General features: G+C 43.1%; 1 protein-coding gene, 1 long non-coding RNA gene, 1 pseudogene and 1 gene segment (V, D, J or C); 1 reads left to right on the forward strand and 3 right to left on the reverse strand.

The window, feature by feature from the left end:
• Positions 1–3,124: 3,124 nt before the first annotated feature.
• LOC110506142 (aggrecan core protein) lies at positions 3,125–38,509 on the reverse strand. Of its 6 annotated transcripts, none has more exons than XM_036963850.1 (21): positions 38,257–38,509; positions 29,032–29,141; positions 28,687–28,778; positions 27,310–27,601; positions 26,762–26,936; positions 25,482–25,609; positions 24,911–25,204; positions 23,073–23,564; positions 22,521–22,695; positions 21,933–22,060; positions 18,795–19,088; positions 16,427–16,525; positions 15,973–16,266; positions 14,203–15,891; positions 13,838–13,951; positions 12,362–12,475; positions 9,268–9,426; positions 9,024–9,106; positions 7,541–7,685; positions 7,099–7,281; positions 3,125–6,649 (listed from the first exon to the last, which is right to left on the reverse strand). In XM_036963850.1, the coding sequence occupies exons 2-21, from the start codon at positions 29,132–29,134 to the stop codon at positions 6,570–6,572; spliced, it is 5,133 nt and encodes a 1,710-aa protein (XP_036819745.1). In that variant the 5' UTR covers positions 29,135–29,141; positions 38,257–38,509; the 3' UTR covers positions 3,125–6,569. The 6 variants fall into 6 exon arrangements, with proteins under 6 accessions (XP_036819745.1, XP_036819744.1, XP_036819748.1 ...); XM_036963849.1 differs by having other exon boundaries at positions 14,203–15,799; positions 15,881–16,266; XM_036963853.1 differs by having other exon boundaries at positions 14,203–14,725; positions 14,873–16,266.
• A 24,311-nt stretch (positions 38,510–62,820) lies between these two features.
• Positions 62,821–64,312, forward strand: LOC110506829. The segment is given in 3 exon segments: positions 62,821–63,100; positions 63,257–63,604; positions 63,913–64,312. Coding segments are annotated over 3 exon segments (492 nt in total).
• Positions 64,313–67,511: 3,199 nt separating this feature from the next.
• Positions 67,512–70,872, reverse strand: LOC110506831. Its single transcript, XR_005039827.1, has 4 exons — positions 70,073–70,872; positions 69,666–69,725; positions 69,300–69,356; positions 67,512–67,590 (listed from the first exon to the last, which is right to left on the reverse strand). It is a non-coding gene; the product is annotated as an uncharacterized LOC110506831 (long non-coding RNA).
• LOC118944570 lies at positions 68,708–68,822 on the reverse strand (annotated as a pseudogene).
• Positions 70,873–72,089: the final 1,217 nt, after the last annotated feature.

Consider the following 72,089-nt stretch of genomic DNA (forward strand, 5'->3'; position numbering starts at 1 on the left):
ATATAACTTATACAATAGATCAGCTTAGTTTAACTGTCGCACCCCATCAGAACCCAAAATGTACGATTGTTTTACTCCATTGTTTGTAAACAATGTACAAGTAAACAAACACTTTTATAGTCTCAAAACATAGTTAAAACTATAATTTTGATATAATGGATGGTCAGTCTTTGTAATCCTCAGCTCCGTCCATTAGTTTGCGAGTGGTTACATTTCTCCAGCTCCATCCCTCAGCTGTTCACTGAATCAGTGATGGGGTAAACACTTTGTACTGTTCAAACTGCAGATTGCCCCTATAAGGTTTTCACTATTTTATAGAAGTAAACTGCGTGGGACTTCCCATGGGTTAGTGAGGGATCACATCATTCCATTTAGGTACGCAAGAGGGAAAAGCCAATGAACTATAGTCCTGAGCAAACATTCCATCACTGCAGATGGAAGTGAATTACCAACATTGGCTTTATGCCTGTTCACACACTCCAGCACAGTAGCTGATGGCACCTTTTCAGTTTATTTATTAACCACCAATAAACTCATAGAATAAAGTAGAAGAAATACTTTAAAATTGAAATATTTTCTCCGGCGCCGGAGAGGGCTGCCATCTTATCCAACCATGCTATTTTTTTATTTTTTTTTGCGTTGTTTGTAACTTGTTTTGTACATAATGTTGCTGCTACCGTCTCTTATGACCGAAAAGAGCTTCTGGACATCAGAACTTGGATTACTTACCTCAAATTGGATGAGGAGTTCTTCTTCAATGAGTCGGACGCGAGGGATATACTACAGACACCCGACCAGGCCCAGATCCCTGTGATTAGCTGGAAAAGGAAACATAGGTTATGCGGAAAGAGATCAGGTTGCCTTGTGAGGATCAGGCGACGAATGGCTAATCTGCCCTTGTCTTCCTCAAGGTTTTACTCACCTGAGGTAGAGTATCTCATGATAAGCTATAGACCACACTATCTACCTAGAGAGTTTCAATCTGTATTTTTTTTTGTAGCTGTCTACATACCACCACAGACCGAGACTGGCCCTGAAACTGGACTCAATGAGCTGTATTCCGCCATAAGCAAACAAGAAAATGCTCACCCAGAGGCGTTGCTCCTAGTGGCCGGGGACTTTAATGCAGGGAAACTTAAATCAGTTTTACCTCATTTCTATCAGCATGTTAAATGTGCAACCAGAGGGGAAAAAAAATTCCAGACCACCTTTACTCCACACACAGAGACGCATACAAAGCTCTCCCTTACCCTCCATTTGGCAAATCTGACCATAACTCTATCCTCCCGATTCCTGCTTACAAGCAAAAAGGAAAGTAGGAAGCAACAGTGATCAGATGAAGCAGATTCTAAACTACAGGACTGTTTTGCTAGCACAGACTGGAATATGTTCCGGGATTCTTCCGATGGCATTGAGGAGTACACCACATCAGTCACTGGCTTTATCAATAAGTGCATCGAGGACATCGTCCCCACAGTGACTGTACGTACATACCCCAACCAGAAGGCTGGGATTACAGGCAACATTCGCACTGAGCTAAAGGGTAGAGCTTCCGCTTTCAAGGAGCGGGACTCTAACCCGGAAGCTTAAAAAAATCTCGCTATGCCCTCCGGCGAACCATCAAACAGGCAAAGCGTCAATACAGGACTAAGATTGAATCGTACTACACCGGCTCCGACACTCGTCGGATGTGAATGGGCTTGCAAACTATTACAGGCTACAAAGGGAAGCACAGACGAGAGCTGCCCAGTGACACAAGCTTACCAGACGAGCTAAATAACTTCTATGCTCGCTTCGAGGCAAGGAATACTGAAACATGCATGAGAGCATCAGCTGTTCCGGACGACCGGACGACTTTAAACAGGTCAACATTCACAAGGCCGCTGGGCCAGACGGATAACCAGGACGTGTACTCCGAGCATGCGCTGACCAACTGGTAAGTGTCTTCACTGACATTTTCAACCTTTTTCAATGCTCGGTCCTCCTTTTCCTGTAGTCCACAATCATCTCCTTTGTCTTGATCACATTGAGGGAGAAGTTGTTGTCCTTGCACCACAAGGTCAGGTCGCTGACCTCCTCCCTATAATCTGTCTCATTGTTGTCGGTGATCACTGTTGTGTCATAAGAACACTTAATGATGGTGTTGGAGTCGTGCCTGGCCGTGCAGTCGTGAGTGAACAGGGAGTACAGGAGGGGACTGAGCATGCACGCCGGAGGGGCCCAATGTTGAGGATCAGTGTGGCAGATGTGTTGTTACCTACCCTTACCACCTGGGGACGGCCCGTCAGGAAGTCCAGGATCCAGTTGCAGAGGGAGGTGTTTAGTCCCAGGGTCCTTAGCTTAGTGATGAGCTTTGAGGGCACTATGATGTTGAACGCTGAGCTGTAGTCAATTAATAGCATTCTCACATAAGTGTGTAAGGTTGGTGTTGCCTATGCTGTCAAAGCAAAGCAATATTTCCAACCGATCAGCTTCATGGAACAACCAACAGAGGGTGCAACAGGCAAGAGAGAGATTGTAAGATAGTGACAGAGAGGACGAGAAGAGAGAGAGTGTGTTGGAGAGAAAGTATGGAAGACAGAGTGACTGTGAGTGGGTGAGAGAGACAAACAGAAAGAGAGAGAGATGGGAGAGAGAAAGCGCACACAGCCAGGAGTTCTGGGCGAGGGAGGTGAACCGGTGTGGCCAGACAGAGAGACAGTCAGTCTGGGGGAGGGAGGGAGGGAAAGAGAGAAGGAGGGAGTAGGCAAGGCAGAGAGGGGACCACAAACAGGCCTCTATTCAGTCACACTCACAGGGCTAAACTGACGACAACCCACCCTGTTGGCAAATAGAAATGTACCATAATTTGATTATTCCTCATGACTCTAAGTCATACCTGTTTATACTGAACCAGCTGCCTCAGAAACAGTGAGTCGACTGAGACTGATGGGAGGTGAAAGAAGGCTTTTGTTGCCTCTACCTTGAATGTTTGGGAGACACTCCCAGATTGATCTTTGTTGTGTGTCAATCCTGTTAAACACTCTGACCTAAAAGACCATACCAATAAACTATCTATTTGAACATTAGTTTTTCACTGTTGAACATCCTCCGCACACAGAAAGTGAATGAAATCAAGAGAAAGTAACAAGTAAAGTATCTTTATTTGGCATGTTTTGGAACAAATGTTGAATACAGACATTGGAAGACAAACTGTTCATTTCAGGCACATTTGGGTACATTCTGTCGAGCTCCATAAGACTAGAACCTCTACACCTCTACTCATGATGTTCTCAGTGTGTGGTTTATTGGGCCTGTTCATGCACAGGGTCAGTCGCTCTCACGCAACCCACTGGACAAAGACGTCAGTTCAACATCTAGTTTTGACTGTCAACTAACGTGAACTCAAAGTAAAATCAACAAACATGCTAACCTTCTCATTGGATTTAGGATAAAAGTTAGGTGAAAAAAAGTTTGTAGTGGGAAACAGACGAAAACAGGAGAAGTGTTCAGGTAACTGATCCCGTGCTCCATTTCAGAACATTTTGCTCCTGTTTTGTGCCTACAGTACACAACCCTAAACAGATGGCAGGGTCGGGGGAGTTGCAGGAGTGCTCTACACCAGTGTTTCTCAACCTCTGGTTCGTGGACCGGCACCTTTCCCAGGGATGTTGCTGACAGGTCCCTCAGGCGGTTAGTTGTCAAGGGTGTCATAGTTTGCCAATCACTGGTAGTAAAAGGTTGCTAAACACTGCTCTACGCCCCTTTGTCAAGTTGCTTCAGCTGCTTTGGAGACAATCATCCCTCAGCAATGCCATGAGGCATTTATGTCCTTTTGATTCTATACACTAGACCTGGCATTGTGTTATTATCTTCTAAAAGCTCTTAATACTTTCAGCCCTGTAGGGGTACAGTAAAACATAATGGTGTGTGTAACTTTAAATGACACTTCTGTCATCGGAAGTTCCAGGTATAGAATTGCTTTAAGCCTGTTCTTTGTGGATCCTCTCCGTCATCTCTTTGATTGGTATATGGTTTATGATTGCAGGTGAAGCTTTTGGCCAGCAAGACATATGACGGTGTGTTGAAGGAGGAGGCACAGCCTCCTGTAAACATAAACAAGGAATGAAGCATCTATATCTTCATCAGATATAACAGCAGGTTATGCATACAATACAAAACTGAAGGACTACAAGCGATTAAAATGGCGATGGATCTGGAGTTTAAATAAATGTGTCCGCTGAGGTTTTTCTGTGAAACAAAACAGACAATGAAGAGAAACATTTGATCTGATAGCTACTGCAGTTGTTAATAAAACTGGTCCCATGGAGTTGCTATGCACTGCACAGCCTTGTGTGAGACGACGAAAGTGTCAAACCGACCAATTTATTTTTTTTATTTTATTTTACCTTTATTTAACCAGGCAAGTCAGTTAAGAACAAATTCTTATTTTCAATGACGGCCTGGGAACAGTGGGTTAACTGCCTGTTCAGGGGCAGAACGACAGATTTGTACCTTGTCAGCTCGGGGGTTTGAACTCGCAACCTTCCGGTTACTAGTCCAACGCTCTAACCACTAGGCTACCCTGCCGCCCCAAATGACATTCATCCGTTTGGTCCTGTTTAGGCCAACAACATTGTTGACAAACCATGGGGTCGATTCCGATTCAATTCCAATCCCCTCAGGAAATAAATACAGTGAACTTCAATGAATTCAATGAATTAACTGACTGAAATGTAAATGGAATTGACCCCAACCCTGTTGTTTTTTTACTCTATCGTGTCACTACTGAACCTGAGAGAGAAGTTGAGTCCTCTCTCTTTTATTTGAGAAGTTGAGTCCTCTTTCACTCTTATTTTAGGGCAGCCTCAGTAGATTGCCTCTCCAGTGTGGCAGGCAGAGATTCTAGCATTGCTGTGTATTATTCACATCAGGCACTCTGTCTCCCTTCTGCTCTAAACAACTGATGTAGGTTTGAAATACAGACGGACACAGTAGCCTGCTGTGTCGGCTTCGCTAGCTTTCTCTTTATGACTTAGAGATTAAATAAATAATATCTCCCTTATTATCCCCTCCCATAGCCATTTCCTGCAGTCAAATGACCTAGTGGCCTCATGGGTGGAATGTTATTCATATTTTTCATAATTAATAAGCATTATTTTGAACACATTTTTTCTATGTCAGACGGTTTTGTTATATTTCAGTTTTCTGTGATGTATATAAAGTGTAATATTGGGATTCAAACTCAACATTTAATACATTTCAACTCTATATGTGACATGGTACAGGTGTCTTATTTCTTTTAAGCCCATAACCATGTGTGTGAGGTGTATACTTTTGTTTCAAAGTAGATTTATGTGACCCTGATTTAGCCCACTGCAGTAAAAGGTGAAAGCGATCGTTCACCCCAAAATCAAAACTCGTCAGACATTTTTATTCATTGAAGCGTAAAAGATTTCTCGGTTTGACACAACACCACTTTTGATGTATGAAGACATCTGACAATTATAAATATTGTTTTCCCCTTTAGCATCTAGTATTTTAAAGATAGGTGAGAATTTGGTGACTCATGAATGCTTGTTTGGTGGATACATGCACAAGATCTCATCCCCTTTACCTCATCTTGCTTATCATTGCAACAACCGGACATTGCTAGGCTAACATTGCTATGCTAACATTGCTAGGCTAACATTGCTATGCTAACATTGCTAGGCTAACAGCGCTCAAAAGTAACTCAATAGACTTTTTCTATCAAATTCACAGTCCTTCGTGGATTATTAGACCTATATGCATCTCCCATAGTGAGTGTATATTACGTAGGCACCTCCAGAATACAAACATACTTCTGACTGTCTAGTATCTCCTCATGGGTGAATTTCACCAAGCCTCTGCTTGGCTCATAGCAACGTGCCAAACCCCCACTAAATACCGGCTGGCCAGATTGGGTGTTTACCTCTGGGTGGTACAGTCTAACACACACTGTCTGGTTTGGCAAAGATCTAGAACAGACTAAAGAGTCTGATTGATGCACCGTCTATGAGTACATGCTCCGGGGTGAAGTTTCCCCTAGGTACAGAGTTAGGATCAGCTTCCTCTCCACCAACTCTAATCTTAACCATTAGTGGAGGAAAAGTAAAACTGACCCAAGATCAGTGTCTAGCGGAAACTTCACCCTACACCGTGTCTCCATAATCCAGTCTAGTTGGCGACATGGACAAAGCATTTTAGCAACAACTCACATCTTATCAACGGCATCACAATCCACCAAAACCAAAAATTATATTAATAATAATAATAAAACTCCAAACAATAAACAACTCTTATATATAATGAACACATGTCATTATTTTGGGACAAGAATGACAAAAACATACAATTACATAATGGCTTAATTTATACTGTTTTTGAAATAGTCAGAGAGTGACAAACTGAAAAGACAATGTCACTGCTCTAAGTTGATTTGGTCTTATGTACAAGGTGGGTACTTCAAACATTCAAACCTCTTTAGTAAGTTAGAAAATGGCTTCTGTGTTCTGTAAATGTTCTTATAAAAGAATTATCTTCAAGAGATCCCCCTTAATCTTCCCTGCTTAGTGACGTTTGCTGCTGGTTGATTCTCCTCGCCTTCTGATCGATCTGCGCTGTATTCTGTTACTGGGGGAGGGCACTGCTGTTGGCAAGAGAAACAAACATTACCTTCATAGATTCATACATTACCTCCAATGATTCATACATTACCTTCAATGATTCATACATTACCTCCAATGATTCATACATTACCTTCAATGATTCATACATTACCTTCAATGATTCATACATTACCTCCAATGATTCATACATTACCTTCAATGATTCATACATTACCTCCAATGATTCATACATTACCTTCAATGATTCAAAAGTAATTTCATAGCATCAGACAAAATTACAATAATGCAAAGCTTCACTGAAAAATACAGCGACATTTTCATCAACCTACAAGGAACCTCGATTACCACCTTTCTAACGATCATTTCAATAGCAGAGTTCTTAACGAGAATTGGAAGTGTGTCAATGTGGGACTAACCTACAGGTGTGTTTATAGAGTGTTGAAAGAGTAAAAGAGTGTGCACTACTCACCGCCCAGGCATTCCACCTGTGGCTTCTCCCACTGTCCGTCTGCCATGCAGCGCACCACAGGCAGGTGGCGCTGTAGGAGGCCTGGGTTACACTGGTAGCGGATGATGGACCCCACAGTATACTGCTCCCGCCTGCTGCCGAACATCGTGGCATTCTCCACCTCTGGCGGTGCCCCACAGTAGACTGGGGAACAATGATCAGTAAATCAATCAATCCATTAAATTACAACTGATGATATTTATTGGTAGCAATTTATTTTGAAGGGTACCTGCCTAACGAGTTAATAAAACATGAATGAGTTGTAACACAAACACAGGTATAAGATAACCACACATAATGATGGCGAAGGTACAGTAAAATTCGTTTTTAAGAAAACATTTACCAGTGCCCATCCAGACTCTAGAACACAATTCTTGAACCCTAACCCCTGACCCATACGTACCTGGGCCAGTCTTGCAGGTGAAGGGCAGGTGGTAGTTGCAGGGAACGTCGTTCCATTGGCCGTTCTCGTGCCAGATCATCACCACACAGTCTTCTCCAGAGTTAAAGTAGTTATCCGGCTGGTTCGGCCGCCAGTTCTCAAATTGCTGAGGGGAGTGGAGAGCAACATTGGTAGGAAGTTACAAAGATCATTTATGTTTCTGTTGGTTTCTTGTTTTCAATGTAGAAAACCCAGAAATCAGGAGAGTAAGTAAGTAGTCTATAGCATGCAGATCAGAATCTACAGATACAGTATGAACAGTGTATGAATCTACAGGTACAGTATGAACAGAGTATTAATGTACAGGTACAGTATGAACAGTGTATGAATGCAGTAGACTACAGTATGAACAGTGTATGAATGTACAGGTACAGTATGAACAGTGTATGAATCTACAGGTACAGTATGAACAGTGTATTAATGTACAGGTACAGTATGAACAGTGTTTGAATGCAGTAGACTACAGTATGAAGAGTGTATTAATGTACAGGTACAGTATGAACAGTGTATGAATCTACAGGTACAGTATGAACAGTGTATTAATGTACAGGTACAGTATGAACAGAGTATTAATGTACAGGTACAGTATGAACAGTGTTTGAATGCAGTAGACTACAGTATGAAGAGTGTATTAATGTACAGGTACAGTATGAACAGAGTATTAATGTACAGGTACAGTATGAACAGTGTTTGAATGCAGTAGACTACAGTATGAAGAGTGTATTAATTTACAGGTACAGTATGAACAGTGTATGAATCTACAGGTACAGTATGAACAGTGTATTAATGTACAGGTACAGTATGAACAGTGTTTGAATGCAGTAGACTACAGTATGAAGAGTGTATTAATGTACAGGTACAGTATGAACAGAGTATTAATGTACAGGTACAGTATGAACAGTGTTTGAATGCAGTAGACTACAGTATGAAGAGTGTATTAATGTACAGGTACAGTATGAACAGTGTTTGAATGTACAGGTACAGTATGAACAGTGTTTGAATGCAGTAGACTACAGTATGAAGAGTGTATTAATGTACAGGTACAGTATGAACAGTGTTTGAATGTACAGGTACAGTATGAACAGTGTATGAATGCAGTAGACTACAGTATGAACAGTGTATTAATGTACAGGTACAGTATGAACAGTGTTTGAATGTACAGGTACAGTATGAACAGTGTATGAATGCAGTAGACTACAGTATGAACAGTGTATGAATGTACAGGTACAGTATGAACAGTGTATGAATCTACAGGTACAGTATGAACAGTGTATGAATGTACAGGTACAGTATGAACAGTGTTTGAATGTGGTAGGCAACAGTCGGTGATCTGGTGGTCCCGGGAAAGGAAATGTTGGGAACCACTGGGGGAGAGCACTCTGAGTGGGGACTAAGTTCTGTGCTAACCCACTTTCTCTGTACTGTGTCTGTCTGCCTGACTCACCAGTGGTGTGCCGTCTATCCAGCGGAAGTCATTCTCCACTGTCTTGTCATTGAGCCCAATCCACTGGTAGTCCTGGCCGTTGGCTGGAGGGGGGGAAAGAGTGAAGGGATATTCTCTTTCTCTCTCTCTCTCTCACACACACACACACACACACACACACACACACACACACACACACACACACACACACACACACACACACACACACACACACACACACACACACACACAGGCATTTACTCACAGTTGACAAAGTGCTGTTCCTCTGGGGTGATGATGCTGACCAGGTGAGCGCTGAGGTCTCGGCAGCGCTGCTCGGCATCCAGCCAGGTCTCTCTCTCGGGGAAGTGCAGGTAACAGTTGCCCTGAAACTTAGTCCACCCCTCCTCACAATCCTGCTCGTCTGTGTCGTCAACAGCAGGGGGCGATAATGAGACAGAGGCTACCAGACCCCGGAGAAGCCCGGTTTATTTTTCCAGGCCATTTCTCCATTATTAGTCCAACTATAATCATTGATTTATTTCAGTCCAACCTATGGTGTGATAAATATTACTGCACATTGGTGAAAATACTGCATTTTCCAGGACCTATTAACTATCAACTTGATTCACTGCTTGAGAAGATTGGCAACACTATTTGAGGGATATGACATTTTTTGGAATGGGTGAAACAACCATCAAGCATCCATTTAACCCACAACTACGGGGATGGTAACGTGCAGAAAATGGTTCTTTCTATAATGCATTTGTGTTTTAAAAATTAAAGCACAAACAAAAAACACCTGGAAAATTAGCACACGGGGTCTCTTGGGTAGTCTTTAACTAAATAATAATTGGTTGTGATACTTTAAATATACAACAAATCATTTAACAAGTCAGCCTAGTGAGTATCTCCCAACAGTTAATGAGAGTTTCTGTAGTGAGTTTCTCCCAACAGTTAATGAGAGTTGCTGTAGGGAAATGTACTCTGTATACTTGTTTACAGAACATGGTGAATACCTTTTTCCCCTTCACTGTAACGTTCAAGGCTTCATTCATTCCTTCACCACACCTACATGACTAAAACAATTTCACAAAATGGCTACTTCAGCTACTTCTGTACACCTGCTTGCTAGGAGCAGCAACATAACTACACACTAAGAAAATAAGGTTCCTCAAGGGTTCTTTGGGAAGGATGATGGTTCTATGTGGAACCATAATGACTCAAAGAACCATTTGAGCCCTTCAATGGTTCTTTGCAGTTTTGTGAAAATTAAAATGTATCCATTAGAATATTTTGGGGCGTGGCTTGCGCATAGCTTTTTGTACAAATGTGAGTGAGTGTCATTCCAGTTGATCTAATCTGTTGTGTTATGCTATTACATGTTAAATATGACTATGGCCAGTGACAGTGTCTTGTAAAAGACAATGACCGTGTGTCAATTGAGAACATTTGACTACTTACTAAATCAGTGGTTGTCAATTCTCTCCTTAGTGACTCCCAGAGCTAGCACACCTACCTCAACGTGTCAGCTAAAACAATAATAACGCAGAAGGAATTTCAACAATATAATAAAAGAACATGTATGGTTCTTCAAAAGGATCTACAAAGAACCTTTTAGACTAACAAAGGTTCTTTAGAGAACTATTCTCCATCAAGGTCCTATAAAGAACCATAAAAATGGGGTTCTATGTGGCCCCAAAAAGGCAGTTTAACCATAACGGAACCCTTTATTGGTGCTATATATATCCTTTATAGAACCTTGGGAAAAGGTTTTTTATAGCACCATAAAGGTTCCATTTAGAACCTTATGAGCATGGTTTTTTATAGAACCTTCAAAAAAAGGTTATATATAGCACCAAAAAGGGATCCACTATGGTTGCAAGCCAAATAACCCTTATTTGGCATTATACAGAACCTCTTGTTTTGTGTGTAGACCTGGCTGAGAAAATCCACCCACCATATATAAGCACAGTCCTGAGTAAAGGACAGGGAGAAGTATGATGACATTGCCCCTAGACTACGGATGCCCCTATACCCCTTTACACCCGCGGATCAGTCAGGGTCTTAACTTACTGTTGACACTTAGAATACACAAGGTGCGCTTCCCGGGTGGCGCAGTGGTCTAAGGCACTGCATTGCAGTGCTAGCTGTGCCACCAGAGATTCTGGGTTCGACCCCAGGCTCTGTCGTGACCGGGAGGCCCATGGGGCATTGCACAATTGGCCCAGTGTCATCGAGGCTAGGGAGGGCTTGGCTGGCAGGCGCACTAGCGACTCCTGTGGTGGGCTGGGCGCAGTGCACGCTGACCGGGTCGCCAGGTGTATGGTGTTTCCTCCGACACATTGGTGCGGCTGGCTTCCGGGTTGGATGTGCATTGTGTCAAGAAGCAGTGCGGCTTGGTTGGGTTGTGTTTCCGAGGACGCATGGCTCTCGACCTTCGCCTCTCCCGAGTCCGTACGTGAGTTGCAGCGATGAGACAAGACTGTAACTACCAATTGGATACCACGAAATTGGGGAGAAATAAAGGGGTAAAAAAAATAAAAATAAAAGAATACACAAGGTGCCATTTCTGCATGTGGCTGTTTCTCTTGTTATGTCATTCACTGACATTTAATTAGTCAGACAAACCATTTTATTGGTCAATTAATCCAGCCAGCTATCTAAACTTGTAGTAATCATAGTTGAATTACAGACCCATTGATTTTGTTAGTCACTCTCACTGAAATATCATATTAAAAACTGCAAACATTTCTCTCTACCCTATGGCAAAATGTGTACAATTGCAGGAAAGTTGCTGTAAAACTGCTAATTAGTCTCTCCGCCCCATGGCAAAAGGCACAGAATTTCAGCAAACTTGCTTTAAAACTACAACATTTTCTATACACCCCATAGCAAAATGTGTAGACTTGCAGGAAATTAATTGTGATTTTAATGATCTCCTCTGTCAAGAAGGGGGCCGCTAAAATGTTTGCTCACAAGGATCTAATGTCAGTTTTGCGTTTTTACCCCTAATGGTAAGGTTTTGGCAAAAGGAAAGCTGATCCTAGATCTGTGCCTACAATCAACTTATTCTGGAGCAGACAGAAGAATTCACTGCCACACCTGGGTCACGTTCAGCATGCACAAAACAGGAGAAAACGTTTTTGAAATATGGGAAGTATACCCAAACTTGGCTGATGATAACCCTAATTGGGGTTTTCCATTTAAAAACGTTTTCGGCCATTTGTCCTCCTGAACGCAGCCCTGCTATGATGCAAGCTGCCAGCGATAACAGTTTCCTTTGCATCCTTATCACTCCTGTTGTTTTTGAGAGGTTGTTGTTGGTTAGTAAACATTAGCTGAAGCCGACCTCGTACCAATCTCGCAGCGGTCCCCTCCGTAGCTGGGCAGGCATAAGCATTTGTAAGAGTCTGCATTTTCCACACAGGTGGCTCCATTGGCACAAGGGTTGGAATGGCACACATCAACCTCTGCAAAAAAGGGGGGGGCGGGGTGAGACTGGTGCCTCAGGAGGTGAAGGGGCAGTTGTCTTGGCAGGGGGGTGCTGGGTAACAACATCTTGGAAGTCATGGAATCGGAACAGTCTGAGATGCTGCAACATGGTGATTCAGACTCCAGCCTTACTGTGTCAGGTCATCATTGAAAGGAAGATGAATAATCATCTCAATGATGTTCACTCCTGTACATGTTAACCTTTCTTTAGACCACAATATTTGACTACTTTTTTTCATAAATGTTGAACTTCTGATTCATACACTTTAGAAGAAAGATACTTTATCATATACATGTATTAAGATCTGAAGTAAGGTTAAGTCTGGATCAGCTACTTGTTGGGTGGCAGACTCATAGAAATAGAATGACTAGATGAGAGTAATTCTAATTCTTTGGGCAGCTTTGTGTTCAGATTCATATAGGCAGAAGTTCCAAGTATGTACCCAGCATGTACCCAGTATGCACCAGGATGTTGGTAGGTGTACCAGGGGTTAGCAGGCATGCAGTAGGAAAGAGAATAGAACCAGCAGACAAATCTGTCTGAAATGGCATCATTATGACGTCCTTTCAACCGGTTTTGCCAGTTGGGTAGGCTTACTGTAGCCTAGGCAACAGCAGAACAAAAACAACACAGGATGGAGTGAATCATGATCAAGAAGTATGGTGGAGAGATCCTGAGACCTCGAGGCAAGGACACGATACACACATACACGCCAAAGACCCCGCGACTGTCTGACAAACACGAATGAGAGACCCAAAACCAGGTGCAGGCAAAACAGGAGAAAACATCACACTACAACACAAAATATACAGTGCATCAAGACAGGAAAAAGTGGGAACCAAATGCATTGTTAGTGTTAGTGAATCACATCTAAAAATATAACAAATACAGCCTACAGAATATTGCTAAATGTCTGAATATGTACAGTATCAGATAGTAGCATCGGGACAGAGGGTTGCAAAATTCCAGGAACTTTCAATAAATTCCCTGGTTTCCCAGAAATCCTGGTCGGAGGATTCTGGTTTTCCTGCTTATTCCCTTCTGATTCTGGGAATCCTCCAAACAGGATTTCAGAAAAAACATTCCTGGAATTTCGCAACCCTAATCAAACCAGAGGGGCCGATGTCCAGGCATACAGTAGAGAGATGAGAAAAGCATTGTTAGAAACTTTCTTTACTAAGGTGTGTTACTTTCCAGTAAAACATTTACAACACTTCTGAGGGCGTCAGAATGGATGAGAAAGAGAGATGTGCAGAGAGTTAGGAACGAAGACCTTGCTAGGAACGAAGGAACGACGACGTCTTATGAGAGATAATGATACCCCTGCATCAGGACTCACCATACTGGCACCCTTCTCCCACTTTCCCGGGCAGACACTTGCACAACCCAACACCATCCTCCACTGAGCATGACCCAGCACCACACGGGTTAGGGTCACATGGGTTAGGGATACCTAAGCATGAATACAATTAGGATGAATATAATACAGTGTGTACCTTAGCACCAAAATGGCACCATACTCCCTATTTAGTGCACTATATAGGGAATAGGGTGACCTTTCTGATTGGCCTGTTCAATAAAAACACCATGCCACTTTAATCATTTAAATAAGTCTGTTGGCTCTACAACGTAACAGCCAAACAAACATTCTTTTAACTGTCCATAGCAATGAACATGGAGTCGACTGAAAGTGTGCTGACTCACCCTCCTCTGAGGATGGCTCCTCCATGACGGCAGGGGTCTGCAGGGAGATGGCTGGGGCAGCCAATCCGGCAGGAGCAAGGTCGGGGGCAAAGGTAACGTAAAACTCGCTGGTGGTCTCCCCCAGCTCAGCCCTGCCAGCCATGGCCTCCTCTGGCCCTTCTGTGCCCTCCATAAGCTCCCTGTTGCTGGGCGGAGAGGACAGCACCACAGGGAGCAGATCTCCAGAGTGTGCCCCAGATGAGACACCGCTGGTTGGGTGGTCAGCACCGCTCCATGTGTGGGACCCACTTCCCTGCCTGCTGAACTGCACTGGCCCAGCCCCCAGCTCCATGGAAACCGTGGTCGCCTTGGAAACCTCTGTCATGAAGTCATTAGTCAGGAAGGTGACAGCGCTGTCCTCCTCATCGCTGGTGGAGGATCTGGAGATTCCAGACATGTCCCCGGATGGGAAGCCCGACGTTCCGAACCCTGATGCGTATCCACCTCTTCCCGCTCCGTATCCGTTGTGGAGAGACCCCGAGGCCTCCTGTTCCCCTGAGGCTGACCCTGTGAGGTCAGTAAACCCTGACCCCAAGAAGGTCACACCCGGGAAGGACCCTGAGCCACTGCTGCCCGAGTCCGAACCGCTGTTATCACCACTTTTGGAGCCGTAGTGGAGAGACCCCGAGGCCTCCTGTTCCCCTGAGGCTGACCCCGTAAGGTCAGTAAACCCTGACCCCAAGAAGGTCACACCCGGGAAGAACCCTGAGCCGCTGCTGCCCGAGGCCGAACCGCTGATATCACCACTTCCGGAGCTGTAGTGGAGAGACCCCGAGGCCTCCTGTTCTCCTGAGGCTGACCCCGTGAGGTCGGTAAACCCTGACCCCAAGAAGGTCACACCCGGGAAGGACCCTGAGCCACTGCTGCCCGAGTCCGAACCGCTGTTATCACCACTTCTGGAGCCGTAGTGGAGAGACCCCGAGGCCTCCTGTTCCCCTGAGGCTGACCCCGTAAGGTCAGTAAACCCTGACCCCAAGAAGGTCACACCCGGGAAGAACCCTGAGCCGCTGCTGCCCGAGGCCGAACCGCTGATATCACCACTTCCGGAGCCGTAGTGGAGAGACCCAGAGGCCTCCTGTTCCCCTGAGGCTGACCCTGTGAGGTCGGTAAACCCTGACCCCAAGAAGGTCACACTCGGGAAGAACCCTGAGCCACTGCTGCCAGATCCGGAGCCGCTGAATTCCAGGCCCCCTCCACCCAGCTCCTTCTCTTTGTGTGTGTGAGAGGTGGAAACCTCCACCAGTTTACCATCGATCAGCAGGACCTGAGTGTCTCCGCTTCCTGACTCCTCTCCCGAATGACCACCGGAGCCTCCTGAGGGAAAGAATCCTGAGGGAAATCCGGAATACTCCTCACTGGAACTAGAGCTGGAGCCGAACGACATTCCAGACAACTCCCCACTTTCCCCAGAGCTGCTGGAGCTGTCAGACGAAGAGCCGCTCTCCTCAGAACTGACACCGGAGCCACTTCCCGATCCCGACAGGAACCCACTGCCACTGAACATTCCCAATCCCATTTCCGTGGGGAAGGTGAGGATCCCAGTGATTCCCTCTCCAGCCTCCTGAGGACCCCCAGAGCCCAAACCGGATAAAACGCTGCCACTCCCTGAAGAGAAGGTGACCGTTATTCCCTCTCCAGCCTCCTGAGGACCCCCAGAGCCCAAACCGGATAAAACGCTGCCACTCCCTGAAGAGAAGGTGACCGTTATTCCCTCTCCAGCCTCCTGAGGACCCCCAGAGCCCAAACCGGATAAAACACTGCCCCTCCCTGAAGTGACCGTTATTCCCGATCCGTCTCCACTCAGCCCCGAGCCGAACGCATCTCCACTACTCAGACCAGATGATCCGCTGGGAATCTCTGCGCTTCCGCTGCCTGAAAGATCACCTGACCCGGACAGATCCCCGGAATGAGGCAGTTCACCGGAGTGATCACCAGAGAGATCTCCGGAGGATCCACTCGCCCCAGAGGCCCCGGAACCAGAACCTGAGGACTCCACAGAGATGGGAGGAGTGATGGAAGGCAGGACTGTGGAGAGAGAGTGAGAGTCAGAGAGAGACACAGAGAGCGAGAGAGAAAGAAAGAAAAGTGATTTACATATTTCAGTAATGTATATACAGTGTATATTTATAGTGTAGAATTCCATAAAATGCTTATTAAAGGCAAGTGAAGTGACTATGGCTCTTACCAGGCCTCAGCAAATCAGTGATGGATGTGAGGTTAACCAAAGCCTCTTCTATCTCTGTGATGTTCAATCCAGTTTCATTGGCGACAAACAAGATGTCCACTACAGGAAACAAAAAGATCTTAGTGAGTGAGTGAGTGACTGAGTGAGTGAGTGGGTGGGTGGGTGGGTGAGTGAGTGAGAGAAGGTGAGTGAGTGACCATGCAAGCGAACAACTGAGTGAGAGTGAATGATAATGCGAGCGAGTGAAGACGGAGTGAGAGGGTGAGTGAGTGATAGAATGAGTGAAGGAGTGAGTGAGAGAGTGGGTGAGTGAGTGAGAGAGTGGGTGGGTGGGTGGGTGGGTGAGTGAGTGAGTGAGTGAGTGAGTGAGTGAGTGAGTGAGTGACCATGCAAGCGAACAAGTGAGTGAGAGTGAAGGATAATGTGAGCGAGTGAAAACTGAGTGAGAGGGTGAGTGAGTGATATAATGAGTGAAGGAGTGAGTGAGAGAGTGGGTGAGTGGGTTGGTGGGTGAGTGGGTGAGTGAGTGAGTGAGAGAGTGGGTGAGTGGGTGGGTGGGTGGGTGAGTAGGTGGGTGGGTGAGTGGGTGATTGAGAGAGTGGGTGACTGGGTGAGTAGGTGGGTGGGTGGGTGGGTGATTGAGTGAGTGAGTGGGTGGGTGGGTGATTGAGAGATGACACATTATTCTATTACATTCCTGTGTCTATCCAAGACCAACGTACAGTTTTGATTGCGTTTTAGCCTGAATATTTTTTTGATGTTGAAATAAAGTGGAAACAACATGACTTACAGTGGGGAGACCAAGTATTTGATACACTGCCAATTTTGCAGGTTTTCCTACTTACAAAGCATGTAGAGGTCTGTAATTCTTTATCATAGGTACACTTCAACTGTGAAAGATGGAATAAAAAATCCAGAAAATCACATTGTATGATTTTTAAGTAATTAATTTGCATTTTATTGCATGACATAAGTATTTGATATATCAGAAAAGCATAACTTAATATTTGGTACAGAAACCTTTGTTTGCAATTACAGAGATCATACGTTTCCTGTAGTTCTTGACCAGGTTTGCCCAAACTGCAGCAGGGATTTTGGCCCACTCCTCCATACAGACCTTCTCCAGATCCTTCAGGTTTCGGGGCTGTCGCTGGGCAATACGGACTTTCAGCTCCCTCCAAAGATTTTCTATTGGGTTCAGGTCTGGAGACTGGCTAGGCCACTCCAGGACCTTGAGATGCTTCTTACGGAGCCACTCCTTAGTTGCCCTGGCTGTGTGTTTCGGGTTGTTGTCATGCTGGAAGACCCAGCCACGACCCATCTTCAATGCTCCTTGTTGGCCAAGATCTCGCGATACATGGCCCCATCCATCCTCCCCTCAATACGGTGCAGTCGTCCTGTCCCCTTTGCAGAAAAGCATCCCCAAAGAATGATGTTTCCACCTTAATGCTTCACGGTTGGGATGGTGTTCTTGGGCTTGTACTCATCCTTCTTCTTCCTCCAAACACAGCGAGTGGAGTTTAGACCAAAAAGCTATATTTTTGTCTCATCAGACCACATTACCTTCTCCCATTCCTCCTCTGGATCATCCAGATGGTCATTGGCAAACTTCAGACGGGCCTGGACATGTGCTGGCTTGAGCAGGGGGACCTTGCGTGCGCTGCAGGATTTTAATCCATGACTGCGTTGTGTGTTACTAATGGTTTTCTTTGAGACTGTGGGCCCAGCTCTCTTCGGGTCATTGACCAGGTCCTGCCGTGTAGTTCTGGGCTGATCCCTCACCTTCCTCATGATCATTGATGCCCCACGAGGTGAGATCTTGCATGGAGCCCCAGGCCGAGGGTGATTGACCATCATCTTGAACTTCTTCCATTTTCTAATAATTTTGCCCACAGTTATTGCCTGCTCACCAAGCTGCTTGCCTATTGTCCTGTAGCCCATCCCAGCCTTGTGCAGGTCTACAATTTTATCCCTGATGTTCTTACATAGCTCTCTGGTCTTGGCCATTGTGGAGAGGTTGGAGTCTGTTTGATTGAGTGTGTGGACAGGTGTCTTTTATACAGGTAATGAGTTCAAACAGGTGCAGTTAATACAGGTGGAGAACAGGTGGGCTTCTTAAAGAAAACTAACAGGTCTGTGAGAGATGGAACTCTTACAGGTTGGTAGGTGATCAAATACTTATGTCATGCAATAAAATGCAAATTAATTACTTAAAAATCATACAATGTGATTTTCTGGATTTTTGTTTTAGATTCCGTCTTTCACAGTTGAAGTGTACCTATGATAAAAAGTACAGACCTCTACATGCTTTGCAAGTAGGACAACCTTGTTCTCCCCACTGTATGATTCAACACATTTCAGTCCAAACCTTTGAAGCAGTAGGCGTCATATCTGGAATACAGGTCTGGGTATCCCGTCTGGTTGTTGTGGGTGTATACTGTGTACACCCCTGCCTTCCCTGCACCACACGCCGCCCGGGGGTTGGTGATGGGGTACCGGACACTCCGGTCGATTAGCCAACCTGCGCGGCAATTATCCAAGCCTTGTCTCCAGGCGGCGTAGAGCTGGCCAGTAGAGGCCAGGGTAGCGTTCAGCTCCTGACAGTGAGACAGAGCACCGTCATAGGTGAAGCCATCACTGGAGCCAGCATGGAACACATCACCTAGAGAAGAGAGGACAGTCAGGTTAACGGATGAGAGGATGGTGAGAAGAGGACAGTCAGGTTAAGGGATGAGAGGATGGTGAAAAGAGGACAGTCAGGTTAAGGGATGAGAGGATGAAGAGAAGAGAAGACAGTCAGGTTAAGGGATGAGAGGATGAAGAGAAGAGAAGACAGTCAGGTTAAGGGATGAGAGGATGGTGACAAGAGAAGAGAAGACAGTCAGGTTAAGGGATGAGAGGATGGTGAGAAGAGAAGACAGTCAGGTTAAGGGATGAGAGGATGGTGAGAAGAGGACAGTCGGGTTAAGGGATGAGAGGATGGTGAAGAGGACAGTCAGGTTAAGGGATGAGAGAATGAAGAGAAGAGAAGAGGACAGTCAGGTTAAGGGATGAGATGATGGTGAGAAGAGGACAGTCAGGTTAAGGGATGAGAGGATGGTGAGAAGAGAAGAGAAGAGAGGACGTGCTCAAAACAACTCCCACAGCGATGTGGTTTGTGATAAGTCAAACCTCTTTTTCAATTGCCATTAATTTCCCACATAGTTTTATTTTACCTTTATTTAACCAGGTAGGCAAGTTGAGAACAAGTTCTCATTTACAATTGCGACCTGGCCAAGATAAAGCAAAGCAGTTCGACAGATACAACAACACAGAGTTACACATGGAGTAAAACAAACATACAGTCAATAATAAAGTATAAACAAGTCTATATACAATGTGAGCAAATGAGGTGAGAAGGGAGGTAAAGGCAAAAAAAGGCCTTGGTGGCAAGGTAAATACAATATAGCAAGTAAAACACTGGAATGGTAGTTTTGCAATGGAAGAATGTGCAAAGTAGAAATAAAAATAATGGGGTGCAAAGGAGCAAAATAAATAAATAAATTAAATACAGTTGGGAAAGAGGTAGTTGATAGGGCTAAATTATATGTGGGCTATGTACAGGTGCAGTAATCTGTGAGCTGCTCTGACAGTTGGTGCTTAAAGCTAGTGAGGGAGATAAGAGTTTCCAGTTTCAGAGATTTTTGTAGTTCGTTCCAGTCATTGGCAGCAGAGAACTGGAAAGAGAGGCGGCCAAAGAAAGAATTGGTTTTGGGGGTGACTAGAGAGATATACCTGCTGGAGCGTGTGCTACAGGTGGGAGATGCTATGGTGACCAGCGAGCTGAGATAAGGGGGGACTTTACCTAGCAGGGTCTTGTAGATGACATGGAGCCAGTGGGTTTGGCGACGAGTATGAAGCGAGGGCCAGCCAACGAGAGCGTACAGGTCGCAATGGTGGGTAGTGTATGGGGCTTTGGTGACAAAACGGATTGCACTGTGATAGACTGCATCCAGTTTGTTGAGTAGGGTATTGGAGGCTATTTTGTAAATTACATCGCCAAAGTCGAGGATTGGTAGGATGGTCAGTTTTACAAGGGTATGTTTGGCAGCATGAGTGAAGGATGCTTTGTTGCGAAATAGGAAGCCAATTCTAGATTTAACTTTGGATTGGAGATGTTTGATATGGGTCTGGAAGGAGAGTTTACAGTCTAACCAGACACCTAAGTATTTGTAGTTGTCCACGTATTCTAAGTCAGAGCCGTCCAGAGTAGTGATGTTGGACAGGCGGGTAGGTGCAGGTAGTGATCGGTTGAAGAGCATGCATTTAGTTTTACTTGTATTTAAGAGCAGTTGGAGGCCACGGAAGGAGAGTTGTATGGCATTGAAGCTTGCCTGGAGGGTTGTTAACACAGTGTCCAAAGAAGGGCCGGAAGTATACAGAATGGTGTCGTCTGCGTAGAGGTGGATCAGAGACTCACCAGCAGCAAGAGCGACCTCATTGATGTATACAGAGAAGAGAGTCGGTCCAAGAATTGAACCCTGTGGCACCCCCATAGAGACTGCCAGAGGTCCGGACAACAGACCCTCAGATTTGACACACTGAACTCTATCAGAGAAGTAGTTGGTGAACCAGGCGAGGCAATCATTTGAGAAACCAAGGCTGTTGAGTCTGCCGATGAGGATGTGGTGATTGACAGAGTCGAAAGCCTTGGCCAGATCAATGAATACGGCTGCACAGTAATGTTTCTTATCGATGGCGGTTAAGATATCGTTTAGGACCTTGAGCGTGGCTGAGGTGCACCCATGACCAGCTCTGAAACCAGATTGCATAGCAGAGAAGGTATGGTGAGATTCAAAATGGTCGGTAATCTGTTTGTTGACTTGGCTTTCGAAGACCTTAGAAAGGCATGGTAGGATAGATATAGGTCTGTAGCAGTTTGGGTCAAGAGTGTCCCCCCCTTTGAAGAGGGGGATGACCGCAGCTGCTTTCCAATCTTTGGGAATCTCAGACGACACGAAAGAGAGGTTGAACAGGCTAGTAATAGGGGTGGCAACAATTTCGGCAGATAATTTTAGAAAGAAAGGGTCCAGATTGTCTAGCCCGGCTGATTTGTAGGGGTCCAGATTTTGCAGCTCTTTCAGAACATCAGCTGAATGGATTTGGGAGAAGGAGAAATGGGGAAGGCTTGGGCGAGTTGCTGTTGGGGGTGCAGTGCTGTTGACAGGGGTAGGAGTAGCCAGGTGGAAAGCATGGCCAGCAGTAGAAAAATGCTTATTGAAATTTTCAATTATGGTGGATTTATCAGTGGTGACAGTGTTTCCTATCTTCAGTGCAGTGGGCAGCTGGGAGGAGGTGTTCTTATTAAGACAGTGTAAATATAATAAACTAGCCCAACCTCTTGACTTATCTTTAAAGACTACTACTGCAATAGACAGACAAGAAATAGACACAAGGTATGACATCTCTGGGTTACAAGGTGATTCAAGAGCAATTTCAGTGAACTAAACCTAGTGTGTTTTCTCACCCCTGAGTCTGTCCACGTAGCAGTACACATCGTAGTGTTCGTCAGCGGGCCTCAGTCCATAGGTCCTCACTCCTGGTAAAGTCTCCAGATCCCCAGAGCACTTCTCCAGAGGAGACACGATGGGATACCTGTGCATGAAAACAACCTTTATTCACAGCCATGAATGGGAGTATAATGAAGAAGAAGATGGTTGTACTGATGGTAAGGAACAGTGACAAGGACTAGAAACAAGTACAGTATCTGTATGTGGTACAGGTGGCCGCCGGCTGGCAGCACCTTCATTGGGGAGGATGGCTCATAGTAATGGCTGGAAGGGAATAAATGGAATGGAATGGTACAAATCAAACACATTTTTGATACCACTCCATTGAGTCCATTCCAGCCATTATTACGAGCCATCCTCCCCTCATCAGCCTCCTGTAGTTAGTGTGTGTGTGTGTGTGTGTGTGTGTGTGTGTGTGTGTGTGTGTGTGTGTGTGTGTGTGTGTGTGTGTGTGTATGCATGTATTAATCTGTCTGTAGTTCTGTCTTTAAATATGTTTGTGTGCCCATGTATACAGACAAGTGTGTGTGTGTCTTCCTGCCTACCTGACGGTCTGATCCAGAAGCCAGCCTGCATCACACTGGTTGAGGCCGGCCTCATAGGCAGCCTGGAGCTGCTCTGGGGTGGCGATGGAGGCTCCAACACTCTGACAGGCCAGCTGGGCCTCCACGTAGGTGAAGGCATAGCGACTAGATCCAGCACGGTAGTGAAACACCACGCCTACAGATGGAGAGGTAATTATGCTGATATAATGTGGCTGATCTCATGCACCAAACACATTAATCACCACAGTGTGTTTTTATTCACAGTTTGTAATCATTCAGATTTTTTGATCAATTATTTGTTGTGTTCTTCAGAGTGTGCCGTAAAAACGATGTTGCAAATATCCTCTCACAGTCAACCAATAAAGCTTGCTAGTCTCCTCAGCAATGACTGCAATTCTTCTCTTTCCATTTCAACATGAAACACTCAGTAGTATTGAAAGTAGGGCTTGTACACTCAGTTGTTCCAGAAACAACTTTCCCAACACAGGGTCCCATGAAAAGTGACTAAGTTTGCTATTTACAGTCAAACCCAGCAGATATCCAGTCACTGACCTGTAGCAGAAAATAAATATCCTGATCTGCTCACTTCGCCCATCTCACTCCCCACATCCGGCCTGGCCGTTACTCTCCCCACCACATCCACAACCAACTCTGTCACACTGGGCGGCTGTGGTAGGGGCAGCTCGGTGACACTGGGCGGCTGTGGCAGCTCGGTGACACTGGGCGGCTGTGGCAGCTCGGTGACACTGGGCGGCTGTGGTAGGGGCAGCTCGGTGACACTGGGCGGCTGTGGCAGCTCGGTGACACTGGGCGGCTGTGGCAGCTCGGTGACACTGGGCGGCTGTGGCAGGGGCAACTCAGTGCCGAAGGTGAAGTCCACACTAGTGGGTTTCTGGGTGGCCAGGTCCTCGCCCAGCGCCTCACTCTCTGTGGTCATGTTCCTGAAGAACACCTCGGGAGGACCCTGGGTCACCGTGGCAACGCTCAGCACGCCGCTGCCCGCCTCGGTGGGCACCACCATGCCTGAGCCCTCCTCGTCCGTTTCTAGAGGAGACAGAAGAAAGGGTTCATGCACGTGATTGTTGGGAACGGTTTCCAAAAGGAAACATGTGGTGAGAATGGTTGTTTACTGTTTCACTTAACACTGTTGTGATCCTGAACAAATTCAGCCATTTGACAAATATGAAACAATTAAACGCTTAAAAATATGACATAAATATGACACTAAAACGCACGCACACACACACACACACTTACAAATATGACACTAAAACGCACGCACACACACACACACTTACAAATATGACACTAAAACGCACGCACACACACACTTACAAATATGACACTAAAACGCACGCACACACACACACTTACAAATATGACACTAAAACGCACGCACGCACACACACACACACTTACAAATATGACACTAAAACGCACACACACACACACACACACACACTTACAAATATGACACTAAAACGCACACACACACACACACACACTTACAAATATGACACTAAAACGCACGCACACACACACACACTTACAAATATGACACTAAAACGCACACACACACACACACACACTTACAAATATGACACTAAAACGCACACACACACGCTTACAAATATGACACTAAAACGGGCACACACACACGCTAACAAATATGACACTAAAACACACACACACGCTAACAAATATGACACTAAAACGCACACACACACACACACACACACACACACACACACTTACAAATATGACACTAAAACGCACGCACACACACACACACTTACAAATATGACACTAAAACGCACGCACACACACACACACTTACAAATATAACACTAAAACGCACGCGCACACACACACACACACTTACAAATATGACACTAAAACACACACACACGCTAACAAATATGACACTAAAACACACACACACACACTAACAAATATGACACTAAAACACACACACACGCTAACAAATATGACACTAAAACACACACACACACTAACAAATATGACACTAAAACACACACACACGCTAACAAATATGACACTAAAACACACACACACACACTAACAAATATGACACTAAAACACACACACGCTAACAAATATGACACTAAAACACACACACACACGCTAACAAATATGACACTAAAACACACACACACGCTAACAAATATGACACTAAAACACTTACCAATATGAAACATTAAATAATCTTGTGTCGGTAGGTTCATTCCAATGATAACACATTCCAGTCTATGGTTGATTCACAGTGTAACCTATCCTGGTTCTAGATCTGTTTGTGCTATATAGCCAACTCCTATAGGAGATGCCAAGATGACACAAACAGATCTGGGACCAGGCTAAATGCAACCTACCTGTGTAGCAGTAGGCATCATAGCGGGATTCGGGGAGGGGGTACCCCGTCTGGTTGACGTGGAGGTACACGGTCCGTACCCCCAGCAGACCCCCTCCGCACTGCGGCCTCCGGACATTGATGGGGTAGCGGACGCTCCTGTCTCCTAGCCAGCCTGCATTGCACACATCCAGACCAGCCTGCCAGGCCAGGTACAGCTGTCCTGTGGTGGCCAACAGGGCCCCCTGCTTACTACACTGTTCCTCAGCCTCAGAGTAGGTGAACTTAGCCACAGAGCCAGAGTAGAACACACTGCCTGGGAGAGGAGAGTACAGGGGAGGATGGACGTAAGATAGTGACATGTTCAGTGTTACTTGAGGTTGATAGTTGTGTAGTTAAGAATATTTGAGTCAATGTAACTCATTTCATTGATTAAGGCAATCCACATTAATCACAATTAAAATGTTCACAATTTTCACATCAGTCAGAAAAAGGAGTCTGTGAAAACGACTGTATTCTCCAAAGTGAACATGTCCTGATCTCATCCTGTCACTCACTTATGAAAAAAAGATCAGGGATGTCTCCTTGGTTACCTGTCATCTTCTCGGCAAAACAGTACACGTCGTAAGTCTCGTTGACATCTCTCACTCCGTAGGTTCGCACCCCGGGGAACTCGTCTTTGTCGCCATAGCAATTCTCACGTGGATCATGGATTGGGTACCTTTCACAGAAAACAGAAATGAGTGCAAAATCCATACCAGTGCAGAGTGATAGGTCTACCTTGCAGAGAGATACTTTAAAGTGCTATCCTGTGGGGATCTGATGTATATCTCGTTGTATATGTTTTGATCCAAATACATTCTATTTAATTCAGTATGTTGGTTTAAACACCTCCATTACAACATCAACATTCTGAGTGAATCAGTTGAGGCAGAGCCGTGTTAGTTTATTGATTCAATCGGAGCCTTTGTCTTCCTTCCTGGGTAACATATTATTTCAAACATATTTTTAAGGTTAAAAAGCTTTAAAAAGCTTCTTAGTCCCAGACTAGGCTTAATCTGTGTCCGGGAAACCGGTCCACTATTTTCCTCTAAACCTTCTAGTACTTCTGAGAAATCAACTAGAGGAGATTTATGGAATGAGGGCTTTCGTTCTGAGGTGGTGAAAAAAACGTACAGGTGAGATCAGAGAAAGGTAAACACAATCCTCTAGGTTTTTGCCAGGGATGGAAGGAGGGATGCATGGAGGACAAGAGAGGCTGTGTGTCGAGAGGAAGTGACATGTTCAGAGGCTCAGCTGTCAAACATTCTACAGGAAGTTCTGCATGGCAGACATCTGTGTTTAGACGGAGGATCAAACCAAATACTGACGTGAAAATGTAAACATTACATAAATGGACAATATTGAAATACAAACCGTCAAGTATAACTCTATTTATAATTCCTATATGAAGTAAATGACCTCATGATGCTTAGAGAACTGTATGTACAGTCATTATAAACTGTTAAATAAAATATTTTAACTTATTTTCAAACATTGGATAGATTGCAGATCTGGGTTCAAAATTAGACCATTGTTGTCTTTCAAAGCATTTGATTGAGCCTAGTTGGAGTGCCAGATAGGTAAAGCTTGCACTTTTGGGATTATTCCATTGGCTCCATTGTGTCAGGCAAGCTCACTCAAGCTCACTTAATATTTTAAAGAAAACAAACAGTATTTGAAGACAAGCCTTATAGACTCCCTCCTTCACTTTGTTCTGAAATCAGTTCAGTTATTTCCAGTCACTTCATTCACTTCACTGCTTTTGGCACTGATCTGAAAACAGCAACTGATTTCAGATCAGTGCAGATGAAGGAGAGGGATATAGGCTGACCTGACAGTCTGGTCAGAGAGCCAGCCGGCATCACACTGGTGGAAGCCGTCATCGTACGCGGCCTGGAGCTGCTCTGGGGTCGCGATCACAGCACTGTTCTGGATACAGGCTGCCTTGGCCTTCTCAAAGGTCAGTGTGTAGCGTGTCGTGATGGCCCGGTAGTGAAACACGATACCTGGAGAGAGACAACAGTGTAACAGCGACAGAGCAGCCACTAATGCCTCCATAAAATAATTAGATCACTGCCTATCTGTGTGGCTTAAAGATACATTATTTATTTTGCTTCAAAGTTGTCTGTATGGTTCATATACAGCACATAGAGCAAATTATAGAATATCAACAACAACAAAAATACTCATGAAACCATACAAATCCTTAGTTTTAGGCAAATAACATTTTTAATGTCCTAAAATCAAAAGATCAAAAGAAACTGACGTGTGTACAGGGGTAGCTTTAAGCACCAACTTTGTTTACAAAGAGAGCAATATCCAAAGATGAATTCCTTGGCAACAAGCAGTCGTCACACTCCCACTACCCTCTGTCCCTACCTTGAACCAGGACGTCCACAGTGTCATGGTTGTCCTCGATGCCGTGCTGGACCTCACATCGGTAGGTGCCGGTGTCGTTGGACCTCAACTCTGTGATCTTGATGCTGGCGTCAGTGGGGGTCTGGGGGTAGCCCACCATGTGGACCCGGTCCAGATAGTCCTCCTCCACCTTGACCTCTCCGTCCATGGCCACCAGGATGACAGAGACACGCTCCTTGGTGATGCGGCTCCATTTGATGCGGTGAGACAGGGGGGCAATGGTGGGGGCGCCGGGGTCGTGGACGGTGTGGTCCTGGAAGTAGGGTTAAAGTTCAAGTTTATTAGAAAAACATAATTATATTACAATATAATATTAAATACTATTTTTATGTTGATGACCACTCTGAAATAAAACAAGTCACATAATGGTGGAACTACAATGGGGTTTCTTATCATGGAACTTTGTATCACTGTAACTTATTCATTGGTCAATTGAACTGCAGTCCTGTCTAACTGAGTTTTTTCTCCTCACCAGGACTCAAATATGTGAAAAGAGTTGATACATAAAACAGTATTATGAGAAACATGAAAACAAGTCAAAACAAAGTGGAGGGAGTTAAAACAGTGAAGGGAGTTAAAACAGTGGTGGGAGTTAAAACAGTAAAGGGAGTTAAAACAGTGGAGAGAGTTAAAACAGTGGAGGGAGTTAAAACAGTGAAGGGAGTTAAAACAGTGGAGGGAGTTAAAACAGTGGAGGGAGTTAAAACAGTGAAGGGAGTTAAAACAGTGGAGGGAGTTAAAACAGTGAAGGGAGTTAAAACAGTGGAGAGAGTTAAAACAGTGGAGGGAGTTAAAACAGTGGAGGGAGTTAAAATAGTGAAGGAAGTTAAAACAGTGAAGGGAGTTAAAACAGTGAAGGGAGTTAAAACAGTGGAGGGAGTTAAAACAGTGAAGGGAGTTAAAACAGTGGAGGGAGTTAAAATAGTGAAGGGAGTTAAAACAGTGGAGGGAGTTAAAACAGTGGAGGGAGTTAAAACAGTGGAGGGAGTTAAAACCGTGGAGGGAGTTAAAACAGTGAAGGGAGTTAAAACAGTGAAGGGAGTTAAAACAGTGAAGGGAGTTAAAACAGTGGAGGGAGTTAAAACTGTGGAGGGAGTTAAAACAGTGGAGGGAGTTAAAACAGTGGAGGGAGTTAAAACAGTGGAGAGTTAAAACAGTGAAGGGAGTTAAAACAGTGAAGGGAGTTAAAACAGTGGAGGGAGGGTCCCTGAAACAGGAGATAGTAATCTTGTTAATTTTAAATGAAAAAATAAAAAATAATATGATATTTATTGCTAAATCCAACATCCTTATTTCTCATAACTGTGTAGTATTGATATTGGTGCCAGGCCGACCCACCTGGAAGTAACAGGGTAGTACCAAGGTGCTGCCCAGTAGAGGGCGCTGAGGCAGCTCCAGGGGGACGCTCACACTCAGTGTGTCCTCAGGGTCTGGAGGGGAAGAGGGCAGAGAGATGGACACACACACGCACACACACACACACACACACACACACACACACACACACACACACACACACACACATATATATATATATATATATATATATAAACACACAATGATTAGCAACCAGACACAGGTAAAGACACAGTCACACGAACACACAAAAAGCCATGTAACCAGACACAGATAAATATGTCATTTCATATGCACTGTATAGTGAGGAGTAATATGTCCACATACCCAGAAAGGAGTGCTGCTCATAGCTGCTGATTTGCTGATAATTGTTGAATGTTGCCGAGGTGACGGACAGACAAACACAAAGTAATACAATCCACCTGGTCATAGTTTACCTGAAATCAAAAGAAGAAACGCTGACTATGCACCCTAGGAAGTTTTCTGTTACATTGTAGTTTAAGGTTAATGTTATTCAAAGGCATTGATTGGCCTAAATTCATGCAAATTCATTAAAAGACCTTAAAATCAAAGACAGACCAGTTCTGTCTAAGAATGTCGACCATTAAGGATCACTTCCACACAAACCCTCCGTACCTCTCCTGGCCTCTGACTTCTACTAGAATGCCTTGTTAATGTAACTAGAGTCACTCATGCTGCCTCAGGTTCTGGCCCCAGTCCACTGACTACATCTACAATAGATCATCATAATAAAATAGTAATACAGTGCATTCAGAACGTATTCAGATCCCTTGACGTTTTCCACATTTTGTTACGTTACAGCCTTATTCTAAAGTGGATTAAATCGTTTTTTGAACCTCATCAACCTCCACACAATACCCCATAATGACAAAGCAAAAGCAGGTTTTTAGACATTTTTGCAAATGTATAATTTTTTAAAACATAAGTATTCAGACCCTTTACTAAGTACTTTGTTGAAGCACCTTTGGCAGCGATTACAGCCTCGAGTCTTCTTGGGTATGACGCTACAAGCTTGACCCACCTGTATTTGGGGAGTTTCTCCCACTCTTCTCTGCAGATCCTCTCATACTCTCTGTCAGGTTGGATGGGGAGTGTCGCTGCACAGCTATTTTAAGGTCACTCCAGAGATGTTCGATCGGGTTGAAGTGCAGGTTCTGGCTGGGCCACTCAAGGACATTCATAGACTCTCTATACTTTGCTCCGTTCATCTTTCCCTCGATCCTGACTAGTTTCCCAGTCCCTGCCAGTGAAAAACATCCCAACAGCATGTTGGTTTCATCAGACCAGAGAATCTTGTTTCTCTTTTTTGGTACCCTTCTCCAGATCTGTGCCTCGACACAATCCTGTCTCGAAGCTCTACGGACAATTCGTCCAAACTCAAGTCTTGGTTTTTGCTCTGACATACACTGTCAACTGTGGGCTAATATAGACAGGTGTGTGCCTTTCCAAATCATGTCCAATCAATTGAATTTACCACAGTTGGATTCCTATCAAGTTGTAGAAACATCTCAAGGATGATTAATGGAAACAGGATGCACCTGAGCTCAATTTCAGGTCAAAGGGTCTGAATACTTATCTATTTATTTTTAATACATTTGCAAAAATTTCTACAAACCTGTTTTTGCTTTGTCATTATGAGGTATTGTGTGTAGATTGATGAGCATTTGTTTTTATTAATCCATTTTAGAATAAGGCTGTAACGTAACAAAATGTGTAAAAAGGTCAAGGTGTCTGAACACTTTCCAAATGCACTGTATATGCCATTTAGCAGACACTTATGGAAAGTGACTTACAGTCATGCGTGCATTACCTTTATGTACGGATGGTATCGAATCCACTATCCTAGCGTTGTAAGAGCCATGCTCTACCAACTGAGCTACAGAGGCCCACACATTTGTGAACTAGTTTCCCAACTCCTCCCAAACAAACCCATTACCTCAGAGGTGCCTGTGTGGAAGGCATGTACAGTACACCATTATACTTGCAGTAAATCCAGTCCTGTTTTTTAAAATCCATTTTTAGACCAGTTCAATCTGGGCATTAATGACATCAATGAAACGGCGTCCTCTACTACTAGCTTCACTGAGAAACACTTTCATTACGTAGGTTGTATCAAAACTACACAATGAATTATGATTGAATTAGAAGCACAAAGGGATATATTGTTAGAGTGAATGAATGGCTATAGTTTAACAACTGTGTACATAAAGTTACAGTGGCCTATTCGTTGCAGCCAACTTTAAACAAGGGCTGGATGGATGAAGCCCCCCCCCCCCCTCCCTGCCTGCAGCTCAGTTACCCCCCCGATGAACTCTCCCCAGTTTTCATAGAAATAAAATAAGCATATAAGTCATCATTGTATGAAATTCAACCACATGAATATACTGTAAAAAATCAAAAAGCAATAGTATTTGTGACAGTATAAAGTTAGAAGGTGAACTGTTTAGGCAAAGGCATTGTAACATCAGTATTGATACTGCTACAAGTAAGGGCTAATAATACCATGATAATATCAACATCCTGTAATTCTGCATGTAATTCAAAGAGTTTGATATGTGGTAAGTGTTATATGTGTTAGTGTTGCAACTCCAAGCTCATGAAATGAAGCATTACAAATGTCACTCCTCATCTCACACAGCAGTCCGTTCTGTTGTTAACGCCTCGATCACACCGAAAGCCTCTTTGTACAAAATAGTACGCAGCATCATCTGATATGTGTGAAACATAAGTTCAACATTCAACATACAGTTTAATGCATATGTTCAATAGATCCAACATATGCAGCACACAGAACGCACTGCACCTGCCTCTGCAACACAACGCTGCAAGGCAAACACAGAGTTCCATTGGAAATTAATGTATTTCTGGTGTACCAAAACGCAATAACGCTGTCAGTGTGGTGGAGGCGTAAAACACAAACCTCTAAACAGGAGGGAGGGGGTGGCCAGGGACCAAAGCAGTCAACAGAAATGCTTAGTAACATCCTCAGATATATAGACATGTACTCACACTCATACACAACCTCCCTGTTATCCCACCATGAACAAAGAGCTACTCAGTTATTTCAGAAGTAAATGTTCAGGTTTGGTGTTATTGCGTTGGAGCTCGATTCTGTTACTTCTGAGTAACAGCCCCTCCCTCCTCTTTAAGTAAAGACTACAACTTTTCTGAAGAGAGAGAGGGGAGGTGGCTTCTTGCTCAAAACTTCCAATACCCGACCAGGGTGAATTTCCCAGAGTAGGATCAATGGAGGCTGTTGGAAGGAAGGAGAAATGGGGAGTGGGGAGGAGAGGCTCATCATAATGGCTGGAAAGTAATGAATGCAACGGTAACAAACACATGGACCAATAAAATATGAGTTTGGTAAACCCAGAGCAGTTATAGTTTTGTCTTTCATGATTTGGTCAGTACATAAGTCTGACTAGAATAGCAGTGTGTGTGGGTCTGTGTGTGTGCGTGGTTGTGTGTGTGTGTACATGTGTTTGCGTGTGTGTGCGTGCATGCTTGTCTGTGTGAGTGCATATGTGTGTGCATGCATGTCTCACCGAGGTTCAGTCCCTCACTGATCTAAGTATATAATGATGTATTTTCTATTTATATTTTTTATTCAGAATATGGTTCCTGGTTTAGGGCCATTTGGACCAGGTCACTTTTGCTAAATAGATTTTATCTCAACAATAGAAACCTGAATATAAAAGGTTAAATAACTCAATATAAACCAAATCTAGTGGCAAGCGATGGTGATCTAATCTCTCATGTCATCTTCAACAGTAGTTTATTTGGTTCTGGCTGCCGAGACTAATGGTAATGAAATAATCACAGTTGTTCTCTTGATGGGATGTGACCAGTAAATGAGCCATGACAGTAAGTCTTCATCCCAAATGATACCCTATCCCCTTTATAGTGCACTACTTTTGACCAGGTCCCATAGGGCTCTTGTCAAAATAAATGCACTATATAGGGAATAGGGTGCCATGTGGGATGCACCCTAAGACTCTAACCTAACACTGGGGTCACTGTGAGCAACATGCTATTCCCAGACCATGCCGGATGGTTACACCCACTAACACAGCATGTTTCCCACACTTATCCTAACATAAGAAGAAGACAGGGTACTGATTCTATCTATAGTGGGTTACAGGTGGGGGGCTATATTAGATCTGGGACAATAAACTGAAAATGATCCATAACCGACCAGACAGAACACTCTAATCGCAGGCATTTTGCTGATATTCATCATTACCATAAGTAGCCTATACTAGAGAAATGTGAAGTTTTAAATGAAATAAGTTTGATAATATGTGTGATTGTTAATGGGACAATTGATGGATAAAACCATCAAACTAGTAGTAAAAAACGATGGTGTACATTAATGTTATAAACTTATATTTCTATTTATTGTTATTGCATCAATTTATCACCATATGGATTGCTGTCCATATCGCCCAGCTCTAGGCTATATTGTCACGCCAGAATAAAGTCCTTTTCTGAGCAAAAAGCAAATGCAATTTCCTTACTGTTCCATCTTTTCTGAGTACCTAACTGTGTTTACCCCCTTGTGTGAAGATAGCCATAACATAACAGCATGAAACCATTTCAGATCTTGTGTGAAGATAGCCATAACATAACAGCATGAAACCATTTCAGATCTTGTGTGAAGATAGCCATAACATAACAGCATGAAGCCATTTCAGATCTTGTGTGAAGATAGCCATAACATAACAGCATGAAGCCATTTCAGATATTGTGTGAAGATACTCCTAACAGCATGAACCTATTTCAGATGTTGTGTGAAGATACTCCTAACAGCATGAAGCCATTTCAGATATTGTGTGAAGATAGCCATAACATAACAGCATGAAGCCATTTCAGATCTTGTGTGAAGATACTCCTAACAGCATGAAGCCATTTCAGATCTTGTGTGAAGATAGCCATAACATAACAGCATGAAGCCATTTCAGATATTGTGTGAAGATAGCCATAACATAACAGCATGAAACCATTTCAGATCTTGTGTGAAGATAGCCATAACATAACAGCATGAAACCATTTCAGATCTTGTGTGAAGATAGCCATAACATAACAGCATGAAGCCATTTCAGATCTTGTGTGAAGATAGCCATAACATAACAGCATGAAACCATTTCAGATATTGTGTGAAGATACTCCTAACAGCATGAAACCATTTCAGATATTGTGAGAAGATAGCCATAACATAACAGCATGAAGCCATTTCAGATCTTGTGTTAAGATACTCCTAACAGCATGAAACCATTTCAGATATTGTGAGAAGATAGCCATAACATAACAGCATGAAACCATTTCAGATATTGTGAGAAGATACTCCTAACAGCATGAAGCCATTTCAGATCTTGTGTGAAGATAGCCATAACATAACAGCATGAAACCATTTCAGATATTGTGAGAAGATACTCCTAACAGCATGAAACCATTTCAGATGTTGTGTGAAGATACTCCTAACAGCATGAAGCCATTTCAAAAATATCTGGGTTGATTGTTGTGAGTCAGCATAGACTCTGAATGGAAAGTGTAGACACAGAATACAATTATTCAGTTATTCCTGTATAGTTACAGAGGTATAAATCAACGTAAAGCGTCAAGTCAACTGTCACACTGCCTTAAACAACAAACATCAGATCAATAGCTCTCCCTTCAACACCCAAGCCTGATTAAGTAATAATACATTAGACCTGAGCAGGACAGGAAGAATCCCAGTACTGGACCAGTGTCCTGGGATAACCTCTCAGCAGGACAGGAAGAATCCCAGTACTGGACCAGTGTCCTGGGATAACCTCTCAGCAGGACAGGAAGAATCCCAGTACTGGACCAGTGTCCTGGAGTAACCTCTCAGCAGGACAGGAAGAATCCCAATATTGGACCAGTGTCCTGGGATAACCTCTCAGCAGGACAGGAAGAATCCCAGTACTGGACCAGTGTCCTGGGATAACCTCTCAGCAGGACAGGAAGAATCCCAATATTGGACCAGTGTCCTGGGATAATCTCTCAACAGGACAGGAAGAATCCCAGTACTGGACCAGTGTCCTGGGATAACCTCTCAGCAGGACAGGAAGAATCCCAGTATTGGACCAGTGTCCTGAGATAACCTCTCAGCAGGACAGGAATAATCCCAGTACAGGACCAGTGTCCTGGGATAACCTCTCAGCAGGACAGGAAGAATCCCAGTATTGGACCAGTGTCCTGGGATAACCTCTCAGCAGGACAGGAAAAATCCCAGTATTAGACCACTGTCCTGGGATAACCTCTCAGCAGGACAGGAAGAATCCCAGTATTGGACCAGTGTCCTGGGATAACCTCTCAGCAGGACAGGAAAAATCCCAGTATTGGACCAGTGTCCTGGGATAACCTCTCAGCAGGACAGGAAAAATCCCAGTATTGGACCAGTGTCCTGGGATAACCTCTCAGCAGGACAGGAAAAATCCCAGTACAGGACCAGTGTCCTGGGATAACCTCTCAGCAGGACATGAAGAATCCCAGTATTGGACCAGTGTCCTGGGATAACCTCTCAGCAGGACAGGAAAAATCCCAGTATTGGACCAGTGTCCTGGGATAACCTCTCAGCAGGACAGGAAGAATCCCAGTATTGGACCAGTGTCCTGGGATAACCTCTCAGCAGGACAGGAAAAAAACCAGTACAGGACCAGTGTCCTGGGATAACCTCTCAGCAATACAGGAAGAATCCCAGTATTGGACCAGTGTCCTGGGATAACCTCTCAGCAGGACAGGAAAAATCACAGTATTAGACCACTGTCCTGGGATAACCTCCCAGGAGGACAGCCAAGATTTGTCCAGTAGAGAGGTAGAGAGGGAACCCACTCTGGCAGAGCCCATGGATTCTGCACGTCCCTGCAAATTCTACTGTGACATGATGATACATGTGGTGCGGAGGAGTTCTAAGAGACACTATGGGACAGTAGTGCAAGAGGCTGATCTAACGGTATCCCTGACACCTCCAAACCACATACAGCCCCTAGAGATGAGGGTTCAATGCATTAGTCCACCTCAACCTTTCAGCCTTCTCAACTATCTCCCTGTCTCAAACCCTGTCTAACATCCCCCATTAAGTTAGGTAACTACTGTCTCTATTCTCCCTCTATGATCTAATACAGTACGTGCAAAAAGAGGCAGGGTCATCATATAAGCTCCATCATTCTAGAAAAACTTGAGCTGCATAACAATGAAATCATTGTTTAACATATTGCTGGCTTCCTTGAATCAGTGTAGTAGGGTCAATATGAAGAGAATAGCTGTTTTCAATACTGTCAAACCCCATAAACTTTAACAGAATCAGACATCTAAAAATCAACCACTAGCAAAGAGTTAATAACTGGTACGTGCATGGAAAGACATAGCCAACCCTGGAATCAAGGTTCAAACCTGGCAGGGCCAGGGCTTTTCAGGCGAACAGGGACTAAAAACGTTTTGTTTGGAGAAAAAAAGTGACAGTTCATTAGCCGCCAGGTTATTTGAGCGCCGTGCTAACAGCTAACCCCCACAGTGTTTCCATTGAGCTGGTGTGGTACGGTCTATTCCCGGTGAGGCTGGGGCCCATAAGACCCGGTCTGTTCCCCCTGAAGCTGGTATTATAGGAGCTCTGACAACATTAGGCCCAATGTAAACACTTGGAGGCCTTTTCCATTCCACTGAGAGACCAGTGGCAGGGTAACACTGCTCACATTCAGGTAGAGAGGTTAGCTAGCAGTGTAAGACATGATGGCAGCAGTTAGGGTCCATAGCTAATGGAAGTGATGGCTACTGCTGACTAACACACTGATTGGATCAGAGCTCTCATCGTGAATATAGGATTTTGAAAGCGAGAGGGACACATCTTTTGTAAATTAGAATCGAACAGAAACCACATTAGAGAGCATTTTATCAATTCATTTGGCGTTTGTGTCGATGATGACTGCTTGGACATTGACGAGCATTGGCACAGCAGTGTCCATCATTGGTGAAACTCATGACAGTGTTCAAGCTTTGGCATCATGGAGGCAAATCTGCAGGTACCAGGCAAGGTTAGCTTATACTCATCCCATTATAGGCTCTTGTGCACTGTTACCTGTTTCACACCATCATGGAGACTTGAACCGTACTGTGATGGCACGTTTTCACATTGTTCTGCCAAGCACGGTCCCAGCAACTATGATGGATGTTTAACCAGGATAGCACAGTCTGGCTTGGCTCAGCACAGTTCAGCTCAGTAGTGTGGAACAGGAACAAGGCATAGACACTATCAGCATGGTATTATGTCCTACACCTTCATCATTATGCCAAGAGGTCTGAATGCCTGGAACAAAGTCACTCATTAGGCATCCAGAAGAGGACTGGACAGTGGACACCCCTCAAAGCCTGGTTCCTCTCTAGGTTTCTTCCTAGGTTCCTGCCTTCTAGGGAGTTTTTTCCTAGCCACTGTGCTTCTGCCTCTGCATTGCTTGCTCAGTGGGGTTTTAGGCTGGGTATCTGTAAAGCACTTTGTAATTTTGACAACTGCTGATGTAAAAAGGATAGGTGATGTACTAGGTCAATACAGAATACCCCTTCTTTCAGAAAGCGTGTACCAACGCTTCACTCTTGTAAGTCCCTTGTGTCCATACTGATGGGACATGCTTTGGATGGCTGCACCGAGGTGCCATCCCACTTCTGACACCAATGTGGTGAATAGCCCTGACTGGGACTCATCTACAGGTCAATCTGACTGTCAGTCCCAACACCTTAAAAGTTACACTAAGAGATCCAAACCTTTTGACGAGGTCGCTAGCTAGGCTAACTGTTAGGTGGGGCTGAGGTGAGGGAAGTGGACTAGATTAATTTATCTATCACATTTAGGGTTGGCAGTAGCCTCGAGGTTAGCGTGTTGGGCCACTAACCGAAAGGTTGCTGATTCAAATAACAGAGCTGACAAGGAGAAAAATAATTAAATCTGTTGCTGTGCCCTTGAGCAAGGCACTTAACCTTAATTGCTGCAGGGGTACTGTACAATGGCATCCCTGGCTGTGACCCCACTCCCTCAGGGTGTCTCAGGGGGGGTTGGGATATGCAAAAAAATCACATTCCCATTACACATTTGTGTGTAACAGGACAAATATAAGCACCCCCCCAAAAATACTATTATGTTATAATAGTACTTTCGGCACACCGAAAATCTCCCCCCTTCCAATTTCCTTAATTTTGTGGCTAGAATCAAATAGATTCTGTGGCACACATCAGATTCAAATACTTTCTATAGAACAAACTTCATAGGCAACCGAAATGAATAATGAATGTATGTGTGTTATATTAAACATAGAGGAGGGAGTAGGGCGGCATCTTTACAGATAGCTAATGTGTAGATTAGTCTTGGTTAGGAGGTTGCATTATCGGCACGCACGACTTGCGCGTCATTTTAGGTAGTGTGAAGATGATTAATTATGTGCGCTCGTGGACAATACACTACAGCACAAAGCTACGTTTGCAATTTGATAACCCCGAACCAAATAATTACGTTTTGTTCACCTGTAGAAATGCAGACTCTCTCCGCGATCCGTCAGCTCAAAGATAAAAACTGCACCTGCAGAAAAGGTAAATTATTCTGGAATTCTTATTTCTTCGAGGAACGTTTATTCTCAGTGAGTTTTCTGTCGTAAATGTTTCTTGTCCCGTTGATGGTCGCGTGTACTAGTTTAAAATCCCAGTGACAGCCCACGAGCGGTAGAGGACGATGGGCCGCGCAAGTGTGGAGAGCGAAAAGAATCCACTTTCACACCCGGAGCAGGTTTAGCTGTAACAAACCTGGAGGGGGGGGGGGGGGGGGTGATGTAGTGAGTGAAGGGGAGGATGTAGAAAACATATTCAAACTTGCTACCTCATGACACCAAACTCTTGTTCCCAGTGAAATTAGGTAACGGCAAGACACAAGTCAAATGATCCAGATAGGTCAAATGACATAAGTTACATTTCTGTGATTTATTCATATAGGCCTAGTCATATTTCCATACCATTTGTTTTGGCCATAGCATTTCAAAGACTTGAAGGTATCAACTTCAGAGGCAACCACCTGAATTAACCTAGTTTAGAGGGCACCAACCCACTGATTATATTTTGGTCAACTGACTCCTTATGATGAGGAATTGTCACCATAGTAGGCCTATTCATATTTGTTCTCAGTAAACCATCTGGGTTTGTAAAATGGAGAAAAAAACTATGTCATCTCTTGGGTGCATGGAAAAGGGCACTGCTTGGAATGGTTGGATGATGTTTCTGGGAACCCAATTCATTTTGGCAGCTACAGAAGTCAATGATGGATTATGTATGTGGTGTACTGTACATAGTGCTACAGTTATAGCTCTGTTGCCTCTTATGTATAGCAGAAACATGTATCTTGTGTCCCCTTCTCTCTATTATGTCATTCCTCTCAGCATAAGTGAGGTGAAAGGTCAAACTCCGGCCTAATGTGACTAAATCACCCACTTCCCTTTTTCTCGCTGTTTCTCATTACTCATATCTTGTTTCACAGGGGTATCAAAATGGATCCCAACGTGCTGATAAAAGAGTAGAAAAACCCTAAACGGGGGTCAAACAGAGTCCCTTTCAGGTCCAGACTCCCTCCTGTGGCACCACTGAATGCTCACTGGGGCAGGAAATAGCAACACATGCAATTACAAAAAATTACACGTTATGGAATTTTGTTTAAGTGAAGATTTATCCACCGAATCAAATCAAATCAAAATGTATTTATATAGCCCTTCGTACATCAGCTGATATCTCAAAGTGCTGTACAGAAACCCAGCCTAAAACCCCAAACAGCAAGCAATGCAGGTGTAGAAGCACGGTGGCTAGGAAAAACTCCCTAGAAAGGCCAAAACCTAGGAAGAAACCTAGAGAGGAACCAGGCTATGTGGGGTGGCCAGTCCTCTTCTGGATGTGCCGGGTGGAGATTATAACAGAACATGGCCAAGATGTTCAAATGTTCATAAATGGCCAGCATGGTCGAATAATAATAAGGCAGAACAGTTGAAACTGGAGCAGCAGCACGGTCAGGTGGACTGGGGACAGCAAGGAGTCATCATGTCAGGTAGTCCTGGGGCATGGTCCTAGGGCTCAGGTCCTCCGAGAGAGAGAAAGAAAGAGAGAATTAGAGAGAGCATATGTGGGGTGGCCAGTCCTCTTCTGGCTGTGCCGGGTGGAGATTATAACAGAACATGGCCAAGATGTTCAAATGTTCATAAATGACCAGCATGGTCGAATAATAATAAGGCAGAACAGTTGAAACTGGAGCAGCAGCACGGCCAGGTGGACTGGGGACAGCAAGGAGTCATCATGTCAGGTAGTCCTGGGGCATGGTCCTAGGGCTCAGGTCCTCCGAGAGAGAGAAAGAAAGAGAGAAGGAGAGAATTAGAGAACGCACACTTAGATTCACGCAGGACACCGAATAGGACAGGAGAAGTACTCCAGATATAACAAACTGACCCCAGCCCCCCGACACATAAACTACTGCAGCATAAATACTGGAGGCTGAGACAGGAGGGGTCAGGAGACACTGTGGCCCCATCCGAGGACACCCCCGGACAGGGCCAAACAGGAAGGATATAACCCCACCCACTTTGCCAAAGCACAGCCCCCACACCACTAGAGGGATATCTTCAACCACCAACTTACCATCCTGAGACAAGGCTGAGTATAGCCCACAAAGATCTCCGCCACGGCACAACCCAAGGGGGGGGGGGGGGGGGCGCCAACCCAGACAGGATGACCACATCAGTGAATCAACCCACTCAGGTGACGCACCCCTTCCAGGGACGGCATGAGAGAGCCCCAGTAAGCCAGTGACTCAGCCCCTGTAATAGGGTTAGAGGCAGAGAATCCCAGTGGAAAGAGGGGAACCGGCCAGGCAGAGACAGCAAGGGCGGTTCGTTGCTCCAGAGCCTTTCCGTTCACCTTCCCACTCCTGGGCCAGACTACACTCAATCATATGACCCACTGAAGAGATGAGTCTTCAGTAAAGACTTAAAGGTTGAGACCGAGTTTGCGTCTCTGACATGGGTAGGCAGACCGTTCCATAAAAATGGAGCTCTATAGGAGAAAGCCCTGCCTCCAGCTGTTTGCTTAGAAATTCTAGGGACAATTAGGAGGCCTGCGTCTTGTGACCGTAGCGTACATGTACAGTGCCTTGCGAAAGTATTCGGCCCACTTGAACTTTGCGACCTTTTGCCACATTTCAGGCTTCAAACATAAAGATATAAAACTGTATTTTTTTGTGAAGAATCAACAACAAGTGGGACACAATCATGAAGTGGAACAACATTTATTGGATATTTCAAACTTTTTTAACAAATCAAAAACTGAAAAATTGGGCGTGCAAAATTATTCAGCCCCCTTAAGTTAATACTTTGTAGCGCCACCTTTTGCTGCGATTACAGCTGTAAGTCGCTTGGGGTATGTCTCTATCAGTTTTGCACATCGAGAGACTGACATTTTTTCCCATTCCTCCTTGCAAAACAGCTCGAGCTCAGCGAGGTTGGATGGAGAGCATTTGTGAACAGCAGTTTTCAGTTCTTTCCACAGATTCTCGATTGGATTCAGGTCTGGACTTTGACTTGGCCATTCTAACACCTGGATATGTTTATTTTTGAACCATTCCATTGTAGATTTTGCTTTATGTTTTGGATCATTGTCTTGTTGGAAGACAAATCTCCGTCCCAGTCTCAGGTCTTTTGCAGACTCCATCAGGTTTTCTTCCAGAATGGTCCTGTATTTGGCTCCATCCATCTTCCCATGAATTGTAACCATCTTCCCTGTCCCTGCTGAAGAAAAGCAGGCCAAAACCATGATGCTGCCACATCCATGTTTGACAGTGGGTATGGTGTGTTCAGGGTGATGAGCTGTGTTGCTTTTACGCCAAACATACCGTTTTGCATTGTTGCCAAAAAGTTCAATTTTGGTTTCATCTGACCAGAGCACCTTCTTCCACATGTTTGGTGTGTCTCCCAGGTGGCTTGTGGCAAACTTTAAACAACACTTTTTATGGATATCTTTAAGAAATGGCTTTCTTCTTGCCACTCTTCCATAAAGGCCAGATTTGTGCAATATACGACTGATTGTTGTCCTATGGACAGAGTCTCCCACCTCAGCTGTAGATCTCTGCAGTTCATCCAGAGTGATCATGGGCCTCTTGGCTGCATCTCTGATCAGTCTTCTCCTTGTATGAGCTGAAAGTTTAGAGGGACGGCCAGGTCTTGGTAGATTTGCAGTGGTCTGATACTCCTTCCATTTCAATATTATCGCTTGCACGGTGCTCCTTGGGATGTTTAAAGCTTGGGAAATCTTTTTGTATCCAAATCCGGCTTTAAACTTCTTCACAACAGTATCTCGGACCTGCCTGGTGTGTTCCATGTTCTTCATGATGCTCTCTGCGCTTTTAACGGACCTCTGAGACTATCACAGTGCAGGTGCATTTATACGGAGACTTGATTACACACAGGTGGATTGTATTTATCATCATTAGCCATTTAGGTCAACATTGGATCATTCAGAGATCCCCACTGAACTTCTGGAGAGAGTTTGCTGCACTGAAAGTAAAGGGGCTGAATAATTTTGCACGCCCAATTTTTCAGTTTTTGATTTGTTAAAAAAGTTTGAAATATCCAATAAATGTCGTTCCACTTCATGATTGTGTCCCACTTGTTGTTGATTCTTCACAAAAAAATACAGTTTTATATCTTTATGTTTGAAGCCTGAAATGTGGCAAAAGGTCGCAAAGTTCAAGGGGGCCAAATACTTTCGCAAGGCACTGTATGTACGGCAGGACCAAATCAGAGAGATAGGAAGCATTCTGTCTGGTCTTAATTGTTATGCTGATAATAGATTGCATTCAATAATGGACTTGACTTATTGACCATTGTATTGTATTGGAGAAAATGGCCTGTGAAAGGAGTACATTTACATTCTTATTTCTTGTGTGCAAAATTGATCAATTTTATTATGTGGCAGCTTCATCCATCCACGGTTATTCTGTTACTGTCTTTTGCTCTCATTAAGTCTCTTAACCTTCATATTTGCTGGCAAGTCTAACACAGAGGACCCTGTCCAATTAGGTTTCTGACTCCAAAGGAAGCAGCCTCTACATTGCCAGCCCTCCCAACAACCCACAGGGTGTGTCATGTTCATGTATGACTGAGGCCGTGTAAGGGAACAGCGTTTCCTGCCCCACCCGCTTACCTGCTCTTTCCTCCTGCTTCCCTTTCTGTAAGAAAGCATCACAGAAGAGGAGGTGAAGGGAGTCAAGGGATGCAGGAATGGGGGGAATGTTGAATGTGACTTAAGGTTTGGGGAGCGGTGTGTTTGGCCGATCTGTCTCACATGTGTTTAAGCTGAACAGTGTAACTGAAGTGCCGGAGACAACTTCGTAAGGGGCGGTTCTGGTATCCCACAGCGGGCCTGTATGTCCGCACTGTGTCACCAATCCAAGGGACAGACTTAGATTTTCTCCAATACGATGTTCACATCAGAACATAAAAGGAAGAGCTGAATGCACAAATAAAAGGAATAACAGGAAAAGACAATACCTGCATTTACAATAATTCCATGAGATTTAGGTTTCTGTGTCATCTGCTCTGATTATGTTTTACCAACACAGTTCACTGTGACTCAAATGCTTAATGTGACCCCTTACTACTACAGGTATTTTCCTGTGTGAGTACCGTATGTAATTCACTAATGAACAGTGTAGCAGATGGGGATGTGTGAAACTCAGTGTTGTTGCTTGTGCCATTGAAGAAGACCTTTTATAGTCGGAATGCTTCAGGAGGGCGGTTACGTGTGTTTGCAAGTCTGAGTTTGAGTCTCGCTATGAGCCGATTAGGGGAGGTACTACTTGCTAAGCATGCAGCGTGACATCCTTTACAAAAGCAAAACGCCAAGGGACTAGCTCTAACCGTAACCGGTCATACTGAAAGTAGGCATATTTTGAAATGATAAACCGGGTGGTTCGATCCCTGAATGCTGATTGGCTGACAGCCGTGGTATATCCGACCGTATACCACGGGTATGCCAAAACATGTATTTTTATTGCTCTAATTACATTGGTAACCAGTTTATAATAGCAATAAGGTATCTCTGGGGTTTGTGATATATGGCCAATATACCATAGCAAAGGCCTGTATCCAGGCACTCCACGTTGCATTGTACTTAAGAACAGCCCTTAGCCATGGTATATTGGCCATATACCACACCCCCTTGGGCCTTATTTCTTAAATACACCCTCTACGGTGACATTTTACTCTTCTTAACAGTTTGTGCGAAATGCTCTGACTTCAATCACTCACTTCTGTGCAATGTTTGTGTTTTACCCTTAGAACAAACCAGGCAACCTTTCTGTCCAAACAGTACCGTAAACCTCATTATAATCTCACACTCTTATTACATTTGAACGTTTTCTTCAACAATGTATGCTATAAGGTTGTAAGGAGGCGATTATTTAACTGGAGTTTAGTAAACTGAGCAATACATAAATAAACGTCTAATTATATGGCACATTGTTGAAGTAATGTTTCTCAATGAAATCATGCTGCCAGATGTGAATGTGGTTTAGGTCTATGGTCATTTTTGCACTTTGCAAAATGCTTTTCCACTATAAAAATGTTGCCCATCAGCTGTAATTGTTTGGGCTGGGGGCTCAATTACTTCAGGTCTCAGGAACTGGGCCGTCAGTGCTCGACCTTAAGCTAGGTACGACTAACTGACCTTAGCTACAGTTGCATTATTCACATTTTCCATGTGCTGTAAATGGACTAGTCATATGTACATTTATATCATGTTGTAATTGGAATATTAGTCAGAGTTGTGGGCAAACCGGCACTTTAGGAAAAGTGAGGTGGAAATACACAGTTGAGGACAGGTGATGGTTAGAACCAGCTGACTCAGACGGAAATAGAAATAATATGCTCACCTCTTAAAAGCATTGCTACACCTGGAAACAACACCTTCGTGAATACAAATAAGTCCTCACAAACTGTTTTATAACTGAAAACCCTGCCTGTTGTCAATGGGTATAATATAAACTGTGAGGTCATCCCAAAGGTTTGTGATGACCATGAACTTAAAAGGCTACAACGAGACCCCTTCCTCTAGACTGTAGATGAAGTTACAGTAACCGCCATTACTTTCCTTTCAATTACGGACATATACTGCACTGGGATTAACTATGTTTTAATAAATCAAATCAAATTTATTTATATAGCCCTTCGTACATCAGCTGATATCTCAAAGTGCTGTACAGAAACCCAGCCTAAAACCCCAAACAGCAAGCAATGCAGGTGTAGAAGCACGGTGGCTAGGAAAAACTTCTAACATAATTAGTCCAGAGTGGAGAGGCATAGCCACGTAACACACTGTTTTTACATCATGTGTTCCACATGTAACCCTGTTTTAGGAACTGTTGAGAGAAACACATTGCATAGAGGCAAATCAGGTCAATGTCCTGCACTCTTAGAACAAAAGGTGCTATCTAGAACCTAATTGGGTTCTTCGGCTGTCCCCATAGGATAACCCTTTGAGGAACCCATTTTGGTTCCATGTAGAAGCTTTTTCCAAGGAACTTGGAACTAAAAAGGGTTCTACCTGGAATCAAATGGTGCTTTTATGGGGACAGCCGAAGAACCCTATGGAACCCTTTGTCTAACTGTATACCCGATACTATAGTAGTGGAAGAAAATCCTAAAGATGATATTTACCCCAGGCCCTGACAGAACAGGTCTCCTATCTGTTACTATCAGCCATAGAGTCAGTCACTGATCAGATAGACAGATAGAGGAGTTTGTTGTAACAGAGTTGACACAGGGTTGATTGACGAGGCAGCTTCAGATGAAACCCTTTGGGACCAGTGGACATTTCCCCTCATTCAGAAGCTCTTTTCACTGCAAAATACCACGTTCTTCAGAGCCACCAGGCAGCCTTGCTGAGCAGGAGAGAAGAGCACACAAAGCTCCCTCACAAGCCCCTCTGGTACAGTGAGTACAGTAAATCAGACCAGTTTGTCATTCCCTCCCCTCCCCTCCTCTCTCTCTCTCCCTCTCTGTCTCTCTCTTTCCCCCTTACTCGCTCTCACCTTCTCTCTAATTTCTCTCTCATACCTACTGCCCCTCTCTCCTGTGCTGTTTGCTTTACTGTCTGGAAAGCAAGGTTGGAGAGGAAACGAATTCAACTGAAATATTATGGAATTATGTTAATGGTTTAAACCACAACAGTCACACCTTTCAGTTGAATTAAGGCTCAGCAGGCACTCCTCGTGTGGACTTTGGCTTTGTTAAGTGACACCTTCTTGGGAGAAGCTATACGTTTTAGTGGTAGACAGAACATATTGACAGTGATTCAAACCACAGTTGGTACAGTCGCTTGTTGTCAATACTGCACGGTTTATGAACAAGTAGATCTATCTGCTGTCGTTGAGTATATGTAGTCTTCTACCACTAATATAATTTGAATAGGGCAGATGTTCCTTCCCTGGGTCTCCAGTGGTCCATCCATGATTTGTATGTAGTACATTAGACTAGTCCAATCCCAGTTCAGGGCTGGTGACCCACACTGGTGTGATTCGTAAACTGGCCTCATGTGGCGTACAGGAGACACAGGCTAAAACCCAGTCAGTCACATTGGTAATTTATTTATTTTTTTCACCTTTATTTAGCCAGGTAGGCTAGTTGAGAACAAGTTCTCATTTACAATTGCGACCTGGCCAAGATAAAGCAAAGCAGTTTGACACATACAACAACACAGAGTTACACATGGAATAAAACAAACATACAGTCAATAATACAGTAGAAACAAGTCTATATACAGATGTGAGCAAATGAGGTGAGATAAGGGAGGTAAAGGCAAAAAAAAAGGCCATGGTGGCAAAGTAAATACAATATAGCAAGTAAAACACTGGAATGGTAGATTTGCAGTGGAAGAATGTGCAAAGTAGAAATACAAATAATGGGGTGCAAAGGAGCAAAATAAATAAATAAATTAAAGACAGTTGGGAAAGAGGTAGTTGATAGGGCTAAATTATAGGTGGGCTATGTACAGGTGCAGTAATCTGTGAGCTGCTCTGACAGCTGGTGCTTAAAGCTAGTGAGGGAGATAAGTGTTTCCAGTTTCAGAGATTTTTGTAGTTCGTTCCAGTCATTGGCAGCAGAGAACTGGAAGGAGAGGCGGCCAAAGAAAGAATTGGTTTTAGGGGTGACCAGAGAGATATACCTGCTGGTGCGCGTGCTACAGGTGGGTGATGCTATGGTGACCAGCGAGCTGAGATAAGGGGGGACTTTACCTAGCAGGGTCTTGTAGATGACATGGAGCCAGTGGGTTTGGCGACGAGTTTGAAGCGAGTGCTAGCCAACGAGAGCGTACAGGTCGCAATGGTGGGTAGTATATGGGGCTTTGGTGACAAAACGGATGGCACTGTGATAGACTGCATCCAATTTGTTGAGTAGGGTATTGGAGGCTATTTTGTAAATGACATCGCCGAAGTCGAGGATTGGTAGGATGGTCAGTTTTACAAGGGAATGTTTGGCAGCATGAGTGAAGAATGCTTTGTTGCGAAATAGGAAGCCAATTCTAGATTTAACTTTGGATTAGAGATGTTTGATGTGGGTCTGGAAGGAGAGTTTTCAGTCTAACCAGACACCTAGGTATTTGTAGTTGTCCACGTATTCTAAGTCAGAGACGTCCAGAGTAGTGATGTTGGACAGGCGGGAAGGTGCAGGCAGCAATCGGTTGAAGAGCATGCATTTAGTTTTACTTGTATTTAAGAGCAATTGGAGGCCACGGAAGGAGAGTGGTATGGCATTGATGCTTGCCTGGATGGTTGTTAACACAGTGTCCAAAGAAGGGCCAGAAGTATACAGAATGGTGTTGTCTGCGTAGAGGTGGATCAGAGACTCAGCAGCAGCAAGAGCGACATTATTGATGTATATAGAGAAGAGAGTCGGTCCAAGAATTGAACCCTGTGGCACCCCCATAGAGACTGCCAGAGGTCCGGACAGCAGACCCTCCGATTTGACACACTGAACTTTATCAGAAAAGTAGTTGGTGACCGGAGGCCCTGAGGCAAAAGGAGGAGGTCAAAGGGGGCTATTACAGCTGTTACAACCCCTGTTATTGGCTGAGTGTGTCCCATTTCCCTTCCACACTTGTGCACTGAGACAGTCTCTTACAGCTAGTGCTTCTACTGCAGCTTCAGAGGGGAGAAGAGGGTGTTTTACACTCGCAATGAAATGAATGGGCTTATTATGACTGGAGCCAAGGCCTCTGAGCTATGTCTGCTGCAAAGCTGGATGTAGAACCACTGTCACTAGCATTGTAGTATATTGATGTTTTGATGATTTTCCCCCTTCTTTTGACAGTGAATGTTTTCATCTACAGTGTAACTGGTGTCGAGAAGATACACTCAGTACAGTTGATCACTTGCATGTTTTTTTTACAATTGGGCCTCATTTTCCATTGACCACAAGTTATTATACCCTCTATTGGAGGGTATTGCATTAGCCATCAGACCAGGTAGTCCAAGGGGAAATCAAAGCAGATCTAATCTGTTAGGGGTTAAACACTGTGAAGTGTGCTGGAGTGGGAAGCTGACTCCCAAAGAAAAGCTCTGTTAGAAAACCTTCAGTGCTTCTTTTGTTGAAAGCCCTGTGTATTTATTTTGATTCCAGTTGAATGGTGAACACTGTGTCGCTAGGTTCCAGGGTAGAATGAGGGCTCCTGGTGTTAGCTGCCTCTCAATGGTTCCCATTTACTGTAGCAGGACTGTTCACTCAGCTCATTAGCTGTTAGTAGTGTTGTTGTAAGACTCAGGTCCAGGACTCAGACAGAACTATGACAGACTGGAGTTCTGGGGACGTATTTAAGAAGCGTGTAAGGCTGCGTTTACACAGGCAGCCCATTCTTAATCAGCACTCCTACTCATAGGCTGCGTTTACACAGGCAGCCCAATTCTGATATTTTTTCCAATAATTGGTATTTTGACCAATCAGATCAGCTCTGAAAAATATTGGATGTGAAAAGATTTGATGTAATTTTCATAATGAAAAGTTTACATGGGCAGGTGGGACCTGATCCTAGATCAGCACTCCATTTCTGAGACACTTGATACATACTGCTCCTGGTCACTTGGTCATGGACTATAGGGCTGCCAACCCACTCTGTTTGGCCGAGTCTCCCAGGAGATGTGTGAATACATGATGAAATTGATATAGAACTAATTAAGGATGTTGAAGGATCTTTATTATTTGCCAGAATACGCTTGGCCTTATTGGACACAAAACTCACTTCCACTGTTGTATATGGAAACGTGAGACTCGAAGCAGACTCAATGTTTTCGCCAAATGATCCAACTTAAATAATACTTGAATCAAGTGATACAGAACAAAAACCATAAACAGTGAGAACTAATGAGTTGTAATGTTCCCTAAGTCTCTGGGGCGTTTGTGTTGTGGGGCTCAGACATGGCTATGCCTAAGTCTATACTGTTTCATGTTGGAGAGCAGAGACCTCTGGTTGGAGACTTCGGGGTTAGGGGATACAGAGGTTTCATGAGATCAGTAGAAAAAGGAAAAGCAAATAATTGTATGAAGTGCGACTTTCAGGGAGTTGATTTTGGACTGCACTTGTATTTATAGGAGGAACATGCCGGAAGGTTGGGCATGTTTTATAGTAACACCATGCAAACTTTAAGTAATGATCATTGTTCATGATGGGTCAATCAGTATACCATGATGTGCCAATCAGGTTGGTGTGTGTGTGTGCATTTTTGTTTAACTATCCTTGTAGGTACCAGAAGTCCTCACAAGGATAGTAAAACAAGGAAAATTTGGACAAGTGGGGACATTTTGCCAGGCCCCATGAGGAAAAATGCTATTTTAGGCTTAAGGTTTAGGGTTACAATTAGGGTTAGGGTTAGAATTAGGGATACAGGTTACGGTTAGCTTTAGGGTTAGGAGTTAGGTATAGTGTTAGGGTTAGAATTAGGGATAGAGGTTACGGTTAGCTTTAGGGTTAGGAGTTAGGTATAGTGTTAGGGTTATAATTAGGGATAGAGGCTACGGTTAGCTTTAGGGTTAGGAGTTAGGTATAGTTTTAGGGTTAGAGCTTTGGAGTTAAGGTCAGGTTATGGTTAGGTTATGGTTAGGTTAGGGTTAGATTTAGGGTTAGGGGTTAGGGAAAATAGGATGTTGGATAGGAATCAATTATTTTGTCCCCACAAGGATAGCAATACAAAACCATGTGTGTGTGTGATTGTGTGTGTGTGTGTGTGTGTGATTGAGTGTGTGTGTGTGTGTGTGTGTGTGTGTGTGTGTGTGTGTGTGTGTGTGTGTGTGTGTGTGTGTGTGTGTGTGTGTGTGTGTGTGTGTGTGTGTGTGTGTGTGTGTGTGTGTGTGTGTGTGTGTGTGTGTGTGTGTGTATGATGCATGCCATTGAGATAAAATGGCACATGAGTACGTCAGTACATGTGTGCAGGATTACTTGTGTTTGCCTACCTGTGTTCTTTACGAAGTTGCTCAGAGAGGCGTTCGTTGACGGAACACTGTTTCCTTATGCCGGAGCACAGACCTGACTTTTTTCTCTCAGAGCAGCTGATAAAGACCCATGTCCACCTACCGACCAGACCACCTCCAGCCCACCTTTACAAGACCCCTGGAGCCGTTAACCACAGCATTTCTCACATACTTGCATGGGTGGTGCTGCAATGCACATGTGCACTCCTCCTCTGAAAGAAGCCTTGTGACTGAAAGAAGCCTTGTGACTGAAAGAAGCCTTGTGAGTTTATTTTATATGTGCTCCAACACCAAAACACATTCAATAAGGTCCAATGGTGCATGTTCACTCAGTGTTAAACAACTTAAGAACGGAGTTCTCTCCTAAAATACCTTTGCACCTAAGGACACTTCAAGGAGGTGCATATTAATACTCATAAATTCATGAACCCCAGAACCCCTCCCTTCCACTCCATATCTTCCTCTCCTTATGCAGGGTTGCCATGTGACTGTACCTGATGAGCAACAAAGGGATCCATTGAAACAGAAAGGAACTCGTCACACCAAGCCCCGGTATTGGCCGTTCGGCCCCCCTAAACTTGACTACGGCCTGGGGATCTGTAATGGTATATTACACTTCCTGCTGCTATGCTTCCAATGGGGATGATTGGCTATGATGGATGGAACCCCATAACCATCGCAGGCCCTTTCCTCCATCTTAAGAGGTCTGTGTTGGAAACTTCAGAAGCTCAGACTGCCTCCACACAGGAACTGCAGTGGTCTCGATGACATGGGACCCCTGATGAAGCCTTCCTTTGGGCTCCAGGGCCAAAGAATCAAAACACAGCCTGTCAGCCCCATCTCTCTGTGTAGCCAGAGAAGATTAGTGAGGATTACCAATGCCTCTTTGTGCCTTATCGGATAGGTACCATCTCTCTGTGTAGCCAGAGAAGATTAGTGAGGATTACCAATGCCTCTTTGTTCCTTATCGGATAGGTACCATCTCTCTGTGTAGCCAGAGAAGATGAGTGAGGATTACCAATGCCTCTTTGTTCCTTATCGGATAGGTACCATGCCGAGAAAACTTGTAAAAACTGAAACAAGAGGTTGAATTGGGGAATTGTGAGTGGTGAATGCATCCCTTAAAGGTTTCTGGCCTTTGTCATGTCAATGTTAACAGAAATCACCCCCACAACACATTTCCTTCCTAACCCTATGGTGGTGGAACAATAGAACAAATATTCATGAAATAGAACTCAATCTAGTTCTATGGATGTAAAACCCAACTCCCTCCGATCTAACCCCTGACTACGACAATACGGGTTCATCTATTTCTAATCTTCACTTTTTTGACGGAAACAAACATATGACTGGTCCCATGAAAGTTGAGAGGGAAGAATATAAAGCAGGTTTGGCTGTCTTGTCTGTTGGTGGTTGTCTGTTACTCATGAAGTTTGTTCCTGCTTCTCAAGCATTGAACGTCACTTCCACCACCCCTGAGATACCCACTGGATAAGGTAAGGGGGTGTAGTCTACGGCTAGTGTCTGCATTCATCAACTGGACAGCTCAGATGGCATCTGGTGGGAACACACACACTCTTAAGAGCTGTTGTATTCTCCAACTACCACAGTGAGATATGAACAGTAGATAGCAGAAATACAGCCAGTACCAGTCTTTGAAATCCAATGGTGGAAACCATCTCTGCCAGTTAGTTGACTGATTAATAGAACTCACTGATAGTTTTCCATAGAGAACACAGTAAGCACACCAGTGGTACCCAGGGACTATGCAGAGGCTGGAGCAATCAACCAACCAATCAAAGACAGGGAGGGGAGCGTGGCGAAGGGAATTGCATCTTTAATGAGCTTCCTTGTCCTGGCCTGAACCACTGTGTCAGAGAGTGTAACATCCCTGGCCTGGCCCACTGTGTCAGAGAGTGTAACATCCCTGGCCTGACCCACTGTGTCAGAGAGTGTAACATCCCTGGCCTGGCCCACTGTGTCAGAGAGTGTAACATCCCTGGCCTGGCCCACTGTATCAGAGAGTGTAACATCCCTGGCCTGGCCCACTGTGTCAGAGAGTGTAACACCCCTGGCCCACTGTGTCAGAGTGTGTAACACCCCTGGCCTGGTCCACTGTGTCAGAGAGTGTAACATCCCTGGCCTGGTCCACTGTGTCAGAGAGTGTAACATTCCTGGCCTGGCCTACTGTGTCAGAGAGTGTAACATCCCTGGCCTGGTCCACTGTGTCAGAGAGTGTAACACCCCTGGCCTGGTCCACTGTGTCAGAGAGTGTAACATCCCTGGCCTAGTCCACTGTGTCAGAGAGTGTAACATCCCTGGCCTGGTCCACTGTGTCAGAGAGTGTAACATCACTGGCCTGGTCCACTGTGTCAGAGAGTGTAACATCCCTGGCCTGGTCCGCTGTGTCAGAGAGTGTAACATCCCTGGCCTGACCCACTGTGTCAGAGAGTGTAACATCCCTGGCCTAGTCCACTGTGTCAGAGAGTGTAACATCCCTGGCCTGGCCCACTGTGTCAGAGAGTGTAACATCCCTGGCCTGGTCCACTGTGTCAGAGAGTGTAACATCCCTGGCCTGGCCCACTGTGTCAGAGAGTGTAACATCCCTGGCCTGGTCCACTGTGTCAGAGAGTGTAACATCCCTGGCCTGGTTCACTGTGTCAGAGAGTGTAACATCCCTGGCCTGGCCCACTGTGTCAGAGAGTGTAACATCCCTGGCCTGGTCCACTGTGTCAGAGAGTGTAACATCCCTGGCCTGACCCACTGTGTCAGAGAGTGTAACATCCCTGGCCTGACCCACTGTGTCAGAGAGTGTAACATCCCTGGCCTGGCCCACTGTGTCAGAGAGTGTAACACCCGTGACCTGGTCCACTGTGTCAGAGAGTGTAACACCCCTGGCCTGGTCCACTGTGTCAGAGAGTGTAACATCCCTGGCCTGACCCACTGTGTCAGAGAGTGTAACATCCCTGGCCTGGTCCACTGTGTCAGAGAGTGTAACATTCCTGGCCTGGCCTACTGTGTCAGAGAGTGTAACATCCCTGGCCTGGTCCACTGTGTCAGAGAGTGTAACACCCGTGACCTGGTCCACTGTGTCAGAGAGTGTAACACCCGTGACCTGGTCCACTGTGTCAGAGAGTGTAACATCCCTGGCCTGACCCACTGGGCCTGGCAACAAATAACCCTCTGCTTCTCCTTTCTGTCATTGAGTCCATCTATCTATAGCACCAGCTTACAAAACATATTTGTGTTTGTCATGTTTTGATCAAGTCACTGTTGTCCAGATCTAGCATAGTAGTAGCTTATTCGAAAACCTTTTCGGACTTTGTTAAGAGTCCGGAAAAGAGTGAGTGGAGTTTTTCATTGCGTACCACTGGTGTTTGAGCAAGGGGGTGTGCTCTCTCTCTCTCTACATCTTCGGCTCGGTCAAAGAGGAACCTTGTTAGCGTAAGTTGTTTACCTTGCTGTTTATAAAATGCCCTTTTCATAAGCAGCATAGAGGTCCACTGTGACCCCACATAGCCCATACTAGCAACAGGCTGTGTGGGCAGCTAGCAGGCCAGTTTGCCATTGAGGGACTGGCATAGCCGTACACACCCAGACAAGTCTGGTCCCACAGGAAAGGCTCAGAGACAGAGTCCCACCTCTGACATCAGCCTAGCCACTGGGCCTTAGATGAGGAGCAGGCCAGAGCAGGCCACAGTCAGTTCAGTGTCCTGACACTCTTGTCCTGAACAAGGGAGGTCTCACAGATCACACATGCTGAACCAGTGAGGGGCAGGGCTGAAGTTTGAACCAAATGCTGTATCTGTATATGTGTAGACCGTGTTACCAGGTAAATATTAGAGCATTGATTTGGTGATGTTATGTAAGCCAATCATATCTCTCCCTGGAACAGAGATAAACTCTAAAACCATTAGACCTTTTCAGTGTTTTCAGTCAGACCTGGGTTCAGATCATAGACAGACGGTTCTTTCAAATAATTTGAGTATTTGATTAAGCCTGCCTGGAGTGCCAGGTGGGAGGGGTTTGCACTGTTTGGTCTTTTCTATTGGTTCCATGGCAATAGGCAAGATCAATCAAGCACTGATAAAGTATTTGAAATTATTTTCATTAGTATTTGAAATGAGTTACGTTTTCAGTTGGTGCCATTAACCAAAAAACAAAGCAGATGTTTGATCTGCTAACCCGTGTTAGCTGTCTAACTTGTATCCTCAACTTCCAGCTTTCTCACATTTGTTAGAAAAGGGAGGAGAGAACTTTGAACATGTTTATTTCCAAACTGTTCCAACCCCCAATCAACTACTTTGTGAAGGTGAAGTTGATGATAGAGGCAGGTACATTGACTTCCATTGGTTTTGGTTAGAAATTCAAACGCTAAAGTTAGCGGTTGGTGACAGAGAAACAAACCCAAAGTGTGTATTACAGTCTCTCTTTGTGCATAGACTGTTTCAGGGTAAGGAAATAAATGAGTCATTTTGTCATTTGGGTGAACTATCCCTTTTATTCTTAATTACAAATACATGCAGTATTTCTACATATTTAGTCTATTTCTGTCAGATAATATAACCATATTTTGCTATTAACAGTTTTTTATTGAGCAATACAACCATCATTGAATACTTGAATAAGTGTCATTGAATAAGTGCATTGCTTCAGTTGTTGTAATGAAGACAATTACTCATTTTAAATGTTGCTTTCATGTCCACTTTAAATGTGATCATTCATTAAAAAGCAAAGCTAATTTCATTACCGGTCAATCATACAACTTTACAAAGCAGTTCAATTGATGATGTCAACCTATTATTACTCATTTTTTTGTAAGAGATATATTACAATTACAATTGTTCTGTTTTTTATGACAGGAGATATGCGCTTACAATAAGAAACAATATGTGGTAGGCCTGCAGAATGTCACAAGAAGCTCCGGCCTCAGTCAGGGGCGGCAGGGTAGCCTAGTGGTTAGGGCGTTGGACTAGTAACCGGAAGGTTGCAAGTTCAAATCCCCAAGGTACAAATCTGTTGTTCTGCCCCTGAACAGGCAGTTAACCCACTGTTCCTAGGCAGTCATTGAAAATAAGAGTTTGTTCTTAACTGACTTGCCTAGTTAAATAAAGGTAAAATATTTGTTTAAATCACCATTATATTTATATTCCACTAGATGGCAGGAGTGTATCAGCTAAAAGTAAGCAAACATACAGTATCTAGTGATTCTGGTCAAAAGGGCCTGGCCAATGACGTGCATTTGGTTGACAGGTAAAGTACATAATATAGTAAAGGAGAGTAACACATACCGCCAACCACAGATTTGAATCAGATTCAAATGGGGTTTTTTTCCCACTGAAGTTTAAAGAGCACAGGCTGTGGTAAACTGAACAAATTCTGGAGAAAAAGATCATACAGAAGGTAGCTGGGTGGAAAAACAGACAGACAGATGGACGGACAGTTTATCAGCTGCCTTTAAAGCATGTATCGGATACAGAGAAAGGACCCAAACACTGAGATTATGGGGGTGAAGATCAGAGTGATGAGCCATGGTAGATCTACACCAACCACAGTAGAACCCTGATCTGAAAACACAAACCATGTATGAGACAGAGTCAGTTAGTGGACCACAACATCTAGGTCCTTACCAGCTCCCTACTGTGGATCACAACATGTTGGACAAAACAAATCACTAAATCATGGGAACTCTTATCAGCAGATAGTGGACCACAACATCTACAATGCCTTCAGAAAGTATTCACACACCTTGACTCTTCCCACATTTTGTTGTGTTACAGCTACACACAAATACCCCATAATGTAAAAGTGGATTTATGTTTTTCAAAATATTTATCAATGAACTAAAAATGAAAAGCTGAAATGTCTTGAGTCAATAAGTATTCAACCCCTTTGTTATGGAAAGCCTAAATAAGTTCAAGTGTAAACATTTGCAAAATAAGTAACATAATAAGTGTCAGGGACTCACTCTGTGTGCAATAATACACTCTTAGAAAACAAAAGGTGCTATCTAGAACCTAAAATGGTTATTTGGCTGTCCCAATTGGAGAACCCTTTTGGTTCTAGGTAGAACCCTTTCCACAGAGTGGGGACAGCCAAAGAACCATTTTAAGTTCTAGATAGCACCTTTTGTTTTTTTTCAAAAAATGTACTGTTTAACATGGTTATTGAATGACTTCATCTCTGTACCCCACACATACAATTATTTGTAAGGTTCCTCAGTCGAGCAGAACATTTCAAACACAGATTCAACCTTAAAGACCAGGGAGGTTTTCCAATGCCTCAAAGAGGCATTGGAAAATCTATTGGTAGATGGGTCAAAATAAATAAAAAAAGCAGACATTGAATATCTCTTTGAGCCTGGTCAAGTTATTAATTACTATTTAGTTGATGTATCGATACACCCAGTCACTATAAAGATACAGGCATTCCTCCTAACTCAGTTGCTGGAGAGGAAGGAAACCACTCAGAGATTTCACCATGAGGCCAATAGTGACTTTAAAAGCAGTTACAGAGTTTCATGGCTGTGAAAGGAGAAAACTGAGGATGGATCAACAACATTGTAGTTACTTCACAATATTAACCTGATTGACCGAGTGAAAAGAAAAGAACAGAATAAAAATATTCCAAAATACGCATCTTGTTTTCAACAAGGTACTAAAGTAATACTGCAAAAAATGTGGCAAAGCAATTCACTTTTTGTCCTGAATACAAAGTGTTAAGTTTGGGGCAAATCCTGTACAACACATTACTGAGTACCACTCTTCATATGTTCAAGCATAATGGTGGCTGCATCATGTTATGAGTATGCTTGTAATCGTTAAGGATTGGAGAGTTATTCAGGATAAAAAAGAAACAGAATGGAGCTAAGCACAGGAAAAATCCTAGAGGAAAATTAAATCACCTTTCAGTAGGACAATAACCTAAAAGACAAGGCCACATCTACACGGGAGTTTCTTATCAAGGAGACAGTGCATGTTCTTGAGTGGCAAAGTTACAGTTTTGACTTAAATCTACTTGAAAATCTATGGCAAGACCTGAAAATGTTTGTCTACTAATAAAATAATAATGGGCAAATGTTGCACAATCCAGGTGTGGAAAGCTCTTAGAGACTTACCCAGAAAGACACACAGCTGTAATCGCTTCCAAAGGTGATTCTAACATGTATTGACTCAGGGGTGTGAATACTTATGTAAAATAGATATGTCTGTATTTCATTTTTTTTAAATCTAAAAACATGTTTTCACTTTGTCATTATGGGTTATTGTTTGTAGATGGGTGAGAAAGAAAATCAATTTAATCCATTTTGAATTCAGGCTGTAACACAACAAAATGTGGAATAAGTCTAGGAGTATGAATACTTTCTGAAGGCACTGTAGGTCCTTACCAGCTCCCTACTGTGAATCACAACGTTGGACAAAATACATCACATAATCATGGGTATTCTTATCAGATCACACTAAAACAAACACTATTCTAACATTTCATACGTTTTACATGATAAAGAACCAGATGGTGATGTGGAAACTACTCACCTGTAAAGGTGAGCTGAGTCCCATTCCCAATCTCAAATACATTATCTCTCCACATGCCACAGTAATACAGGCCCAGGTCACTGTCTGTTAGGTTCAATATGGTCAGGTCAACAGTTGGCACAGCTTTGTTATATACAGGCACAAAGCGGCTGCCAAATTGGGCCGTGGATCTTAGATTCTTATCCTGTTTTACAAAGGTAAAGGTGGCCTGCGACAGTGTGGTATTGGGACGCAGGACAAACCATATGATGTCGTATTTCACCGTGATATCACATTCTAGATTGATGGTGCCTCCAAGTGTCACCTGTTGGTTAGTCACATCAGCTGTGGCCAGCACCCAGATCAAAGCACCTGGAAAAGGAAGAGCATGTGTTAGCATGGGACATGTCTGCTTTATAGGGAATGTTATTACATAATTGACCAAACACTGAAAACATTTTTATGTGGCTCTTTACTTTTTCTTTATTTTATACTATTGTATACATTGTAGAATAACAGTAAAGACATCAAAACTATGAAATAACAAATATGGAATCGTGTAGTAACCAAAAAAGTGTTAAACAAATCAAAATATATTCTTCAAAGTAGTGACTCTTTGCCTTGACAGCTTTGCACACTCTTGGCATTCTCTCAAACAGCTTCACAAGTTTTCCAACAGTCTTGAAGGAGTTCCCACATATGCTGAGCACTTGTTGGCTGCTTTTCCTTCACTCTGCGGTCCAACTCATCCCAAACCATCTCAATTGGGTTGAGAGCAGGTGATTGTGGAGGCCAGGTCATCTGATACAGCACTCCATCGCTCTCCTTCTTGGACAAATAGTCTTTACACAGCCTGGAGGTGTATATTGGGTCATTGTCCTGTTGAAGAACAAATGATAGTTCCACTAAGCGCAAACCAGATGGGATGGCATATCGCTGCAGAATGCTGTGGTAGCCATGCTGGTTAAGTTTGCATTGAATTCTAAATAAATAACAGACAGTGTCACCAGCAAAGCACCCCCACGCCATCACACCTCCTCCTCGATGCTTCATGGTGGGAACCACACACGCTGAGCTCATCTGTTCACCTACTCTGCTTTTCACAAAGACACGGCGATTGGAACCAAAAACCTAAACTTTGGACTCATCAGAGCAAAGAACAGATTTCCACTGGCCTAATGTCCATTACATGTGTTTCTTGGCCCAATCAAGCCTCTTCTTGGTGTCCTTTAGTAGTGGTTTATTTGTAGCAATTCGACCATGAAGGCCTGATTCATGCAGTCTCCTCTGAACAGTTGATGTTGAGATGTGTCTGTTAGTTGAACTCTGTGAAGCAATTATTTGGGCTGCAATCTAAGGTGCAGTTAACTCTAATGAACTTATCCTCTGCAGCAGAGGTAACTCTGGGTCTTCCTTTCCTGTGGCAGTTCTCATGAGAGCCAGTTTCATCGTAGCGCTTGATGGTTTTTGCGACTGCACTTTCAAAGTTCTTGTATTGACTGACCTTCATGTCTTAAAGTAATGATGGACTGTCGTTTCAATTTGCTTATTTGAGCTGTTCTTGCCATAATATGGACTTGTCTTTTACCAAATAGGGTTATCTTCTAAATACCACCCCTACCTTGTCACAACACAACTGATTGGCTCAAATGCACTATAAGAAGGAAAGAAATTCCACAAATGAACTTTTAACAAGGCACACCTGTTAAATGAAATGCATTCCAGGTGACTACCTCTTCAAACTGGTTGAGAGAATGCCAAGAGTGGAGCTGTCATCAAGGCAAAGGGTGGCTATTTGAAGAAAATATAAAATATTTGTTTATTTGTTTAACACTTTTTTGGGTTACGAAATGATTCTCAATGTGTTATTTCATATTTTTCACTATTATATTACAATGTAGAAAATAGTAAAAAATAAAGAAAAAACCCTCGATACACTTGACTCTCTTGGTCTCTCACCCACTGTGAAATTTGGTGGAGGATGGGTGATGATCTGGGGGTGCTTCAGCAAGGTTGGAATCAGACAGATTTGTCTTTGTGAAGGACACATGCATCAAGCCACGTACAAGGTTGTCCTGGAAGAAAACTTGCTTCCTTCTGCTCTGACAATGTTCCCCAACTCTGCGGATTGGTTTTTCCAGCAGGACAATGCTCCATGCCACACTGCCAGGTCAATCAAGGTGTGGATGGAGGACCACCAGATCAAGACCCTGTCATGGCCAGCCCAATCTCCAAACCTGAACCCCATTGAAAACCTCTGGAATGTGATCCAGAGGGAGATGGATGGTCACAAGCCATCAAACAAAGCCGAGCTGCTTGAACATTTGCGCCAGGATTGGCATAAAGTCACCCAACATCAATGTGAAAGACTGGTGGAGGGCCTGCCAAGAAGGGTTGTTGTGTTGTTTAAAAATGAATTTGAACTTATTTTCTTTGCATTATTCAAAGTCTGACAACACTGCATATCTTTTGTTATTTTGACAAGTTGTCATTGTCTGCAAATAAATGCACTAAATGACAATATTTAGATTTGGAATTTGGGAGAAATGTTGTAAGTAGTTTATAGAATAAAACAAAAAAATGTAATTTTACCCAAACACATACCTATAAATAGTAAAACCAGAGAAACTGATCATTTTGCAGTGGTCTCTTAATTTTTTCCAGACCTGCATATATATATATATATATATATATATATATAGAGAGAGAGAGAGAGAGAGAGAGAGAGAGAGAGAGAGAGAGAGAGAGAGAGAGAGAGAGAGAGAGCAGAGTTTTCCATCGTATTCCCCCATGTTAGGCTAGCTTCCTCTCTGTAGTGTATGTAGGTCTTTGTTAACAAATATTTACGGTGTGATTTTTTGATAACACTTTACATTACAGTGCTCTTATTACTGTGTAATTAGTCCTGTAAGTACAATTTAAGTATTGCAATTACTCATTACAATCATTACATTGTACCTAGGGTAGGTTACTGCTGTAAGTTAGTGTAAGTACAATGTAACAATGAGTAATTACAATACTTGTTCATCTGCACGTACAGGTATAATTCAGTAACACAGTAATAAGGGCACTGTAATGTAAAGTGTTACAGATTTTTCCAAATGGTGGAACTAAATAGAGTTGAAGTCGGAATTTACATACACCTTAGCCAAATAGATTTAAACTCAGTTTTTCACCATTCCTGACATTTAATCCTAATAAAAAGACCCTGTCTTAGGTCAGTTAGTATCACCACTTTATTTTAAGAATGTGAAATGTCAGAATAATAGTAGAGAGTATTATTTATTTCAGCTTTTATTTCTTTCATCACATTCCCAGTGGGTCAGAAGTTTATATACACTCAATTAGTATTTGGTAGCATTGCCTTTAAAATGTTTAACTTGGGTCAAACGTTTTGGGTAGCCTTCCACAAGCTTCCCACAATAAGTTGGGTGTATTTTGGCCCATTCCTCCTGACAGAGCTGGTGTAACTGAGTCAGGTTTGTAGGCCTCCTTGCTCGCACACGCTTTTTCAGTTCTGCCCACAATTTTTCTGTAGGATTTATGTCAGGGCTTTGTGATGGCCACTCCAATACCATGACTTTGTTGTCCTTAAGCCATTTTGCCACAACTTTGGAAGTATGCTTGGGGTCATTGTCCATTTGGAAGACCCATTTGCGACCAAGCTTTAACTTCCTGACAGATGTCTTGAGATGTTGCTTCAATATATCCACATAATTTCCCTTCCTCATGATGCCACCTATTTTGTGAAGAGCACCAGTCCCTCCTGCAGCATGCACCCCCACAACATGATGCTGCCACCCCCGTGCTTCACAGTTGGGATGGTGTTCTTCGGCTTGCAAACCTCCCCCTTTTTCCTCCAAACATAACGATGGTCATTATGGCCAAACAGTTCTATTTTTGTTTCATCAAACTAGAGGTAATTTCTCTAAAAAGTACAATCTTTGTCCCCATGTGCAGTTGCAAACCGTAGTCTGGCTTTTTTATGGCAGTTTTGGAGCAGTGGCTTCTTCCTTGCTGAGCTGCCTTTCAGGTTATGTCGATATAGGACTCGTTTTACTGTGGATATAGATACTTTTGTACCTGTTTCCTCCAGCATCTTCACAAGGCCCTTTGCTGTTGTTCTGGGATCGATTTGCACTTTTCGCACTAAAGTGCGTTCATCTCTAGAAGACAGAGCGCATCTCCTTCCTGAGCGGTATGACGGCTGCGTGTTCCCATGGTGTTTATACTTGCATACTATTGTTTGTACAGACGAACGTGGTACCTTCAGGCGTTTGTAAATTGCTCCCAAGGATGAACCAGACTTGTAAAGGCTGATTCCTTGTGATTTTCCCATGATATCAGGCAAAGAGGCACTGAGTTTGAAGGTAGGCCTTGAAAAACATCCACAGGTACACCTCCAATTGACTCAAATGATGTAAATTAGCCTATCACAAGCTTCTAAAGCCATTACATTTTCTGGAATTTTCCAAGCTGTTTAAAGGCACAGTCAACTTAGTGTATGTAAACTTCTGACCCACTGGAATTGTGATACAGTCAATTATAAGTGAAGTAATCTGTCTGTAAGCAATTGTTGGAAAAATTACCTTTGTCATGCACAAAGTAGCTGTCCTAACCGACTTGCCAAAACTATAGTTCGTTAACAATAAATTTGTGGAGTGGTTGAAAAATGAGTTTTAATGACTCCAACCTAAGTGTATGTAAACTTCTGTCTTCAACTGTACATAAAGTGCTTTTATTCTAAATGGTCAAACTATTTGTCTCATATATTCATTATTTGATTTTCATAGACAATACTCACTTTTGATGATGAGAATCATCACAGTCCTCATCATGCGTTGTAACAGGAACAGCCTCCCAGTCCTCACTTACAGAAACTCTGACTTAAACATGAAATGAAAGTGTGTTGCGGGTGTGGTGGAGCACAATAACCACTTCCTAAAAGGTTCATCCCCAGGCATCCAATCAGAAAAGCACATTTAGAATGTATTTCTCAGAACTGGGCTTAGATGTACTTTTCCTACACATTTTGACTCAAATTGAAAGGATAGTTCAACTTCAACCATCACAGCGTACTTGCAAAAAATAAAAATGAATGGAGGAATCTTGCACACTTGAGAGCAGTTAAAAAAACATTCTGATACAGTTTAAACCTTTCCTTGACTGGCTCTCGGTGGCCCTCTTTGTTTCCTGTACCTGTGGTAGGTGGACTTGTACACGCAGAAAAAAAAAGGAACTTGCATTCACATCCTTCTTTCAGTAACTGACAGGAAACAATGAACAAGAGAACAGCTCTAACAATTCTATGCTGTAAGTAGAAATGCATTTTATCCACTTGGGAGATACATTGTTTATATTTCATCAGTTTTAAGTACTCTGTTAATTTGGTTTAAAAAATGTAAATGTGTTATGAACATTTTATTTAAATAGCCTCAGTCAATAATATGGTCTTTGTTTTTATGAAAGGTTCCATGTTCTGTGAGGCTTTTGGAGCAGGTCAAAATGAGATTCTAGTGGAACCAGGGGACACAGTCACCCTTGGCTGTGACATTACCCTGGAGTATGAGGTCATGTGGTTTGTTCTTCGTCCTGATGCCACTCTTTCAGTAGCCATCACTATAAAGACAAATACACCCCTGAGCCTCAAAAGGTTTGATGGTCGTTCCGAGTCAGTGTATGACACAGGCCTGTTCCGAAGCAATCTGAGCATACTGAACATCTCAGAGAGTGACGTGGGTCTGTACTACTGTGTTGAGCAGAGGGCTAACATATTTGAGATCGGAAGTGGGACCAAGCTCTCCCTTATCAGTGGTGGTGAGTAAACTCTGCATTATAACTGCATAAATGTGGTTTTGCATTAGGAGTGTTCTAAAAATATACACCTGGTCAATGTTTAATCTCAGTCAATTCAGGATATGTATTTAAATTATAAATCTATACCAAAACATAGTAGGAAGAAACAAATATAATATTTATGTACTCACATGCACTTGATACATTTCTTGATTGTTTTCAATACAGTATGTTTAGAATTGTTTTTCAATTGTGATAAATATAATAAAGTCTGATTAAATCTTTATATTCCCACACCAAGAAGGCATTCTGTCATTCTGTCATTTCAGATCAGCTCTCTACTACTGTTGTTGGGATGAAGTTGTCATGGTTTATCACCTTGATCATAGCCCCCATGTTCTCTGTGCTGGGGTCTGCTCTCTGTGTCTTCTGCTGTTGACGACCTGCTAAGAAATTATTTGCACCCAATAATTCTAATTTTCACATTGAATCATCTTTCTGAAATGTATTTTTTTTATACTTATGTGGTGCAACTCACTGTCTGTAAATCGGGTATTGGTGTTTATTGCGCATTTCATGAAGATAAAAAAAAATAGCTGTCCTCTTACACTGTAGATCCTGACAAAATGAGGATTCTGGAACAATTTGGTTGAAGCCTGTCATCTAGAGGACCAAGAGTGAATATAGGAGGACAAACAGGAATAAAATGTAAAGATGCTGAGAGTAAAAGTAACATTTCTGGTGTTTTATGAAGTCTCCTGTGACACACGGGGTTAAACTTCTGCCACTCCATACATCTAAGTAGGTGGACGATGGGATCTACATGTGTCCAGATTGGTTTCACATCTTTTTATTTATTGTGTTATTCCAGTGTTGATTGAATGACCAGTATGTTCAGGGTGTTAGAGATAGAAATGTATTGAACATGTATTTTAGACATCTGATCTTAAATCATTTACGTCATATCTACCATTCCATCCAAGGACCAATTAACAAAACAGTACTGGTTTAACCATAAATCTGCAACTATAAATATATTTTTTAATCTGCTGTTATACTGTATATAGTGTATTCGGAATGTATTCAGACCACTTGACTTTTCCCCGCATTGTTACGTTACAGCTTATTCTAAAATTGATTAAATTATATTTTTCTTCATCAGTCTACACACAATACTATTTAATTACAAAGCAATTAATTTTTTTTACATTTTGGCACGTGTGCACACATATATATATATAAAAAAGAAGTAGTAAATATCACATTTACATAATTATTCAGACCATGCTTCACAATATGAATGGTGCCAGTTTTCCTCCAGACGTGACAATTGGCATTCAGGCCAGAGTTCAATCTTGGTTTCATCAGACCAGAGAATCTTGTTTCTCATGGTCAGTCCTTTAGCTGCCTTTTGGCAAACTCCAAGTGGGCTGTCATGTGCCTTTTACTGAAGAGTGGCTTCCGTCTGGCCACTCCACCATAAAGACCTGATTGGTGGAGGGCTGCATAGATTGTTGTCCTTCTAGAAGGTTCTCCCATCTCCACAGAGGAACTCTAGAGATCCATCAGTGACCAACAGGATCTTGGTCATCTCCCTGACCAAGGTCATTCTCCCGATTGCTCAGTTTGGCCGGATGGCCAGCTCTAGGAAGAGTCTTGGTCGTTCCAAACTTCTTCCATTTAAGCATGATGGAGGCCACTGTATTATTGGGGAACTTCAATGCTGCAGAAATGTTTCAATACCTTTCCCCAGATCTGTGCCTCGACACAATCCTGTCTCGGAGCTCTACAGACAATTCCTTCGATCTCATGGCTTGGTTTTTTACCTCTGACATGCACTGTCAACTGTGGGACCTTGTTTAGCTTTCCAAATAATGTCCAATCAATTGAATTTACCACAGGTGGACTCCAATCAAGATTTAGAAACAATCAAGGAGGATCAATGGAAACAGGACGCATCGGAGCTTAATTTCGAGTCTGAATACTTATCATATAAGGTATGTTTTAAATGTTTTATTAATTAGATACAATTTCTAAAAACATGTTATCCTTGTTATTATGGGCTATTGTGTGTAGATTGAGGAAAACAACAAATATATTCCATTTTAGAATAAGGCTGTAATGTAACAAAAAGTGGAATGCAGTGAATAACAAATAGACCTTGGATACAAATCAGAAAAGAGCAAGATTTTATTCAAAAGGTTAGAAACATTTGTGTCACTCCACAACTGGTTGACAATACAAAATATATATTTTTAAAACACATTGTGGACCACACAGTTGAGACACTAAAAGCAGTCAGTCAAACATTGCACAGAATGTTCCTTGGAGTCCTCTAAAATAGATTAAATCATCTAAACATTATTGCTATCTATACATAAACAAAGTACAGTAAATAAGAGGACATTCAGGAACTTCTAAAAGGTCTGTGATAGAGGATGAGACAGCAAGCTTTGAAAAGACATTCACATTGTTACCTGATCAAATGTAGCATTTCATTATGGCTGGACAGTTGGCAAAAAATATCCCTAATTTTTCTTGGGAACCATCATTACAAAAAGAACAGTCCCGTTTATCTGAAGGAATGTTTGTGTATCGACCAGTCTTAATATCGCGAGGGGCCAATTCACATCTACATTAGCAAAAATATTCATTAGATAACTGTACATACATCAGGTTGTCACAAAAGTGCATTTAAAAACAGCAGTGTGCACAATTTGTTACTTTCAAATTACTTTCAGTAAAAAATACAAATAAAATCCAACTATGTTGACCTTAAAGAAAATCTTGGATCATAAATACGTATTTGAACGATCCCATCATCATAAGAGGTGTAATCATACAATAGAACATAATGGTTTTGGTATCAGTATAATGACAGTACAGTAAATTGTGCACATCTGTATAAACGTCTCCCCGAATAGGGAACACAGAATGTAATGCTGACAATGATCAAGCGTTATAAAGGTTGAAGAAAATCATAAGTACAGTAGTTGTACAGTAAGGCTGAGGGTTTAAAGTGATAGTTTAGGATTTTACACAACTTATTGTTAGGCTCCTCACTCTGTCAAGTCTTTGGGCCAGGAGAAACAGTAATGGTTCAGTTCCCTTTAAAACAGCCACTTCAAAACGTCACATAACTTAAGCCACCACTAGCTGACGCCCAATAGAAGTGAATGGGACATTGCATTTAGAAAGCACTTTCAAAAAGATTCCAAAGGCGCAAAGCAGCAATCAACATGCCCCTGAGTTTGATTTGATTGATTAGAAATGTTCATGGCAAGCCCACAGACAGGGCAAAATCACAGTGCCTAGCCAACCTTAGTAATAACAAAGCCATCATTTTCGTTGTTCTGCTTTTTTTTTTTAAAGATACATTTCACCCCTTTTTCTCCCCTATTTCGTGGTATCCAATTGTTTTAGTAGCTACTATCTTGTCTCATCGCTACAACTCCCGTACGGGCTCGGGAGAGACGAAGGTTGAAAGTCATGCGTCCTCCGATACACAACCCAACCAAGCCGCACTGCTTCTTAACACAGCGCGCATCCAACCCGGAAGCCAGCCGCACCAATGTGTCGGAGGAAACACCGTGCACCTGGCAACCTTGGTTAGCGCACACTGTGCCCGGCCCGCCACAGGAGTCGCTGGTGCGCGATGAGACAAGGACACCCCTACCGGCCAAGCCCTCCCTAACCCGGACGACGCTAGAGGCCAATTGTGCGTCGCCCCACGTACCTCCCAGTCGCGGCCGGTTACGACAGAGCCTGGGCGCGAACCCAGAGTCTCCGATGGCACAGCTGGCGCTGCAGTACAGCGCCCTTAACCACTGCGCCACCCGGGAGGCCCATTGACGTGTTTTGATTTAGAACATAGGTGGATGATGGGATCTACAGCACGGCCGAGAGAGGTTCTTCATTCAACTTTTTACGATTCCTGATGTGTAGTACTACGCCGCCTAGGCATACTGGTACCAGTACCAGCCAAGCAAGATGTTCGACAGGTAGACCTTCAAAGGCAGAAAAAAAATTACTTATAGTACTCGATTACTTCCTGGTTCTAGCATTAACATAAATTAACACAAATTGCCATACAATTGAACCAATGTTATGTCATGATTTGTCATGACAGAAAATGACTTGATAGCACTACTGCGGGGAAGTCATTGTTGCCACAATACTAACATTGACTTTGATATATTTGTGGTATTAGATAAGCAATATGGTGAAAAAAATGCCACAAAGTCAACGTACTGTATAAAACATGTGGTTAACATTCCATCTGAAGAGCTAATGGGTATGTAGGCTTTAGTTACAGCCCTGCTCAAACACCCAATTCTGCTTTTCAAGGTCCTATTGAGCAGTAGAATCTGGTGTGCTAAAGTATTAATAAAACATTGAAACAATTACAATACTTTTTGAAAAACCTGAAATTAAAAAAAGAAAGGCCTAACTCCCAGTTAAAATGTTGACATAAACTTTGAAGCAAGCTAATGTGATTAATATTTTACAAAGTAGCGTATGCATTCAGGTATCAGGGCAGATATATTGACAAAATTAGATTTAATTATCAATTTCCATGTGTTCTATATTGCTAACGTTCTCTGAATCATTGTAGGGAAGAATGCAATCTCAGCAGCTTTCATATGGTCCAAAACTTGAGCGAATGACAAATTGACTTATACAAATTATACTTTTACAAAGGTAATGCACCTGCAGCACTGGAAAGTTGTTCAGGAGTCGCCTGAAGTGTGAGAGGAATGGGAGATAGTGGAATCCTGCAGTGCTGAGAGCTTGTAGAGTGGACGACTGGCTACTACTCTGAACTTAGTGTGGTGAGCTAGCGGGGACTCAGAGCTGCTGAGGCATCACCAAAGTGGTGGTACACAGAGTGGAAGAGGAAAAGTCCAGTGGTCTAGCAGAGTACCAAATGTGTACGCAGAGTAGTGTTGGGATTGTTTACTTTCTGAATTCAAGCCATTTCTCCAACTGTCTACACATTCAAATGAATAGAGGACGCGTACTGGGAGATGCATTGTTAGGAATTGTGGGGAGGTTCGGCGGTCGGGCTGTGCGTTCCACGCAGTTGGTGGACTCAGAGCCATGTAGCTATGTCACAACAGGACACAGGACTACCGCGTCTCAGCGTTTCATTAATGGTCCCCAGATAGTGGACGCATCAGATATTAAACTGACAGGAACAGATACTACACTTTATCTTAGCCAAAAGGCAGTCAAGTATCTTAACTGTCAAACTAAATATGGCCAGAGGAGCCAGATGTGTGCATACATACAATCACACACATTCCAAAACATATTGGCACATAAACCAGATCTGACCAACTTCTAACTCCTAATCAGAGGTGATCATGACATCGAGTTTGACAACTTTACTTTCTAGTTCTACATGACAGATCCCAAACAATAACTTGGAATGCATTTGATTTCAAATATAAACAGATCTCCCATTATTTAGAATGTTGCTGTGCATTAGTTCACACCATCGCTGTCTCTGCGATGTTAAAATGTGGCCTTTCAATGACAGATTGACAGGGTTTTCACTTGATACAATTCTGTTGGTTCTACTGCAACACAAACTCATTAAGTGCTTGGTAGATTTTGTAATACTATTTGAACCAAGTTCTGCTATTACAGCACTACACAGCTCATAATCTGCTCAGTAATCTAGTTCAATTTAAAGATCAAATGATGACTATACCTGGTGTGGTTGAAAATGGTTGGGGGGCTGCGGTGGTGGTTGAACTCTCAGTGCTACCTGAAAATATATTGTAAGCTAAATACAATTGTCATGCTTGAATAACAAATACTTCTGCACTACAAAAACGGTTATCTCAGCATTTCCCAAAAATGGTCCTGGGGACCCCAATGGGTACACGTTTTGTTTTTTTGCCTTATCACTATGCAGCTGATTCAAATAATCAAAGTTTGATGAGCTCATTATTTTAATCAGCTGTGTAGTGCTAAGGGGGGAATCACAAATGTGTACCACCTGGGGTCCCCCGGTTTGAGTTTGGTAAACCCTGGTCTATGTACTTCCAGGTTAAAGATCAGGTGACAATAATACCCCCTGGTGTGGTTGTAGATGGTTGGGGGAATGCTGTGGTGGTTGAACTCTCAATACTTCCTGAAAATAGATAAGCAAAATACACTTGTCATGCTTGAATAACAAATATCTCTGTACTACAAAAACAATTATTATTATTATCTACTTCCTAGTCAAAGATCAGGGGACAACAATACCTCCTGGTGTGGAGGTTGTACTATCTGAAAATACTTCATAAGCAAAATAAGCTTCATTAGTTTGTGTTAAATAGTGCTGCAATGTTTACAATAGCAATAACAGATTATAACTGATGTTTAATCCCTTCAGTACAGCTAAGCAACAGTGGAACTTCAGAAACTGCTCTACTGTCACATGTACTTCCACTCAAACTTTTTTTTGCATTAAAAAATTGACAGGAGGCTTCTTACTTGGAATTTGAATTACAAATCTCTTTAGAATTGTAGAAGCGCAGTCCACATAAAAGTGTTGCTTTACATCTTCTTTGGTTACATTCCAAATTACAACAGCAAGGCCGTTGTTGTCATTCTTCAACTGGATCCTGTCCTGATAACGTGGATCCACAGTCAACTCTGACAGCTTCTTGCTATACTCGAACACTTGGCCAATTTTCTCTGTACATACACTGAAGTTTGACACAGGTCATCATCAGGTATTTCTATGGATAGGGATTCCCCCACACGACAACGAAGTATATCCAAGAAAACTGTAAAAAAAATGAGAAAAACCATATTCACTGCACAATTTTTACAGCCACAACGAAAATTAAACATTAACATTAAATAATGTTACTCTCCAGGCTTATTTTCAAGATGCTGGTGCTATCTACATACACCTTCCCTCAGCCAACGCTACAGAAAAAAAATCTAAGCAGTATTTTTAAATATTGACTAATAAAGGTGTCAAGATTATTTTCAATAAAACATTTTTTTAAAGGCTATAACGATGATTAAAAATGTACCCTAAGCGACCGATAAATGGACAATGGCAGATTTTCTTCAATCCCGTCAGTCATGTTGACTGACTCAAATTTATGCTGGTGGAACCTCTGCTGTAGTGCAGCCATGTAAATGAGCTATTGATATAATAGCTGACCATGCAATAGCTGACCATTGTAACCTGGGCATGACCTTAATCTTTCGGTGAACCAGTGTCAGTGTCTGGTAGGCAAAAAATAGTCACCAGCCACTCAGACTATTAACTAGCTCTCAAGAACCCAAGGGGCCATACAGCCATTGGGTTCTCATTCAAACCATTGATAACAGAAAATGTGTACAACACCCTGGACGCTCTGTCTAACCGTTAATAACCATTACATACAATATGCCTTTGAAATCTCAAACTACTTTCATACCACCCCATTTTAAAAACACAGATTCCTACAGAGGGGAATCCTGAGCTAATTAAAACTCTGGTCAGTGTTCAATAAAAATCAGTGGGAAAAAAACATTTTGTATCTCTAAAAAGTTATTTTGGATAATAATTGAGTGTTTAAGACTTGCAAAATCCTAGATTTTCATTAACTGCAATAAGAAATTACATTCAAATAATGTTTTTGCTTTTTAAATAGAAATTCAAAAGCCCAAATTGTGAACATTAAATTGCCAAAACATTGAAAATATACTTAGTTTGCATTTGATGACTATTTTTTCCATTCCTTAGTCATCATCTCATCTCTGCTCAGCCAGTAACAGCCAAACATTAACTATGTACTCCCCATACTGTTCTGTGTTTAGTTATCCTATTTATACTGAACAAGAATTTCAACACAAAATGTAAAGTGTTGGTCCCATGTTTCATGAGCTGAAATAAAAGATCCCAGAAATGTTCCATACGGACAAAAAAAAAAATCTTAAATTGTGCACACATTTGTTTACATCCCTTTTAGTGAGCATTTCTTCTTTGCCAAGACAATCCATCCACCTGACAGGCATGTAATATCAAGAAGCTGATTAAACAGCATGATCATTACACAGCAACTTGTGCTGTGGAAAATAAAAAGGCCAATAAAATGTGCAGTTTTGCCACAACAAAATGCCACAGATGTCTCATGCTTTGAGGGAGTGTGCAATTGACATGCCGACTGCAGGAATGTCCACCAGAGCCGTTGCCAGAGAATTTAATATTAATTTTGCTCACAACTGCAGACCACGTACGTGTAACTACACCAGCCCAGGACCTCCACATCCGGCGTCTTTGCCTGTGGGATCGTCTGAGACCAGTCACCCGGACAGCTGATGAAACAGTTATTACAACCAAATAATTTTTGCACAAACGGTCAGAAACTGTCTCAGGGAAGCTCATCTTTGTGCTCGTCATCCTTGCCAGGATCTTGACCTGACTGTAGTTTGGCGTCTTAACCGACTTCAGTGGGCAATGCTCACCTTCAATGGCCACTGTCACTCTGGAGAAGTGTGCTTGCTTTTT

The sequence above is a fragment of the Oncorhynchus mykiss genome, chromosome 26 (genome assembly GCF_013265735.2).
Source record: "Oncorhynchus mykiss isolate Arlee chromosome 26, USDA_OmykA_1.1, whole genome shotgun sequence".
NCBI classification, from domain to species: Eukaryota; Metazoa; Chordata; class Actinopteri; order Salmoniformes; family Salmonidae; genus Oncorhynchus; species Oncorhynchus mykiss.

What these genes read in the sequence shown, in the direction of transcription:
- LOC110506142 (XM_036963847.1), bottom strand. Translation starts at nt 29,134, where the DNA reads ATGACCAGGTGGATTGTATTACTTTGTGTTTGTCTGTCCGTCACCTCG. An exon ending in GGGAGAAGGGTGCCAGTATG is followed by an intron (nt 12,476 to 13,837) that starts GTGAGTCCTGAT and finishes CCTTTTTTGCAG; the next exon opens with AGGTTGATGTGTGCCATTCC. An exon ending in CACCTGCAAGACTGGCCCAG is followed by an intron (nt 7,282 to 7,540) that starts GTACGTATGGGT and finishes ATTGTTCCCCAG; the next exon opens with TCTACTGTGGGGCACCGCCA.